Below are 72,089 nucleotides of genomic sequence, written 5' to 3'. Positions count from 1 at the left end.
TAATAAAAACAAAGGTTTGTGGAATTGTCAATACCTAACAGAATTTAGTAGCCATAGGGAGAAAAAAGTGGAGAGATACAATTTGCAGCAGATTAAGGCCCATACCTAACAGAATTTAGTAGCCATAGGGAGCAAAAAGTGGAGAGATACAATTTGCAGCAGATTAAGGCCCATACCTAACAGAATTTAGTAGCCATAGGGAGCAAAAAGTGGAGAGATACAATTTGCAGCAGATTAAGGCCCATACCTAACAGAATTTAGTAGCCATAGGGAGCAAAAAGTGGAGAGATACAATTTGCAGCAGATTAAGGCCCATACCTAACAGAATTTAGTAGCCATAGGGAGCAAAAAGTGGAGAGATACAATTTGCAGCAGATTAAGGCCCATACCTGGGAAGAGAGAGAGAGAAGAAGGGGTCACATCAGCTGAGGCATCTCCTGTATATCTCCTATGTTATATTACTATAGTCTGCATACTTGACACTAGAATACTTCACAGCTAGAAGACTACACAGCCAAGGGTTGTAATGATTTAACAAATTACTAACAATCACATAATAACTTAAATGTCAGATTTTTGAGTCCATTAACAGTAAGGAGCAACTTTCAAGCATCGTTTTCGATCATTATCACCCTTCCATGTATCTGTTGTTATGGCTTAATACATGTGCCCCAATGACCCTACATTGACAATGATGTTTGTTTTCTACCACACAGCACGAGCCCGAGCACGACAGGCACGGGAAGAGGCCGAGGCAGCCCAGGCCGAGGAGGAGGTGCCTGAGGACATGCAACAGGCTGATGAGGAGGTGCCGGAGGTGGTGGAGGAGGAGAATGTGGTTGTGGAGGAGGAGGAGCAAGTGCAGGAGGAGGTGGTGGAGGAGGAGTATGTTGTGGAGGAGGAGGAGGAGCAAGTGGTGGAGGAGGTGGTGGAGGAGGAGTATGTTGTGGAGGAGGAGGAGGAGCAAGTGGTGGAGGAGGTGGTGGAGGAGGAGGAGGTGCCTGAGGAGGTGGTGGTGGAGGATGTGGAGGAGGTGTTGGTGGCGGAGGAGGATGTGGAGGAGGTGTTGGTGGCGGAGGAGGATGTGGAGGAGATGTTGGTGGCGGAGGAGGATGTGGTGGAGGTGGCTGAGGCGGTCAAGCCTATTGAGGAGGCCAGGATTGTCCAGGAGTCGGCCGATTCAGAGGGGGAGGAGGCGTGTGAGGCGGTGGAGGCAGAACAGATCGGTATGTATACATAATGCATCATTCATCAATTAGTTGTACTGGTATTTGTTATGTAGCACTGGTGAGGATAAATTTTGTTACAATACTATTAATACATAACACAAAGTGGGTAGCTACAGATACAGGTACGGGTTAGATGGGGTGTCCAAGGCATCCCTTTCATCCAGGACACATCTTAATTACACAGGTTTGTGGGATGGCTTGGAGCTCCATTTTGACTGCCACATAACCGTTGTAGTTAAACAGGATCCTGGAGTAAAGGGATGAGTTTATTATTTTTGGATTAAATTCACCTGCTGCAAGCGTAGATTCTGTCCCATCATATAGCTGAATATATGTTTGAGGTGAATGATATTTATAAACTATATGATGTATGCTATAAATGGAGTATGGCCAGGCCTGCCTTAGAATGGAGTCACAAGTTGTCAGTGTCCCTGGAGCCTCCTCTACCTAAACACCCCCTGTGGTTCAGATTGTTTTTTTCCCCTCACAGAATTGTAGGTTGGTTTAGACTGAATTATGATTTTGAGGATGTGTACTGTGCATTCCTGACATTTGCATAACTCCCATGCCATGAACCATCACTGAACTTAGACTGAGGAGATTGTGACAAGTTGTTATTGACGGAGGACATGACATGCTTGTCATTGGTTAGTCATGGGTGGGTTGTGAATCAGAAGAAACACTATGACTGTTAGGTCTTCTGCAGAGTAAAGGGTAGAGGGACAAAAACACAGTATTAATTAAATAAGTTTGCATGTATGTATATATGTATGTGTCATATATATTTATCTATGTGTGTCTCTATCTCTCTACATATATATATATATATATATATATATATATATATAAATATATATACATACATGTCACCTTGCATTTCTTCGATTTATGTCGGAGTATGTGAAATGTATGCATGAATATCATGACTAATTTTTGCCCCTTTGACATGCCCACAGATGCCACAACACAAGAAGATGAGGGTGTTCGTGGGGCCCTCATGCGGATGGGCCAACATTTGCAGCTGCTAATTGCAGACCTGCAGGACCTTAGGGACTTGCTCCTGTAATTTTTTTTTTATATTTAAATGTTTAAAAGTTCACTAAATAAATATTTTATGCAAGTTCGAAGTTGTTGGTTTTCTTTGCACATTAAACAGTATATGTGTAGATTGGTTATAATATTTTACACAGGGACAAATACAAACCATAGCACTTGAATTGATGTAAGGGTTAATGTGTGCAATGGATGTGTTAGGCATGGTTTTAAGTATATATTGCCATTTAATTGATTCCAATTACAAATAAACTTTTTTTATGAGGATAGGTAATTGAATAAGTGGGTCATGTGATGTATTGCAGAATAGACATAATAGTGGGTAGTTTTGCGTAAATACACCGCTTCCGTGCGGACGCCCCGCTTGCCATCCATTCGGATGCGGTATCACCGTGCATACTCTGTAATACCGTGCCGAATCTGAGTGTGTCCACCGCACACGCATGGTTTGTATGTCGTCCGTAAACACGCCCTGTTCCTAAAGAGTGAGTCCGTCCGAATGCAAAGGACACGTGGGCGTTTCTACGGACGATGGCCGCACGCTGCCGCACAGCGTGGCGTGCGGCCCGCACCGTAACAAATCGGGGTACTTGTGAGTTATCTGGGCGTCCGATTTTTTGATTGTATGCCTTAAGTTAAGGCATACAATCAGATGCGATGCGATGCGATATCGCATCGCATCGCATCGCATGCGACCATCGGATGCGATGACCCGATTTTTCCATAGGAATCAATGTTAAAATGGACTGAGTCCATTTTAACATGGAATTCAATGGGAAAAAGGGGTCCTTTTCATACCCCTACTATCCAAGTGGGCATGGAGTTGGATATAAACCTGTGGCGAGCGTAGCGAGCCACCGAGCCCGAAGCGTGGCGAGCGAAGCGAGCCCCGCGAGGGGACGGTATTCCGTGTCCCCTCGCGGGGCTCGCTACGCTCGCCACGCTTCGGGCTCGGTGGCTCGCTACGCTCGCCACAGGTTTATATCCAACTCCATGCCCACTTGGATAGTAGGGGTATGAAAAGGACCCCTTTTTCCCATTGAATTCCATGTTAAAATGGACTCAGTCCATTTTAACATTGATTCCTATGGAAAAATCGGGTCATCGCATCGCATCGCATCGCATCCGATGGTCGCATGCGATGCGATGCGATGTCCCGATCCGACCCGATTTAAAAATCGGACGCCCGGATAACTCACAAGTACCCAAATCGGGAATATCCGCACCGATCAGAATAAGGGCCAAAGAAAGACAGTTATCAGAACATATTGTCCCATGGAGATGCAATAAGCTCCCTAAAAGCTGCAAGGTAATCACCATCAGAAAACTGCCTTTGCCATAGACATCAATATACTCACTGGTACTTGGATGCCCCCAGGCAGCACGGATGGTGTAATTGTTAGTATAACAGAACTGAGGTTTGGGATTTGATCTCCACCAAAGTTGTAACTATTGGTGCTTGCTTAGGATTCCGCCTGGTGCTCCTGTTTCCTCCCAAACTTACAAAATATTCTGGCAGGTTAAATGGCTACCAACAAGCATGCAGCCCTAGTGGGTATGTGTGTGTGTGTGCATGTGGAAGATCCACTGGGGCAAAGACTGATATGAATGGGTAAAAAATTCTCTGTAAAGTGCTGCGGAATGTGTGCACCATATAAATAATAAATAAGCAATAAATAAATTCTAGCTGAGAATAGTAGGGCCTTATAACTCTGTATTGTGGAATGAACATTAGGGAAACAAACACTGAAAGCAGAAGACAGACATAACAATATATTGATTGAAGGTAAAGGTGCACACGATGCAGGATGCAGTTGGGATGGGATGGGGCAGATCAAATAAGTTCAGGAATCAAGTCAAGGTCAGATGACAGATGTAACAGACATGAGCTTGTATAAATGTGCTTTTTTTTGGCCTACTACTCACTTTGATTTGGACTGACCATTCTCTGGATTGCTGCCTGCCCTGACCTTTTGCACTGACTACACTGGAAGCTGTCTGCTTAGACCTATCATCTGGGTATTGTCCAGCGGGAGCTCCTATTTTAGTGTACGAGAAGAACTGCCGCTGGCCGGGATGCTCCCTCCTGTTCATTGGCACTCCCAATATTTAATGGGGATTGCAGAAGGGACGAGAGACCAAATTCTTATTTGTGGCACACTTTAATAAACAAATTTGTATGCCATACTATTTACTACGCCTTGGACGGGGGTGGTTGGCAGCAGTGGCGTAGCTATGTTTTGGGCGCCCCCCCGCCGTTAGGGGGTGGGCGCACCCCGTCGCCACCCCGCCGAGCACCCCTACCCCGCCGCCCCGCCGCCCATGCAAACCCCCCTCAATCCCCCACAGCCTTACCTATCGCGCTGGTCCCGGTGGCTCCGTTCTTCTGCTGAGGACCACCAGAAAATGGCCGCCCCCATACAGCAGACAATTTAAGAGAACTGTGTGCTATATGGGGGCGGCCATTTTGTGGTGGTCCTCAGCAGAAGAACGGAGCCGCCGGGACCAGCGCGATAGGTAAGTCTGCGGGGGATTGAGGGGGGTTTAACTATAGCACCGCAGCCCCCGGCGCCCCCACATGCACAGCGCCCCCCCCCCCCCCCCCCCCCCCCCCCGCGGTGGCGGGGGCTGCGGTGCTATAGTTACACCGCTGGTTGGCAGGTCAGCAATAAAAATATGGACAACTATTGGTTGACATGCTATAGGTTGACACATGAAAAATGATGACATGCCTTAGATCGACATGGACAAAAGGTCGACACATACAGTACAATAGGTAATTTTTCATACTTTACTACCCAAGTGGACTTACAGTTAGATTATAATAGTGTGTTGAGAATAGCGAGGATGCAGTACACTTATACAGTGTCAACATAGACACCAGAAAAGTGAAAAACTCACTTGACCTTTGGATAAGGTCAAAAAGTTGAACCTTTTTCAAGTTTTCTTTTCCCATGTCGACCTATTGCTTGTGTCGACCATTCAACCCTGTCGACCTAAGACATTTCATCCTTGTTCATGTGTCAACCAATGGCCTGTCAACCTGTTTACTGTAGACCTTTCTACTGCGACCCTGTAACTCATACCCAAGTGGATGTAGACAAATTTCCAACCAACCAGCTCTTACACAGCCTGCCACATGTCAGCTAGGAGCTGAGTGACTGGTATCTTATCTCCGGCCACTTTACTCTATCTCCATCCAAGGCTAATGTACACACGGTGAGATTTTGGCAGGAGATTTTGACTAGATAGCCAAGATCTCTTAGAAGTTTAGCCAAAATCTCCCTATTTTTCTCCTGCTTAGTCAATATTGTCTAGCATAGATTGCTTAGCATACATATGTGATACGCCGCCGGTGGGGGTAGATAAATACCTTGAGTCGCTGGATATTCCTGGTCCCACACCGATTCTTCGCCGCGTCGGCTGCAGAGAACAAACCACCCTAGGAACTCAAGCAAGGCGCCCAGCAGGTGCAACACTTTGTATTTTATTTAGTGCAAACTGAAGATAGGTCATTGGTAAATACTTTAGACAATTCACCTAGTTAGTACAATTTATACTTGACTAGCGGATAAGCACCTGAATAAGATTAATCAATTCTAGAATGAATACAATGAAATCTTCCAGTACACTGGGGAGTGGGGAGACTAATGCCGCCAACCGCCAACTGGGTCTTGCGGTCAACAGTATTCCCACTCGGCTATGTACACATAAACGTATGGCACTAGCCACCTATTACTATGTAATTTCCAGGGACCAGCATACCAAACATACTAAATGCAGGAAACGTTATGTAATATACTTAAGTCCATGGACTAGTTACACAGTCACTGGGTAAATCCTTTCCTCGTACACACCCCAAGCAACTGTTCCTGATTGGAAGAGCAAATGAACACTGTAACCTTAAATCCTTCCCTTAACTGGCTCCTGACAATATTAACCTTGATCACCAGCTGGCAGTGTCCTCCTTGGTATAAAAGTAATAAAGCAAAGTCTTTACAACAAGCGCAGAATAATTGCAGGACTGGGTTTCTGGGCAACTAGTCTCACTCTGTGAGGCTAATGTGGGGCTCCCTCCTAGCGTAGGTAGGGGATAGGTTGCACTTGTCCCCTCTATGGCGGATAACCCTGGTGGGACACTCGGCCGCGTTGCTGGGTGTAGTGGGGAATAGGCCAGGCTGAGGTGCGGGTTACTGCAGGGAAGGTACCCGGGGGAGCAGGGAAAATGGTACCTGGGGCTGGTTCAAGATGCGGGCTCCTGCCCGTCACTACGCCGCTCCCTCGCTCTGCTTGGCTGACTGCTGCTGGTTCTTCTCCTCTCCGGAGGGCACACTAGTGTGGGCGCTGCTGTTGCAGCGTTGCCACACTCAGTTGCACCCCGCGCTATCCACACGCGCCGGCTCTCTATCACTGCCGGCTGCCATCTGTCTTCTCCTTCTACATTATGCTGGGGCTTGCGGCTAGGCAGGGCGGCTCCTTCTCTCCCTTACCGCGCTCGCTATGTGCAGAGGTCGGCGGGGGTCACAGCCTCCCGCGCACACATGCTTGGCTCTCTCTGCGGATCAGGCGCTGCTGTCCTGCACCTCCCGTCTGTCTCACCCGGCTGGAGGTCGGCGGGGGTCACTGCTACGCGCGGCCTCTTCCTCCTCGCTCTCCGCCTCTCTCTTCTTTCTGGCTTGCTGCGGGGGTTCCTCCAAAGGCGGCTGGGCACACTTCTCCTCTCCGCTCCTTCCTTCCCCCGTCCTGGGACCCCTGACGATCCGCCCCTCAGTCCTCGGGGTATTAACCCCTTGAAGTCCGCGGTCTGGGCGGCATTCTAAAAACGTGGTTGCTTAGCAACCCTATTAACACAGCCCCCGCTGGACAAATTGGTCCAGATCGGGGTGCCACACATATAGACTGTGCAGGCAAGGCAATTTTGACTAGATCATAGACTATCATTGCTTAGACAAAATCGCTTAGTCAAAATCTCCAGTGCAACTATCCAAAATCTCTCTCAAAATTGCTTAGTCAAAATTGCCCGTTAGCCAATATCTCCCTGTGTGTAAAAAATATCCCTTAACTTTTAATCTTTATACCTAGAAACCTAGAGACATATAATTAGTCAAGATTATGAAATCAGATTAAATCCCAGGAACAGTAGAACTAAAGGTGCCCATACACGTTGCGATAATAGTGTGCAATGCGTTTGGTACTTTACAATGGTGCTGTGCGATTTTGCCAATTGTATGCGATGCGATATACTTTGCGATGCAATTCGATTTTAACTTTTTTTTATATATATATATAGTATATAGTCACCTACTAAAGTACTTGCTGCACATACTTTTTGTAATATACAATATTGTACCGCGGGGACGCGCATCACATCGCAGGCACAACATAAACACGGTGCGATTAGAACTGCATGCAATGCGTTTTGAACTTAAAAGTTCAAAACGCATGCGATAATCGCAATGTGTATGGTCACCTTACATAGTTACATAGTAGGTAAGGCTGAAAAAATACTTGCGTCCATCTAGTTCAACCTGGTATAGATATCCATTGCTGATTTGGTAGGTTCTGGTATTTTACAGACAATTTATATTTCTTATTTGTACCCATGGATGTTTTTCTCCAGTAAATGTTTGTCCAACTTTGCCTTAAACGCATTTAATGAGCCAGCCGTTACCACCTCTCTGGGAAGGGAGTTCCAGAGTTTGACTGTTCTGACCGTAATGTATTGGGCTGGACTGGGGCGGAGCCTAGGGGGAGGCCCACTTGACAGGGGTTGGAAGGAGCGTTATGGGTATCAGGGTAATAGGGTTTGGGGGTGTGCCTGCGTAGTGACATGGGGGGGGAGGGGCTTAACGGGGTGGCAGGACGGTATATATTGAGGGGGCACGTAGCCCCAGGTCAGACATTTTGTCAGGGATCAAGAAGCTGACAGAATGGCAGAAATTGACGCTGCGCTGGCCTCCTTGAGAAAGGCGGCTGGTACACAGGGAGCGGCCTGGCTACAGGAGCAGGTAGCGGGCCTCATTCGGGGGTTGGGGACGGACGCTGACACGTCTGACCCCTCTGGCGCACGGCCTCGGAGGTCTAGGCCTCCGGAGCGCCGTAGCCCTTCTTTCACCCCTAGAACCCGGCGCCGGTCCAGGAGCCCCATTCGGGACCCTCCAGGCAGCTCCGCGGGACGGACACCTTCCTCCCGGCAGGTGCGGTCTGGGAGGAATCCTACAGGGCGGCGGGGTTCACAGCGCGGGAAGGGTCGCCTCCCCGTGCGAGAAGAGGCAGCGGAGATGACAGCGGGCACGAGTGCGGCTGAAGATGGCGCCCATACGGGGCTCCGGGGAGAAGGCAGCAGCACAAGCAGGGAGAGAACCCCTGGGAACGAGCGGCAGCCGGCTGGCTTCGCCGGCGAGGAAGAACCTGCACGCAGTGCGGCACCCGCAGGATCTGGGACGGGTGCGCGCCCGGCCGCCAGACCAAGCAGAACAGAGGAGACGCCTGGAACATCTGGAGTTGGAAGTGCGCGTCAGGACACAGGAGCTGCGGCTGCTGGGTTCACAGCCCCCAGGCAGCCTGGTGAGTCATCATCTTTGTCTTCTGGGCCCCTGGCAGGTAGTCAGGGGGAGGCGGGTGTAGGTCAGCAGAGTGAGGCTACTAAGGGTGTGTTGGAGTTGGTGACTGGGTTTGCGGAATGGTTTACCAAGGTGAGGCAGGGGACAGGTCAGTCGCCAGCAAGCGCATGGGTTTCGCCAGGCAGTGCGGTGGGTGCTGGCAGCGTGGGGGCTACACAGACTAGTGGGGAGGTTGTGGCTGAAACGGTACAGGTTAGTGACTCTGCGAAGGGTGAGGTATATGTTTGTTTTGAGGGACCACTGGGGGCTCACTTGAAGCAGGAGGTGAGGGATAAGGTGTGGAAAGGGGAGTATGTGGACATATTCTCTCTGCTCCCATTGGAGCGCTTTAATTTGGATAGGCCGCGTAAGGAAGAAAAGAAGGAGGAGGAGGAACGTCGGAGGTACAGGCTGATACCAAGGACATTTTCTAATTGGCTTCAGGCTTTTGCGATTTTAGCTAGTGTGATCGGGGAAAAAGCGCCTGAGAATTGTTCACCACTGTTTTGTTACATGGATGCGATTGCGGAGGCAGAGAGGGTTTACGGGGGTCAGGCGTGGCTGAGATATGATGAACAGTTTAGGCAGCGAAAGGCGGTGCGGCCGAATATCAAGTGGGATCATAAAGATATTGGGCTCTGGTTAAAGGTGACTGCACCAAATAGGTTAGGGCAGCCCTTTCGAGGGGACAGGGGGGGTACAAGAGAAGGGGTTAGCAATACGGCCTTGCAGAAGGGCCTCTGCTTTGCATTTAATGAGGGAGCTTGTCGCTTTGGAGCAAAGTGCAAGTTTAAACACGAGTGCTCCTCATGCGGGGGTACCCATGGAGCAAACAAGTGTTTCAGGGGAAAACCGCGGGAGGCTACTTCAAAAGGGGGAGACTCCAATACGATTGGAAAGGATGCTGGGTTATCTGCATAGATACCCAAACAGGCAGGCGGCGGGGTTGTTGGAAGAGGGGTTTAGGGATGGGTTTAGAATTCCTTCGGAGGTTGCGGGGACAAGGGTTTTTAAGGAAAATTTGAAATCAGCAAGGGAGCATCCTCAGATAGTGGGGGAAAAATTGAGAAAGGAGGTGCAGCTGGGGAGAATGTCTGGTCCTTTTTCATCACCGCCTATGGCGGATTTGATAGTGTCACCATTGGGGGTGGTGCCCAAAAAAGAGCCGAATAAATTTCGCCTCATCCATCATCTTTCGTTCCCGAAAGGGGCGTCGGTGAATGATGGTATTGATCCAGAAATCTGTTCTGTTGTTTACACGTCATTCGATGCGGCTGTTCAATGGGTGAAGTGTTTTGGGAAGGGTGCTCTGTTGGCAAAGACAGACATAGAGGCTGCTTTTCGGTTGTTGCCGGTTCACCCAGCGAGTATCCGGTTGTTAGGATGCTTTTGGGATGGGGGGTACTTTGTGGATCGCTGTCTTCCAATGGGGTGCTCCCTGTCATGTGCCTATTTTGAGGCCTTTAGCTCCTTTCTGGAGTGGGTGGTTAGGGACGTGTCAGGGTGCAGTTCAATTATTCATTATTTGGATGATTTTTTGTGCATTGGCCCAGGGGACGGCAAGGTATGCGCACTGTTGCTGTGCACCGTGGAACGGGTGGCGGCAGATTTCGGTGTGCCGTTGGCCCCTGAAAAGACCGAGGGGCCGACGTCAGAGATTAGTTTTTTGGGAATTACCATTGACACTGTGCAGATGGAGTGTCGGTTACCTGCTGATAAGCTAGCGTCGCTCAAGTCAGAAGTTGGGAGGGCGGTGAGATTAAAGAAGATCAAGTTGAGGGAGTTGCAGTCGTTGTTAGGCAAATTAAATTTTGCATGTCGTATCATCCCTATGGGCAGGATTTTCAGCAGACGCCTAGCAGGGGCGACGGCCGGAGTTACGTCCCCTCATCATTTTATCACGTTAGGGAGGGAGTTGCGTGATGATTTGAAGGTGTGGGCGGAATTTTTGGAGTCGTTCAACGGCAGAGCCATGTGGATGTCAGACGCGGTGGTGGCATTTGATATGGATCCGTTTACTGACGCGGCCGGGAGTGTTGGTTTCGTGGCCTATTGCCAGGGTCACTGGAGCGTAGGAAAATGGCCAGAGTCATGGGTTACTCGGGGCTGGGTGCGCAATCTAGCGTTGTTGGAGCTGTTCCCCATACTGGTAGCGGTGGTGATTTGGGGGCCATTATTCCGAGATAAGAAAGTCTGCTTCCATTGTGATAATATGAGTGTGGTGGAGGCAGTCAATCACTTGTCGGCATCGTCACCCCCGGTGGTTAAGGTTTTACAACGATTGGTGTTAGAGTGCTTAGCTTTGAATGCTTGGGTGGTGGCCAAACATGTTCCGGGTGTGGTTAATTGTATAGCGGACTCCTTGTCTCGTTGGCAGTGGGAGCGGTTCAGGGAGCTGGCACCTGGAGCGGACCAAGATGGGGTCGATTGCCTGAGGCACCTTTGGGAGCTGCTGGAAGACTAGCGGAGCAGCTCATCAAGGATTCGCTCGCACCCGGCACGTGGTCTGCTTATCGCCAGGAGTGGCAGCAATGGAATGAGTGGTGCAGATCAGTGGGCTTGCCGGAGGAGGAGGATGAGATCAGGGTGTTGCTGTACATAGGCCATTGTAAAGAGATGGGGTGGTCTGTGGCAAAGATAGGCAGGTGCATGGCAGGATTGGCATTTGGTTTTAGGGCTAATGCGAGGCCAGATGCCACTAAGAGCTTTTTGGTAGCACGGGCACTCAAGGGTTGGAGGAGGGGTCATGCGGTGCAGGATAAGAGGAGGCCGGTCTCTTTTAAGCTGTTGCAGGATTTGGGCAGGCTGTTGGGGTCGGTATGCAGTTCTGTTTACGAGGCTAACCTGTTTAGTTTGGCATTCTCCCTGGCGTTTTTTGGAGCATTGCGGTTGGGGGAACTGGTCAGTCCAAGCGTAAGGGCACCGGGGGGCCTTAGGTTCGAGGAGGTCATGTTGTTTTCGGACAGGGTGGAATTCGTTATTAGATGGTCAAAGACCGACCAATTGGGTGGAGGTAAGCGGGTTGTGTTATTTGAGGTACGGGGTTCTTCTATGTGCCCTGTGGAATGCTTCAGAGTCTTCAGAGGTTGCAGGTTTGCAGGGGGACTGCAGAGTGACCCATTGTTAGTGCATGCTGACGGGTCATTTCTCTCCCGTTTTCAATTTATTAGTGTTTTTAGGAAGGGGCTGCGGTTGTTAGGCCTCAGGGAGCAGGACTATGCAGGGCACTCGTTCAGGATCGGAGCAGCCACAGAGGCAGCACGCTTAGGTTTTGGGGAGGACTTAATCAAAAAGATTGGAAGAGGGGATTCGGCTCGTTTCAAATCCTATGTGAGGGTAGGAATGCTATAAGGTGTAGTGAGCTGCCTATTGGAAGTTTGTTTTTGTTTATTTCTTTATGTTTAGGGCAATCTTCATGTCTCATATGGATCATGGGACACTCATACGTCTTTTGGGGCGCCGTTCGTGCTGGAATGAGACCGAACGGACGACTATTGGGGTTGGACGGCCGGGAATTCGATGTCCGCTGGCTGGGCAAGCGCGGCATGGTGTGGAGTGGCGTACTACCGGAGTTCCATCGTTTCGTGAGGCTGGACAGGCCCCCCGAGATCTTGGTGTTACATGTTGGGGGCAATGATTTGGGGGTTAGGCCTTTCCGGGAGTTAATTCGAGATATCAAGTTCGACTTGTTACGCCTTTGGGCTTTGTTTCCGAAGGTTATTACAGTATGGTCCGACATAGTGCCCAAAAAGGTTTGGAGGGAGGCGCGTTCAGTGGAGAGGATTAATAAGGCCAGGATCAAGGTTAATAGGGCTATTAGTAAATTCGTGGCGAGGAATGGTGGAGTGATGGTGCGCCACTTAGAGCTGGAATCTGGGTTGGGTGCATTCTGGAGGGCGGATGGGGTCCACCTGAACGCGGTGGGCATGGATATGTGGGCGCTGGCAATACAGGACGGGGTAGAAGTGGCCGTGGCTTTGTGGCGAATACGCAAGGGGTAAGGGGTTAACCCCATGCGTTATGGCGGAGGGGATCCTCGAGGTTGGTGGTCATGGAGGCTTGATTTTGTGGAGGGGAGGGCCCCATGGCGGGGGCTGGACTCCTCGGGGTGAGGCTATATGGGTACATTGATAATGAGCACGGGGTCTATGCAGACCGGTGCCCTCAACCCTGCGTCAACGGCTGGGGGTAAAAAGTGTGAGGGAGAGTGCTCTGATATGTATGCCAGGTTTTTAGGGGTTTTGGGCCTCGAGGATCACCTTTGACGGGTTATGTGGGGATCATGAAAATGTTATTTGTTATGCGTTACTGTTTTAATAAAGATTGCTGCTGTGGCCAATTTAATCCAACATAAAGGAGTGGAGTATTATTTTGGGAAAGGGGTTGGAAAATAAAGGGGGGTCACAGCGATTTGACAATACCCTGTCATGTATTGGGCTGGACTGGGGCGGAGCCTAGGGGGAGGCCCACTTGACAGGGGTTGGAAGGAGCGTTATGGGTATCAGGGTAATAGGGTTTGGGGGTTTGCCTGCGTAGTGACATGGGGGGAGGGGCTTAACGGGGTGGCAGGACGGTATATATTGAGGGGGCGCGTAGCCCCAGGTCAGACATTTTGTCAGGGATCAAGAAGCTCCCACCCACCCTCCCTATAGTTTAAGGTTAGTGGGAATGCTTGTATTAGGCTAGGGTAGGTTTTTAATATCTGTCACGGTGGCCAGGGCGGAGGGGATCCTCGAGGTTGGTGGTCATGGAGGCTTGGTTTTGTTACTGTTTTAATAAAGATGGCTGCTGTGGCCAATTTAATCCAACATAAAGGAGTGGAGTATTATTTTGGGAAAGGGGTTGGAAAATAAAGGGGGTCACAGCGATTTGACAATACCCTGTCAAGAAATTCTTTCTACTAGCTGAATGAAATCTTTTTTCTTCTAATCTATACTCATGCCTTTGTGTCCTAGATTCCTTTCTAGTATAAAAACGGTACACGGTCACTGGGTAGACAATGTCTAGGTCGACAGTCACGTTTTTATTTTCAACATAGACATGATCGACATGAAAAAGGTCAATATAAGTCTCTTATGTTCAGTACAGTACATCCACCAAAATGGTACAAGAGCCACTTGGAGACGAAGCTGCACCCTTTCACAGACAACACGGGCAGTGACACAAGGGGGTGGGGTGTAGCAGGCATATGCCCCACGTCTTCCTTATACCGTATCTGGGGTATGTCACAGGCTGGTGGATTGTTCGATGCGCCACAGAATCATAGCCTGCAGGCCATGTCTAGCACTTACTTTGGTGGTTTCATATCGTTGTCCTAGACCTACAACATCCCATAGACAGACAATGGCTACGAGAAGACTTATGAGTCTTGTCACATTCTGATAATGCAATGCAATATTTCCCAAGGCCTATGAAAGCCATACTATATACATTATATTGCTTATGTATCTGTTGTGTCCAATATTTTTTTTATTATCTCTAAGTGAGAGTCATACACCCTAGGTCTGCAAATGATAAAGTCACACTGTGGCTGTAGATGGGCATAAGGAGGTTTCAGGTCAGTGGACACATCTTATTAGTGTGAAGAAAATTGAAAAAAAAAAATGAATATGGAAATGGATAGTGTGGAATGTATCTGAGGAAAGCACTGGCTACGCCAGGCTGCTCAACCATATGACATAAGCAGCCTGCTTGAGGATTCCAGTGATAAAAATGTTTGCAGCAGCTTTCGGGCTGAGGAGACGGAAAACATTTCTCCATCCTGCTGCATAGCAAGCAACCTGCAGTGCATGTGGTAGTATATCAGTGTCTGGCGAACAGGGTTCTCCATGTATTATTGCACAAGCAACACAGTATATTTATTACATACTCTATTTGCTTTAACCCCTTGAGTGGTTGGTTTTTCTGGGGCAGGACATACCTAGCAGGGCAGGTTTTCCCAGAAATACCCACCACAGATGGGGAAGACCACTCCCCCCCCCCCCCCCCCCCCCCCCCATCCCTCATGCAGGCACCACTGGCGCACACCTGCATAAGACATAACACGGGACCCCATCTTGGGCCTTATTTTGGTTCACTCTTTCTGACAAAATCCTTCTTAGATGGACAAAACCATGTGCACTGCAGGGGAGCATATGCAAAATGTGCAGAGAGAGTTAGATTTGGGTGGGGTTTTACTTCAAAGTGAGATCTATATTGAAGTGTAAAAAAAAAGTAGCCAGTATTTTCCCTGCACAGAAACAAAATTACTCACCCAAATCTAATTCTCTCTGCACATGTTACATCTGCCCCCCTGCAGTGCACATGGTTTTGTCCATCTAAGAAGTATTTTGTCAGAAAGAGTGAACCAAAATAAGGCCCCTTATTTGGGGTCCCGTGTTGATCGAGTTTTAAGAGGAAGATACAGTTGTACTGAGGTGCTAACCAAAAACCCCAGTCATGTTACCATGCCATATAGCGAACGTGATACTCGCCGAAGGTGTTCGCACAGTGGGTCTGCACTTGCACAAATACATGCATGTACAGACCCCACACCTTCCAACGGGTTAGGTATGACTCGTCGACGCTCTGAATCCCGATGGTCAGTATACCGACATCGGAATTCCAGCGGCCGGAATTCTGACTGGGGGGAGCACATCACGCACCACAGGTTCTATTCAGAGGAGAATAGCCCAGTCAGTCGGGATCCTGACTGTTATGCAGTTGACCAGTCAGGATTTCGGCAGTGGTATACTGACCGTCGAGATCCCCACTGTCGGTGAGTCATCCGGAACCCAAGTAGGTAGCTAATATTAGGCCTTCTTACATCTCCTTCTGTCCAATCAAACGGGAGATACTGTACACATCACTGATAGGGGTATGCCTCTGCCACTACAAGAGCACAAAGCAGGACATTGTATCTCCCAAATGTACCTGTAGCAGGGACAAAGTCCTGTCAGCACTAGGTGAGATCTACCATAATCCGAATGGCTGGCAGACTGGGCGGCTCTTACCTACCTGGTATTATAGCATTCACTACCTGCAGCAAGCAATGTTGTAAACTTAAGACCCCCATACACAGATCCGACTTGGTTGATCTGTGTATGGGCACCGTTAATTGCTGCTTGTTTAGAAGGTCTGTTAAGGAAAGTAGTAAAATACTATTCAACACATAGGGATTTATTTGCTAGGATGGGCGTTCTATTGAGGATGGAATGTTGGCCCATAGCAACCATTCAGAATTTACTTATTTATTTAGCAACTTCTAGAACAGGGATGGGGAACCTTCCACCCTCCAGCTGTTGTTGAACTACACATCCCAGCATGCCCTGCAGTAATTTTAGCATGGCCAAATTTCAAAACTGTAGCAGGGCATGCTGGGATGTGTAGTTCCATAACAGCAGGAGGACCAAAGGTTCCCCATCCCTCTTCGCACAGATAAGAGACAGAATCTGATTGGTTGTCCATAGCAACATCCCATATTTATAGAACTTCTTAGTAAATAATCCCCATAGAGAGCCAAGCTATGAGAACATACTTTAGACCTTGCTGCCTTAAAGTAACCCCAGCATGGAGTTATAGCACTTATGTTAATTATGTCTAATGACCTCAACATTAAATTAATTGAATTGCATTTGTATCTGAAACCAATAATATTTTATATTAATTACTGACACGAGTAGGGGGTGCACAATGGCGTAACTATAGCTCCACAGAAGCTATTGTTACGGCCGCCGCATCTGGTATTGCCGTGCCAGCCCGCCGGGGCCTGCATATCCTCCTGTCTGCTGCAGTCCCGGGGCACCTCTGATAGAAAGACACTTGCAAAATGGCTGCCCCCCTCACAGCAGATGGTTATTAAGAATGCTAGAGGAGGCAGTGACCTCCTCTTGCATCCTAAATAACAGTCTGCTGTAAGGAGGCGGCCATTTTGCAAGTTACATTCTATCAGGAGGAGCGCCAGGACTGCAGACAGGAGGACCTGCTGATCCCAGTGGCCAAAGATAGTACCAGCAGTGAGTGGAGGGAAGGGGGGCACTCAAATTGTAGTGGCGGGGGGGGGGGGGGCACTCAAATTGAAGTTACGCCACTGGGGGTGTGGCCATAACTGATGGGGGTGTGCTATGAGTCAGGAGCACCTACCTGCGAGGCACACCCCCATCTATCTGAATCAGACTGCACACAGGCTACTGACAGGTGCAAGCAGCAAACCTGAACCTTGCGCTAATCAACTCGGACCGGCCCAACAGGACTTCTGCCCTTCTGGCATTTGCCAGGATTGCCAGATATCCAGTGTGGCCCTGGTTAGGGCCACAACATAGCACAAATCTCACATCATACTGTACCATAGTTTGTTAAAACCAAACAATCTAAATAAATAACAGAACACTAATCTTAATAACACAGCACGTATCCCGATGCCAGAGAACAGCGTACAATGCAGAGAAAGGTTTCACAAGTCTGTAATCTCCCCTGAGAAGTATACAGAGCAGTATAAAGTCTGCCCCTGCAGTCTGATCTCACATCCCATCCATTACAGGTCTCCGATGCCCTGGTAACAGAGACACGGCTTTCATCTGCACACTGCCTTACCTTCAGGCCTTTGTTCAGGATATTGTCAGGTGTAGCACACTAGGGGAATAACACGATTGCCTAACATTAGCCAATCCTTCTATATTCAGAGTATAGACGTTTGTATCTTTAAAATAAAAAAAAATTCAAAAAGGATTATTGAAGCTAAAATTCTGCAACTGTTTTTTTAAGCTTTGCGGCTGTTAGCGCCGATGTTCTTTACATACATTCTGATGAGCAATGGGGTTCAGGACCAATCTGCAGATATTTTTGTGACTTGCGTGTATTTACCTCTTAGTAGATGTTTATTACTGACGAGGAAATATGGGTCAATAAGATTTTTTAAACAAACATACAGTATAGTAAATGCTTCAGTTAATGGCCAATGGAAATGTTGACAGCTCAGAATAACATTACAAGGAAGCGAGGAGATATATTCGAGTCGAGCAATGTAAGCTGGAAGCATTTTTTGGAGCCAGCACTTAAACTTGGGACCTTTACAGATTAGTTTTGTTCTCTGATTCATGTTTTTGAAAGCAGCATTATCCAGTGACGTACTGAAAGACCCAGTCTGCCCACGCATGAACAGATCTGGCAATACTAGCATCAGACCAGCGGCGTAACTAGTTTTTCGGCGCCCCCCTGCCGACAAGTCAGGAGGCGCCCCCCTGTAAAAAAAAACGGAGCGGAGGGGAGCCGTGGTACGGCAGTCGGGAGGGGGGGTTGTGTTTCTGTGTGTGTGTGTGTTTGTATGTATGTGTAACGTGTTTGTGTGTGTGTTTGTGTGTGTGCGTTACCTCTGGCCGGCTGGCCGCATCCGTCTGCGCCGGGTCCCGGGCGGCTCTCCCGTTACTGCTGCTAATGTAAAAGTGACACTTGGAAAATGGCTGCCCCCATACTGCAGACGAAAAACTGTCTGCGGTATGGGGGCAGCCATTTTCCAAGTGTCACCTTTTTGTACTAGAACAGCGCTGCGGCTGCCGGGACTCGGGAGAGCTGGGACCCGGTGGTGCACGGTACGGCGGCAGAAGGCAACTATCATCCCGCAGCCCCCCCGGCGCCCACATACCCTCAGCGCCTCCCCGCCACCGCGGGGGCTGCGGGGCGATAGTTACGCCACTGCATCAGACTGCCATTGATTAGTAGATACCCCTTTCCAGTGGCAGCTCTTATCTCTGTGGAGGAGGGGGCTACCACGATTTGAGCCCCCCTCCACTGCCGCCACTGCTGGTCCCCCACTGCCGGTGCCTGTGCCCGCTGTCCCCCATCACCCACGTCAAGGGCCAGCTCATGTGCAGTAGCTACTTCGGTACTGTGCATGTGCCCCCAGCCTCTATGGGTTGCTTCGGCAGCAGTCCATAGTAATATATTCATGGTCCTGGGTCCGGCACATGCGCAGTATCGTCCTCGGTACTGCGCATGAGCAGAACCTGTTTTTTATGGGCTTCCCCCACAGAAGACCATAGAGGCATCCCAGAGGCAGGGAACATCTCCCAATGGGACTGCCTTGGGTGACTGGCTGGTTGGACTTCCAATAGGAAGTCACTGCCAGTCACAGTGAAGCCAAAGCAGTCTCACAGACTGCATCTCCCTTCAGACAGTGGCGGATTTTACCCTAGGGGTTTGCAGCCCATAGGTAAAATCCTCCACTGACCCTTTCACATGGCACAAATAACCCAGGTCTGACCGGGGTCGATGTGCAGTGTAAAAAATGGGCCTTCTGAAAATACCCAGATCCGGCAATCCGGTATTCTGACCCAGTAAAAAGAAGGGTTAGTCCCGGGTCAGACTTGGGTTGCCGTTCGTACTGTAGGGAGGACGCAGCATCAGCTCCAAGCGCTGCCTCCTCCTACGTTTATGCGTCATCACTCTGCCACACCCCCCGTGACGCATATTGCCAGGTCACTGTGGGGACCTGGCATCGCGAATGCCCGTGTCCCAGCATTTGCATTGTGAAAGGGGTATTACAGTCTTATGCCATTTAGGGGTTGGGAAGGGGGCAGTAATGGCCTCAGTTTGTGTAAAGAGACATGCCACCACATACCTTCTACCTGTCCTGATTTTCACGGGACCATCCCATTTTTTGGGACAGACCCGCATCCTTCCCAGGGCCTGGCAGTGTCCTGTGTTGGGGGGCGGTTTAGAGTCCCCTCTGCCTGGCATGCGCATGGCGTCTGCATCCCTCTCCAGCAATGGTTGGCGCACATACTGTATATGGTCAGCAGATTGCACATGTGCAGGAACCCTGGCACTGGTGTGAGCACTCCTTTCGGATCCTCTGTCCTAGTGTGAGTTCCGTCTTACATTCCAGCAGTATAATTGGTTCCCACAATGTGATCGTATTGCAAGTGTATTATTGACAAATGGGCCCCTTAAAGGCTATTGTGCTCCGGGCAAAGGGCCAGTTAATCCATACCATGAGCCATCCCCGATTGTGGTAATATGTGAATATTCCTTCATACAAAACAAGATATCATTCTTTATATTTAATGTTTAATTTCCTTTAGAATGTAAACTCTGAGTCATTGGCCCTTATTCTAGTTCACTTGGTCCCCCGAGCATTTGCACAGGGGGAGCAATGTTTGGTACTTGTGAGTTATCCGGGCTGCCGATTTCTAAATCGGGTCGGATCGGGCACATCGCATCGCATCGCATGCGACCATCGGATGCGATGCGATGCGATGACCCGATTTTTCCATAGGAATCAATGTTAAAATTGACTGAGTCCATTTTAACATGGAATTCAATGGGAAAAAGGGGTCCTTTTCATACCCCTACTATCCAAGTGGGCATGGAGTTGGATATAAACCTGTGGCGAGCGTAGCGAGCCACCGAGCCCGAAGCGTGGCGAGCGTAGCGAGCCCCGCGAGGGGACACAGAATACCGTCCCCTCGCAGGGCTCGCTTTGCTCGCCACGCTTCGGGCTCGGTGGCTCGCTACGCTCGCCACAGGTTTATATCCAACTCCATGCCCACTTGGATAGTAGGGGTATGAAAAGGACCCCTTTTTCCCATTGAATTCCATGTTAAAATGGACTCAGTCAATTTTAACATTGATTCCTATGGAAAAATCGGGTCATCGCATCCGATGATCGCATGCGATGCGATGCGATATCGCATCGCATCTGATTGTATGCCTTAACTTAAGGCATACAATCAAAAAATCGGCAGCCCAGATAACTCACAAGTACCCAATGTTTTACTACCGCATATTTCTGTGCATGTGCATATGCTGGGTGCGAACGGGTATGGCGAGCCGCTAGTTTGGCATCCCGTTTACACCCACCAGGGCGGCCGGGGTGGCGCGCCCATGGGAACGCCCAGCGTTTCATGGGAATTCCCATTAAAACACTGGGCGTTCCCATCAGTGGAGTAACTATTAAATTTGTGCCCCCCTGCTGCAAATTCGGGCAGCCCCCCCCCCCCCCCCCTTTAGGGTTAACAAACCCCCCTCCAATCCCTAGGGTTAACAACCCCCCCCCCCCTCCCCGTGCAGCTGGTACCTCCTGCCGCTGGCACTTCTGTCAGGTCCTGGCTCTCCCGGCTCCTGCAGCATATAAAAAGTGACACTTAGAAAATGGTTGCCCCCATAATTCAGACAGTTTTTGGGGATGCTATAGTAGGCGACGGCCTCCTCTGGGGGCAGCCATTTTCTGATTGTCACTTTTTATTAGCTGCAGGAGCCGGGACCCGACAGAAGCACTGGCGGCAGGAGGTACCGGCCTGCGGCAGGGGCAGACTAACTATGACCCCGCAGACCCCCCCATGGCGCCCACACCTTCTCAGTGCCTCCCCGGGGGCAATAGTTACACCACTGGTTCCATGTAAATTAAGCAGTGACGCTGCTGCTGGGAGCGGGCAGCTGACATCACCGGATGTCAGCTGCCCGCCCTGTTCCCATACAGGGAACACGCAAAACTAAGACACCAGAGAGTGATTTAGTTTTGCATGCTCGTTCCAAATCATTTGATGATCGGCGACCATAATCATAATCTGTCTTTAAAGATATCAGAATACACTACGTATAACAAGGGACGAAGCTAATAGATCATACTCGCTAAAGGTTGAATTCGATGGATGCAAATCTTTATTCAGCCTTAACTACTATGTAACTATGGAGTACAGTTGTAAGATGGCGCCCCTTGTGTTGATCTTTGTCATTAGACCAACATAGCCTTATGATAATTTCTTAAAGCATATAAAATAAAGTCCATAAATTTTCAAATATTTATTAAAAAGTCTATTGTTCCACACAATGGTAGCAGTTGTTCCAGAATATAACAAGATGTACTTTGTTGGTTTCAGGTACTTTAAAATAGCAAATGTGAACACCCAACGCGTTTCGTCCCCTCGTGGGACTTCATCAAGGGTTTTGCAACAGATTGGGAATTATTTCGGACAGCTTTCACAGGAGGAGTGTATTCACAATAAGGTAAGAGGGCCTTTTATAAAATTGAGGTCCTCTATCACTTTAAATTTCTCATTCGGATGATGAGTCAATGATTAGGGCCCATTACTTCTCATAAGTGGCCATATCTTAATTGGAATATAAATTGGTATATTCACTACTAAGTCAGGAATAAATCAGGAGGCAATTGTCACCTTCTGGAGGTGTGCTCTGGTTCAGGACTCTGTGTGAAATTCTGTGGCGCGAAACAGGAGTCTGTTCTCGATTTTACTATGTAACTATGTTTAGGTCCTCGCACCCAAGGCTGCAAATGGATGTTTATGCAAATCATCCATTTGCAGCCGTGCGGGCAAATTCGACGAATGAGGGGGGGACGGCGGTTAATCCGCACGCAACTCTGTGAACTTTGCAGCATGTGGATCAGAATAAGGTCCATTGTATGTAACTATATTGTTAGTTTGGAACGTATAGCCAGTGGCGGATTCAGGGGGGGGGGGGGCACCCGGGCACGTGCCCCCCCTGTCATTTCATTTTGTAGCTGAGGACCAGGGCTGTCCAACTAGCCCAGCCCCGTGTGTGTAGCCCTCCGGGAACCAGAGATATCGTCTGGCAAAGCTGTAACGTTTTTTCCCCATAGGATAATATGGGACCCGTCAATTCCGACCCCCACCCGGTTCCGACGGCTGCCAGTTCACCCCCTGGCATTGTGGTTGATTTCATTCAATTCCAAATCGCTGGGCCTTCAATAGGATACCAGGCTGGTCCATATCGGTCAATCGGTTCCAGAGATATTACGTGTAAACTAATTTTTTTATTTTTGAAATGTAATTTCATGGCTGTTCATGATCTTTGAGGGCAGATTACTCTGGAACCAAACGTTCATGTTTCACTGGACCAAAATCATTCAAAGCCCACTCAAAAGTTCTTCAATATGATACTTGTCTCATGTAAATGGATCAGTTGGTTCCGAAGATATAGCCGGTTAAATAAGATAACTGGTTAAAGGGGGGAGGGGTGGTTTTCTCTCCCCCTCACACAAGAAAATGCAGGGACTAGGCTGGTGTAAAAGGGGCCAACCTGGGAATGCATTTTCTGATGTGAAAGGGGTATAATTTCAAATAGCCTGGACCTGCAGTGCTCTGAATACAGCCAGGCTGTCACGGCTAAAGGGCTGGATGGAGTCGTGTGGTGCACAGAAGCCGGAGACGGACCAGGAGGAGTAGGATTGAAACGTGCAGGTTTAATAACAGATTTCATAAATGATAAACTTCACTCAAATACTTCTTTAAGTGACAGTTAGGATAAATTAAATAGAGTCCAGCACAATATTAATAACGAGCAGGTAAATCTGGAAACGTGTACTTGATGAACCAGAGTACATAGAGGAAGATCCGGAAAGAGGTTGATTTGATGACAGAAGAAATGGATCCGGATGACTGAAAGATGATGGAATGAATGAGTTGTATGAAGGAGGGCAGCGGAATGCTGTGCAGGGTAATTCTGGGACACAAGCAGGAACAAGCACTAGGTAGGACTTGCAGCATTGGTGTCAGGAGAAAACTTCCTTGTAGCAAGATGCAGGGAGCAAGGCACCAGAGTCAGGAGAGAAAGAGCCAGGATCCGGGAATCAGCTAGGAGTTGTGAATGACTCCAAAGACTCATTGCACTGACACTGAACAGCCTAGTGCAAAGACACCGCTACCCGACGCTCCCCTGCTGCCATCCCTACCCAGAGCTGCCGCTACCCGCACACCGCAGACCGGAGCCTGCACACGCTAGCCGGCGGCGGGCGCGGACGGGTGAGTACTGTACCCGCCACGCTCCGTCCCGGCTACGTGTGACAGTACCCCCCCTTTTCAGGGTGACCCCAGGGCGCCTATGGGCCTTGTGAGGATTTCTCTGTAGAAATTGCTTTATCAGTTTCGGAGCGTGCAAATCAATGGAATCCACCCAAGAGTTCTCTTCGGGACCAAACCCAACCCATTCCACCAGATACTGGGTACGAGAAATGCGGCAACGAGAGTCTATAATGCGTCTTACCTCGAATTCAGCCCCACTTTCAGAGTTAATCTTGGGCGGTTTGGGAATCTTCTTTTGATAAGAGTTCAACCTTAAAGGCTTGAGAAGGGACACATGGAAGGAATTGGAAATCCTTAGGGAAGGAGGAAGTTGAAGTCTATAAGCGACCGGATTAATGACTTGGGTGATAGGGTATGGTCCAATGAACCGGGGAGCCAGTTTCATAGAGGGCAGACGGAGGCGTATATGGCGGGTAGACAGCCATACCCGGTCTCCGACTTTTAATCTGGGCGCTGCCCTTCTTTTCCTGTCTGCCATCCTCTTGTATCAGGCGGAAGATTTAAGGAGAGCGGTGTGGACATCCGACCAGATTTTAGCAAAGCGTTGTAATGAAGTGGTTGCTGCAGGAACTTCGGAAGAGGATAATTCTGAGAAATCTGGAGATCGTGGATGTTTGCCGAATACTGTAAAGAAGGGAGTGGTTCCGGAGGAAGAGTGATAGGAGTTGTTATGCATATATTCTGCCCACGGGAGAAGATCCACCCAGTCATCTTGGGAAGACGAGACAAACAGTCGGATAAAGGCCTCCAAGTCTTGATTCACCCGTTCTGTCTGGCCGTTGGTCTGGGGATGAAAGGCAGTGGAAAACTTGAGTTTGACCTGTACCGCGGCACAGAGAGCTCTCCAGAACTTTGCAACGAACTGTACTCCGCGGTCGGATACAATCTCTTTGGGCAGTCCGTGAAGTTTAAAAATGGTTGAGATAAATAGCTGAGCCAGTACTGGAGCAGAGGGGAGACCTTTTAGTGGGACGAAATGGACCATTTTAGAGAATCGGTCAACCACTACCCAGATTGCAGTATGACCTTTTGAGGGAGGTAGTTCGCAAATGAAGTCCATTGACAGATGGGTCCATGGTTCTGTGGGAATGGTTAGAGGGCGGAGAGGACCAGCGGGAGTTGTTCTGGGCACCTTATGCTGAGCACATTTTACACAAGAGGCGACGAAGTTAGTTACGTCGTGGTGGATGGTTGGCCACCAATAAGAACGTGACAGGAACATCAAGGTCTTTTGTGCTCCTGCGTGCCCTGCGAAGCGGGAAGAGTGTGCCCATGACAATATTTTCTTGCGGAGTTCGGGGGGAACGAACATTTTACCTGGAGGAGGAGATGGCTGTACGGTTACTTGGGCGAAGACCACCGGATCGAGGATTGGACGAGGAAGTGTCTCTAGGTCAGAGGTCGTCTCAAAGGAGCGGGATAGAGCGTCCGCCTTAGTATTCGTGGTTCCAGGTCGGAATTTAATTTGGAAATCAAAGCGTTCAAAGAACATGGCCCAACGGGCTTGGCGGGCAGTAAGGCACTGAGCTTGTTTGAGAAAGGACAGATTTTTGTGGTCTGAATAAACGGTGATCTTATGCCGTGCCCCCTCCAGAAGGTAGCGCCACTCCTCTAACGCAGTTTTGACTGCAAGCAACTCCTGTTCCCCGATGGGGTAATTCCTCTCTGCCGGGAGGAATTTTTTGGAGAGGAAGGCACAAGGGTGTAATTCTTGATCCTCACCTTTTTGTGACAAGATGGCCCCGATCCCTTCCGAGGATGCGTCCACCTCGAGAATGAAGGGCTTGTCGAGGTCTGGTTGGAGGAGGATTGGTGCTGTCATGAATGCTCTCTTTAACTGCTGGAAGGCAGAGGATGCTTCTGGCGACCATCGGCTTGGATCAGCTCCCTTGCAAGTGAGAGCAGTGAGGGGAGCAGCGATAGTAGAGAAGTTCCGGATAAATCGCCGGTAATAGTTTGAGAACCCTAGGAATCTCTGAATTCCTTTGAGTGTTGTGGGGGCTGCCCAGTCTTGGATGGCTCTCACCTTCTCTGGGTCCATCTCTATCCCAGTGGCGGAGAGAATGTGACCCAAGAATGGAATGGATGTGACCTCAAAAACGCAGAACAGTTGATTTTGGCGAAGACGTCGTAGGACTTCGGACACTGTCTGTCTGTGAAGTTGAAGATTTGGAGAGAAGATGAGTATATCGTCTAGATAGACTACGATGGAGTGGTACAGCAAGTCCCGAAAGATATCATTTACAAACTGTTGGAAGACGGCGGGGGCGTTACAAAGGCCGAAGGGCATCACCAGGTATTCATAGTGACCGTCGCGCGTATTAAAAGCCGTCTTCCACTCGTCACCTGGACGGATCCGGATCAAATTGTAGGCCCCTCGCAGGTCCAATTTAGTAAAGATTACTGCCCCTCTGATCTTGTCGAATAGTTCTGCGATAAGGGGTAAGGGATAGCGGTTTTTAATGGTGATGTCGTTCAGGCCCCTATAGTTGATACATGGCCGAAGACCGCCATCCTTCTTTTTCACAAAGAAAAACCCGGCCCCGGCAGGAGAAGTAGATGGTCGAATGAAACCTTTGTTTAAGTTCTCTTGAATGTACGAGGACATGGCCTCAGTCTCGGGTAGCGACAGGGGATAGATGCGGCCACGAAGAGGGAATTTCCCGGCCACCAGCTCTATCGGGCAGTCCCAAGGACGGTGAGGAGGCAGGGTGTCGGCACCACCTTTACTGAAGACATCTGTAAATGAACGATATGGTGCGGGTATCGACAAGGGTGGAACTGAAGAGGATGAAGGACAGTTACCCTCACTTTGTGGATGGGTCTGGTAGACCGGAAGGATCTGAGGAATGCAAGTAGACTGGCAATCTGTTCCCCAGGCCTTGACCTCCATATTGGTCCAATCGATGTGTGGGTTATGTTTGGAGAGCCAGGGAAGGCCCAGGACCATTTGGTGTGAGGACTGTGGAAGAATGAAGAATTCGAGGGTCTCTTGATGTAGAGCTCCTATGAGCAGTGTCACCGGGGTGGTCTGATGGGTGATTTGTCCACTACGAATTCTACTCCCATCCACTGCAGTGAGGACCAGCGAGTGATCCAGGGGTTGTACAGGCAGGGCATGTTGGGTGACAAATGAGGAAGAAAGGAAGTTTCCCGCTGCTCCAGAGTCCAATAGGGCCTGAACTCTGTTTCTCCCTTGGGGACACACAAGGGTAACCGGAATGGTGGAATCAGAAGAAGAGGGAGATGGAAGCAAGACTCCTAATCGGACCTCCCTCGGGGAGATTAGGAGCGGTCGTTTCCCGGCCGCAGCGGGCAGGAAGCCAATAAGTGAGCTGAGGAACCACAGTACATGCACAGATTCTCTCGCCGTCTTCGGGACTTCTCTTCGAGAGAAAGACGGGAGCGGTTTATTTGCATGGGCTCATCTGTTGACACTGCAGGAGGCGGGGTTGATTTGGAAGCTGGTGCGACATTGGAAGGGAATCTAGGGCGAAGGCGATCAGAGCGATTCCTCTCAAGTTGGCGTTCTTGGAGTCGCAGATCGACCTTGTTACATAATGAAATGAGTTCAGCCAGGGTGGAAGGAGAATCGCGAGTTGCTAACTCGTCCTTGATGCGCCCGGCTAGGCCGTTCCAGAAGGCAGAAACGAGAGCCTCTTCGTTCCATCTGAGTTCAGAAGCCAGGGTTTGAAATTGTACGACATATTGTCCCACTGGGCGACTGCCCTGACGAATCCTTAGGATCTCCGTGGCTGCGGAGGACACTCTGCCAGGCTCGTCGAAGATGCGACGGAAGGAGGCCACAAATTCTTCATAGTTGTTGAGGATGGGATCCGCACGCTCCCAAAGGGGGGACACCCACTCCAGGGCTGGACCCGCCAGTAGGGACACGATGTAAGCCACCCGAGTCTTGGGAGAGGGGAAATTGGAAGGCTGGAGGGTAAAATGGACGTCACATTGATTCAGGAATCCTCGACACCCCCTCGGGGACCCGTCATATTTACTGGGGGTTGATAGCTGTAGATGGTGAGGAGCAGCTGGCCCAGGAGGAGCAGCAGAGGTCGAAGCTCCGGAGGTTGGTGCTGCCGAAACTGGGGGAGCCGCCTGAGGTGGTGACAAGGTCTGGAGAAATTGAGCCACTTGACGCTGGGTAGCCTCTACCTGTTCCAAGCGAGCCATGATGCCTTGAAGAACATCCGTCATGGAGGCCTGTGCTTCACCCGATTCCATCGGGTCAGTGCAAACTGTCACGGCTAAAGGGCTGGATGGAGTCGTGTGGTGCACAGAAGCCGGAGACGGACCAGGAGGAGTAGGATTGAAACGTGCAGGTTTAATAACAGATTTCATAAATGATAAACTTCACTCAAATACTTCTTTAAGTGACAGTTGGGATAAATTAAATAGAGTCCAGCACAATATTAATAACGAGCAGGTAAATCTGGAAACGTGTACTTGATGAGCCAGAGTACATAGAGGAAGATCCGGAAAGAGGTTGATTTGATGACAGAAGAAATGGATCCGGATGACTGAAAGATGATGGAATGAATCAGGTGTATGAAGGAGGGCAGCGGAATGCTGTGCAGGGTAATTCTGGGACACAAGCAGGAACAAGCACTAGGTAGGACTTGCAGCATTGGTGTCAGGAGAAAACTTCCTTGTAGCAAGATGCAGGGAGCAAGGCACCAGAGTCAGGAGAGAAAGAGCCAGGATCCGGGAATCAGCTAGGAGTTGTGAATGACTCCAAAGACTTATTGCACTGACACTGAACAGCCTAGGCAGATCCCTTATATCCCCAGGGGACGGCTGCCATTGGCTGTCAGCGCAGGATGAGGAGGGAACCTCCACTCTGGGCCAATCTGTCCCCTGCCCTCAACCAAGATGGCGACGCCGGCCTCCCAGCACCACTATCTGCAAAGACACCGCTACCCGAAGCTCCCCTGCTGCCATCCCTACCCAGAGCTGCCGCTACCCGCACACCGCAGACCGGAGCCTGCACACGTTAGCCGGCGGCGGGCGCGGACGGGTGAGTACTGTACCCGCCGAGCTCCGTCGCGGCTACATGTGACACAGGCTCTGCCACTGTCAGTGGCTATCACTTCTGCCTGGCGGCTGTCCCCCATTTACCGCGAGCATGTATTCCCCTTGGCAATAAGCATGTAATCCCACATGGCAATGTGAATTCTGGCTCAATCCGTGTGGCATTATGTGAATTTTGGCTCAATCCGTGTGGCATTATGTGAATTTTGTCACAATCCGTGTGACATTATGTGAATTTTGGCCCAATACGTGTGGCATTATGTGAATTTTGTCTCAATCCGTGTGGCATTATGTGAATTTTGGCCCAATCCGTGTGGCATTATGTGAATTTTGGCTCAATCCGTGTGGCATTATGTTTATTTTGGCTCAATCCATTTGGCATTATGTGAATTTTGGCTCAATCCGTGTGGCATTATGTTTATTTTGACACAATCCATGTGGCACTATTTGGATTTTGGCTCAATCCATGTGGCATTATGTGAATTTTGGCTCAATCCGTGTGGCTTGATGTGAATTTTGACACAATACATGTGGCATTATTTGAATTTTGGCTCAATCCGTGTGGCATTATGTGAATTTTGGCTCATTCCATTTGGCATCATGTGTAAGGGGCAAATATAATGGGGTCTAGTATTTTGTTGCATAATGTATAGAAGTTGTATATGGTGTTGTACACTACACTCAAGGACATGCCCCCTGTTGAGTGGCCACACCACATTTTCCGGAGCGTGCCTTCGGCGCGCGCAAAACTACATCCTTCACTTTTGTCACCATGGTGGGCCTGCGTACTTTAAATGCCAGGGCCTATTTTTAATCCCATTCCCACCCTCTCTCTGCCGCTCTCTTAGCATGTACACTGGCACCACTAACACCGCCCCCCCCACCTAAACCCTCTTTTATCATGGTGCCCCCCCCTGTCATTTTATCCTGGATCCGCCCCTGTGTATAGCCCATATACAGACATATACAGCAATGTAGAATGCATGGACATCAGACTGTACAGAAGAATAACTAGTTACATAACTGTAACTCATGCGTTCTTTTGTATATTGTGTACAATATTTCATGGCTTTCTCAGGGACCGATGACAAATGTCGGTAAGCCAACATGCAAGAGACGAGCATCTGCTGATTACAATCCTGCATGCAGGAACACAACGTTCACCTTTTCCTTCTCCTAATTGTACAATAATCGTGCGTGAGACAGCAACAGAGATTAATCTTTATAAGTCCATTTTAATGAATTTGATGGCGTAACATTTAATTAAAAGAATTAGTGTGAAAGTACAAAAAGCTGTATGCGCATTTCTCAGCATAGGACACTTTTATTACTGTGTCTCCTCGATGGTCATTTTAATAGTATGGCTCTTGGGTTTGTGACAAAATAGACCTGAAACAGACGGAATGAATCTTCCACTGATATTTTATGGCAGCGCTGCCCCGGCAGGTACATTACCAGTTACCAGTACAAGGCCGGTGTAGGTTGGTGGGCAAGCCAAACGCACGCATCTATGGGCAATTTAAAATCTCACGTAACTCAGGGGTAGATGTACAGTATAAGGCGGTGATATGGGAGGAGAAATTATAAAGTGCCTGGTACTTTATCACCGGCCAATCAGCTCCTGACTGTTAAGTTACAGGCTGGGTATAAAAAGGGACAGTTACAAGCCGATTGGCCGGTGATATAGTACCAGGCACGTTATCACTTCTTCTCACTTATCACTGGTTCATACTTACTTATCACTGGTTCACCCCAATATCACATGACCACCTGCATCTGAATGTGCATAACTAGGCAGTGGGGGGTTTGCATTAGGCACCTGTTGGGGGGCAGCACTTTTGATGCTTGTTTTAATACTGTTATGCCGAAATTTACCAGTTACTGCTAAATACAGTATATCCACCAGTGGCAGTTCCAGAGGCGGGGCTACAGAAAATTCAAATAGGGGAGCAACTCCAACTGCCAATGAGTCAGTCTGGAATGGCAGTTGGTGGCAGTGGCTCCCCTATTTGAATTTTGAACTGTGCTGCAGCCCCCGCCCCTCTTGATTCAGGGGCCAGACTCAGGTTGGCTCCCGAATCCCTTCGCTAACACATCCCCTCGCATGCAGCCGCTAGTAGAAGAAATCATTTGATGGTCGCTCAATTCTCAACTGTCTTTTTTTACAGCCGCTATCTGCCTAAAAGGGGGTGGGTGCTGACATCATGTGACGTCAGCCGCCTTCCCCACGTAGGCATTGGCCCGCCTGCGTTCCCATGGGACACCAATATAAGGCTGAGCATTCCTCTGCAGCTACCCCCTGCCCACTTGGTGTGCGAATACCTCCTCACAGTGGGTCTGCACATGCGTATTTTGCCCAAACGCATGCGCATACCCGCAACATCGGTCACTGGGCTGGAATTCGGTCCATTCTGATCCAACCTTAATTAGGCCCAAAATACAATGACATGTCATAGTTCATGGCTGTTTTATTATTAGATTCAATTGGCAATCTTCAAATGATGGCTTATAACCAATCATAAAAAAAAAAAAAATTAGGCAGAGGGGGTCAGCCTTTACTGTTGTACCCAGGGACAATCTAACCCCTATATCTGCTTCTGTAACTGGGCAGTATGGGGGCTGTTACAATTTACAAGCCACCTCTGGTGGGTAACGGCAGCCTATCTCCTGTATGTGTTCTGTGTGCAGTCTCATCTGTCACATAATTAGGCCATTAGCACTCTACCTTTGTGTCAGGATGCCCACCTGCAGTGACTCTCCTCATTAAGGGGGTTTGCCCTTTCTAGCTATTTTGATTGGGTATTGTTCCCTATTTCGGCCAAAGCAAATTTGCCAACCTGCGGGTCCCGGACACAAATAAGAGCGAATGGTATGAATGGTTGCATTTGTACCCAATCTATCCTAGATAATTTCCCCATGGAGATTTCCAGTTATCTCCTTAATACACAATCAGACATCTACCCCATAGTCACACTATTTCCCTATTACCATATACTGTACATGGATCTGTGGATATTACAAGAATGAAGCATAATACATTCACTGAAGACTTGTTGCTACCACAAGGTCTGATCTGAAAAACAGGACAAAGAATACACAGTTACTGCCATAATTTCCTATATTGCATTTCTTGTTTCCAAAGCAAATGTGGGTAATTCCCACTGACCAGGTAAATAAGTACCACAGGCAGTCCTCCACTCGGCCTTACAGAGTACCCTCCCATCAAACTTTCATTGTTTGTCAGTAGCAACAGGAATCAAAGGCCAACACCTGTTGTACCCAATCGTTCCTCATTTAATTAACCCCCCCTGATGAAAGATCAATGTATTCTAAATGTGGAGAAGTACAGGTTGTTCCTGCAGCTCTTAATGTGAAGAAGCCTCAGCAGGATCCTAATAAAATTGCAGTTACCAACGTTCATAATAACACAAATCAATGCAGAACAAACCAGGAGACCTTTCATACTTAAGAATGCTCAGTTCTATACAGGATAGGAAACAATGGCTTCGGTGGGAGGATAAGGCAAATCAAAGGTAGTTGTATGGTCACGAGTGAGGTGCATTAAGTCTGATTAACTTCCAAGCTGCTGCCTGCAATGCAGCAAGCCATTAGTTGTTGTATGTACTGTGTGTGTTTTGGGGAACATATTGCTTAGCTGAAGCTTACTACTCATGCCAGGCCCTACTGACACTGCGTCATCAATAGTCAATGTGAAAGCAAACACTGCTTGTGCAGCCTGGAATTAAGCCACAAAAGGTCAACAGGGAATAAAACCCCTATATAGTCTTCATTGCTGCAGATCAGAGTGATGTCAAAGTTATAAGGTTAAAAAAACAATAACAAAAACTAATTATGCATCACAAAAATCCAATACTGTGTGGGTGTATTCAATAACAAACTCTTTTAAAATACAATTCTTCTGATATGTCTTCATTGTTGCATGTTGAGGATTCACTATAAGTTTTGACAGAGCAATACATAAACCATACTTGCCTACTCTCAGCTGCACTTTCAGGGGGTGGGGGGTGATTTTATCAAGCCCCACCCCCATTACATTCATTGCTGTGATTTGTGGGTCTATTTAGGGGGCAGGGCTAAAAAATACAATATTTGCATCATATTAGCACCGCCCCCTACAGAAAAGTACACAAATGGCAGTATTTGATGGGAGGAGGAGGGGGGTGCGGCTCCAGGGGCATGCAGGAGATTTGCTCACCTTTCCAGGGGCGCGGGACAGTGACCTTTTTTTTATTTGGAGCCACCTGGCCATTCTGTGGAAGGTTGGCAAGTATGGGTGTGGATCATTAGGTCCACAATAATTAGGGTCGGCAGTTAATGGGTTGACCACTCTTGGTCAACAGGCAATACTTGGTCGACACATGAAAAAGGTCCTCAGGCTTTAGGTCAACATTGACTAAAAGTCCACATAAGCATGAAACTGGTCGACACAGGAAAAGATGACATGGTCAACATGTGTTTTACACATTTTTTAGGTATATATATATATATATATATATATATATATAAATGAGCGGGTAGCCGGGTGTCTTCTGTGCCCCGTGCCCTCAGTGAGGACCCTGCAACAGCCGGGTCAATGAACAGTCAAGAAAGGGACCGCGGCACTGGGGTCTGAAATAAACAGGACTGATGCTTGCCTTTGCAGGTTATTGTTTCAGCCTTTATTCAGGCTTTTGTCAAGGTGAGTGTTTAAGCTCATTTTTCATGTATGCTGTTTTGACAAAAAGCCTGAATAAAGGCAGAAACGTTAACCTGCAAAGGCAAGCGTCAGTCCTGTTTATTTCAGACCCCAGTGCCGCGGTCCCTTTCTTGTCTATATATAAATAAATATATATGTGTGTATGAAAGGAAAAGCAGGTGATGGACGTGCGGCGCTGATTCCTTAGCACCACTCCAGCAATGGACTAGCTCAGACAGGGTACACCTGGGGCAAGTGCACTATATCCACAATATCAATAGCAGCCACCTCTTTGAACTCTCGGGACTCACGAGAGGGGAAAGAATCTGTCAAAAAGAAGGACAAGAGGGGCGCTCCATAGTGCATAAATTACAATTTAATAACAACATATAAAAACACGGTCCAGGAAAAGCAACAATGTACTCGTACCGAACCAGGCAGCGCTGTGGGCTGGGTACCACAAGATATTCAAATTTTGAATGCCAGGCAAAGCTCCTACCACCAAACGCCGGGGCACCGTTGGAAACCAGGAACCACCACTGGGGATCACCGTCAACAGGTGTCAGTGTATCGGGAACCACACGGGAACAGCTACAGAGGAGGGAGCCTGGCAGCAGTTGGAGCAGACGTGTACAGTTGGAGTAGACGAGCACATTGTTGCTTTTCCTGGACCGTGTTTTTATAGGTTGTTATTAAATTGTCATTTATGCACTATGGAGCGCCCCTCTTGTCCTTCTTTTTGACATATATATATATATATATATATATATATATATATATATATATATACATAAAAGTAGTCCAATAATTGAGCACAGTCCAATTAAAGTCAATATATATTCATGCATATATATTTATAGAGAACCCAGGCGGCACAGCCAGTATCACCGCGATCACTCAATGCAGCATGCAGACGGTGAAACTTGAAGACAGGGAACTGGGAGCCGGATAGATCACAGGACGTCAGCAGCATCAGGAGATGAGGATCTACGTCACTCAAAGAAAACGCCACAATGCGTTTCATCAGCGATGACTTCGTCAGGATATATATCTCTCGCTACCCGGAATCCGTAACTTCCGGGTAGCAATATACTGCACACTACCCAGAAGGACCTCTAGCATCAATACATCTGTCCAGCATCTTTCTCCTCCTAGGCGGTGGACCCATTGGAAGACCCATTGGAATCTGCAGAGACCATGCGCCTCCACATTGCCGGCTCCCCCAAGCCCCCTCTTGGGCTGCAGTGCCATTGTTTCACCACTGGATCTAGTTACTCATAATACAAAAATTATGTTTAACGCATTGTGTGATGTTGATGACTGTCATTTCAAATGGGATGTCATTTATGTGGTGCAACATTTATACTGACTGGCTAGGTTGCATGCCTGAGAATGTGGGTGTCCCAGGATTGAATCTGATTGGCTCACACCTTCCCTTGGGGTGTTGATTGCTACTAATGACCTGGTGTATTACTAGTGATTTTGGGGTAAATGTATGAAGCTTGGAGAAGTGCTATCTATCCCCATAATGAGCGTCATATGCATGGTGATCATGCACCAGCCAATCAGCTCCAATATGTAAATTAACTGTTAGGATCTGATTGGCTGGAGCATTGGCTGGAGCACCTTGCACATAACGTTCTTTATGGGAATAGATACTACTTCTCCGTGTTTTATACATTTACCCCTGTGTGAGGCAGTTGGGATTTTACATTCAATGTAAGCATTAATACATGGTGATGATAATAGTGATAATGATGACAATGTTATATTGAGTTGTTACTGTTGTCAGTGAAGATGAGTTTTTTCTGGAGGCTCATTATATACTTTTGACACAAAGCAACTTAATAAAGAGGAGGAAATCCGAAAAAATTCCATTTATGCAAATCGAGGCAGGATTTCCTAATTAAATACTTAGCAGTGCTCAATTACATTTAATTCAGCAAAACATACTTAATATATTGTGCTGTTTCTTTTTTTTAATCAGGATACAAATGAGGATATGGGGTGGATGGATAGAAGGAGGATGGTGGTGGTGGTGGGGGGGGGCTAAATGGTCGCAAATCCTAAAATAGATATTAATTTAACATGAAATAAAGTTTTTCAACATTCAGAAAGGTAGATGCAAAGACATGACATTGCAATAGAAATGAAAATGCATGATGGAAATACAGTATGCTTAGTGCTGGTCTCGAAGCAGCAGGAACAGCCTTCAGTAGACTTAGAGATAAACCTCTACATTATACCGTATACTAGAAATGAGGGGCTCGGATCACAGTACCTGATGATAAATCAGTACGAATGATAAATCAGAGTGGATTTTGGAATTTGTATAAAGATCCGGGGTGACATGTAATAGGGTGCGATGTTTAAACGTGAAAGATTTTTTGGGTCAAAATCACACATTTATCCAAAAATGTAGTAGCATGCAATTTGCGGTAAAAAATTGTACTTTTTGCCCATCCCAAAAAATTGGACAATCAAAATTGCATCCAGATGTTTTCTCATAAAAAAACATCTGAATGTTTAAAATTTTACCCTAAACATTACCAACACTTGCCCAAAAATATAGACCAGGTCCAGCCTGAGAAATTTAATATAACCATGTGCAGATCAGTAAGATCTGTGCATGTTTCTGTCCCAAAAAAAATTCTAAAAGTAAAAATAAAAAACGTTGAGAGGTCCCCTCCCTGACCATAACCAGCCCCAGGCTCATTGTGGCAGTCCTGGTTTCCCAAATACAGGAGGAAAAAGTGATGGGGTACCCCAGTATTTAAGAAACCAGCACGGGCTCTTGGACCAGTCCTGATTCCGAAAATACATAGGACAAAAAGTCTGAGCGTCCCATGTATGCCAGCGGTGTCATGCCACAGCCGGCGGACACTTTTAAGGCAAGGTCCCCCGGCTGTCATGTGAACACCCTGGCTGGTCAGCCCTGGATGGGATACCTGAGGGAGTGGGGACCCCTCAATAAAGGGGTCCCCCCAGGCTTAAACCTTCCGGGGCTGGTTCTGGGGCCATCCCCGGCATCCCTGAGTGGTGGACCCCCGGCTTATAATTTTGTTGTAAAAAATAGAATCAACATTTAACATTGGGTTGTGTTCTGGAACATCAAGTCCCTTCAAACCACCCCAACATGGGGACATTAAAGGGCCCGCTGGGATTTGTAGTCCCACTCCATAACCAATGTCACAATAATTACACACATATACAACAAGATCAGTAGAGCTTTATTACATACATGCATACACCCCTTCAAACACGCAAACATACATACTTTACATGCTCACCTTGCCACACTCCCCCGCAGGTCTGTCCTCTCCTCCAGTAGGATCCTGGGAAAAAATAGCTAAACCCAAACCCCAAACTGGAGAAGCCACCTGTTTGTATACTCACAGATGCCTCTCCCCCGCTAGTCAGGGACCCTAATGATGTCAGTCACTGGGGCTCCTCTCACCCAATCACCCAAATTTGCAGTGCGTTCAGGTCTGAATCGGGCCCAAAATTGCTTTGCATTAAAAAGGCCCAGATTATGTGATTTTTTGCGTTTTTTTATCATAACTAGTCACAGCATTTAGGCAAAACAAAAATGGCAAAAATGTGAATCAGGCCCAGAGCTTTTTAGGAAGGAGAGAAACACATGGTGGGCCCCACTTGGGGCCCACCACTTCCTATAGGGATCAGGTTCCAGACTGTGTCCTTGACTTAAACATTATACATGTTACAGGACTATGGTGGACTCAGGGCCTGATCAACCAATAGGCTGATCAGGCTGCAGCCGGGAGTGCTGGGTCCTGGGGGGGGGGGGGGCACAGTACAGTGAGGGGAAGTTAGGTCTTTGCAAAATTCAACATGGATGGCATTACCTCCGCCTTCTAGGAGACAGACGCTAGAGGTTCTACTAAAACTCCATCATCTGTCAGGGGAAGGAAACGCACCCAGCGCTACCCAGAAGTGCAAATTCCAGAATTGCTGGTGCACTCTGAGTAACCCCCTGGTGACGAGCAGGTAATCTACTGGCAACGTGCTTGTAACCCCCATGGCAATGAGTAAGAAAGCCCTGGCAACAAGCACATAACCCCTGGCAACGAGCAAATAGGTAAAAAAAAAAAGTATAATAATGAGGGCACTGGCCCCGGTAAAAATGGAGGGACGTGGTCATCGGGTAGGGGCTTTGAGATGGGACGTTGCCACGCCCCGTGAAAAAAAAAGCGAGAATGAGAGAGAGGACAGGCTGCCGCAGCAGCGGTCTCTCTTCCCATCTCAGCACATGGCACTAAGCAGCATGTGCTGAGCTGGTGAGAGAGGCTGTGCTGCGGTGACAGCCTGTCACCTCTCTCTCACTGCCCGGCTCTCTGCAAAAGGGGAGTGGGGAGTAAGACCCTGGCACCCTCCAGCAGACCCATTCCTGGGTAAAAAAGTACCCCCCCCCCCCCGCCCCCACACACACACACACTCACCTCCACGATTCCACTGATGGCTAGCCAAACCAATGTGGTGGCTGGTCACACCCCATCTAATCAAGAGCCCCTACCCCTGCATTCTGCCAATGGGCACTTTATAAGCCAGTCACTGGCAGAACCGACCTATTTAGTACATACAGTCACCTCTACCCAACCACAACTTAAAAGAGAGAGATTTGAGCAGTGTGAATTTTCCATTACCTGCAAACAGTATGCTCTGTTAATTAGAAGTGACAAGAGCAATGAATTAGCAACTTAATAGCAACTTGTTTGGTGCTTTGATTCAAATCCTGACATGTAGGTCGTTAGAGAGTTTTCCCCTATGGCCTGCAATGCGTCTCCAGCCCCAAGCTCTTCTTAATACACAATCTGTTATAAGCAAGGCATCCATCACATCAGCCAGTGAATTGTGCTGAGGCACTGCACAGGCTCTGCCAAGAGGCGACAGACAATATGATAGATACGCAGCTGATAATCAGTCAATACCATTGTTTAGGTCGCTGTCTATCACAGTGCCATTGTGGGGACTAATTAGATGATAACATGTGATGAATGGGACTAACACTTAGCTCTTTAGTGTTCATCCCGGGGGGGAATTCTCCACTATTACAGCTGACCTTTCAGATCTTAACTTTATATTACATGAATACAATTAAATCAATTTGTCATAGATTTGCATGGCAGCAGCTTGCTCTGAATTCAATTAGCCGGTGTCATGGTTTCACGCCGGAACCTCCAGTAAGGTAAAAATAAATCCAGCCAGAATTCATTTACTATTATTTTATTACTTTATTAAATTATTTTATTTAGGGGAGTGAATTATGGGTGGATATGAAATCCCGGCAATGAGTATTCCATCCATCCAAGTCACCTGCAGTTTGGATCCCAAGGAGTACACATCACCCACAGACACAGGGAAAAAATAAATCCTGTTCTCCTGGATATAATACAATTGGACTGTGGAGTATAAAGAAAAATGGCCTTATTAGGTTTCCAACTCAAGCTTAAATATAAATACTGTCAAAACATCAGAGTCTATAAGTATCATACGGTTTTGAGATCATAAGAAGGCTTCTGCTACACCAATCATCATCTGAGGTGTTCCAATTGGACCCTAAATACGGTTCTATTTTCCGAATTGTGATATTCTTACCTCTGGATCCAGAAGGGTCAAAATTTAGTTCTAAGATCATGAACCCCTGATGAAGTCTCTAATGAGACGAAACGCGTTGGGTATTGGTCACATGTACTGAAAATAAAAATAAAAATCTTCTTACAAAAAAAGAACTATTATTATTATTTTTATATTTTTTTATATATTGAAATGTTTAACGGACATTACTGATTAAGGGCGCTGCGGACACTATTGTAGGTGTGTTTTGGTGTTTTCTATCCCAAGTAGTAGGGGATTGAGTGTCAACAGCGACCACTAGAAATTGTATTTTAATAGCGCAATTTTGGAGATTTGTTGTCATATTGTGTATATATATATATATATATATATATATATATATATATATATATATATATATATATATATATATATATATATATATATATCCAGGGCAGTCAGCACACTAAAGTAAGCACATCAACGGAGTGCCAAGGCCACATATGTAAGTCATTAGAATAAACAAGAAGAAGCCAGCACATCCGATTTAGAAAAAGTGAAAAAAGGTATTTTAATATTCCATCAGAAGATATAAGTTTGAATCCCTATCAGAGGGAAAAATTGGCTGGGACACACCAAAGATACAGTATAGCACAGTCCATCAGAATAAAATACAGGTTGTTACCACATCCACAATTGGTATGAAAAACAGCATGGTGGTCCAAGAGTGAGGTCACTGACCTGGCTCTTGGACCATCATGCTGTTTTTCATACTTATTGTGGATGTGGTAACAACCTGTATTTTATTCTGATGGACTGTGCTATATCTTTGGTGTGTCCCAGCCAATTTTTCCCTCTGCTAGGGATTCAAACTTATATCTTCTGATGGAATATTAAAATACCTTTTTTTTTCACTTTTTCTAAATCGGATGTGCTGGCTTCTTCTTGTTTATTATATATATATACATAGAGAGAGAGAGAGAGAGAGAGAGAGAGAGAGAGAGAGATTCAAAGGTGCGGCACTCGGGGCTTCCTTTGTCCACTCTGTACCTGGCTCCAAACAACTTTTCTCCTCTGTCAGTGTGTTCAGCCTCCAAAATGACCACCTCGGCCCATAACTCGTTTTCTAGTAGATTTGCAAACATTTCTAAAATGGTAAACATGAAAGTGTCAACCCGAAGCAACCAATTAGATTCTAGCAGCTATTTTAGCCTGCACTTGGAACTGTATAGGGTTCACACATATGTCAGGAGATTTGCTTTAGAGGATGATTTTTACGTACACTTGACAGTGTTGTTAGTGCTCCCAGGGCCCAGGGACCACAACTGGCCTCAGGCTACTTTTTGAGGACTCTGGAGATCTGCACAGAAACGTATTTTCCCAACATCACATAATGCATCCATTTTAACCTTAAATGCTTCCGCTATGTAATTTCTTCTCTAGCATTAAAAATAGAGATGTCATGTCTTGACCAAGGACAAATCTATTTCAAATCATTATCAAAAGGCAAGGCTCTAAAATGATTATTCTGCTGCTTAAAAATGGTCATCTCACTTCCACTCTTTATAGATCACTTCAAAAGGCTTGGAAGATATTTTCCCTAGGGCCAGTGGCGTAACTATAGCACCGCAGCCCCCGCCGCCGCGCGGGGGGGGGGGTGATGTGCATGTGGGGGCGCCGGGGGCTGCGGTGCTATAGTTAAACCCCCCCATCCCCCGCAGACTTACCTATCTCGCTGGTCCCGGCGGCTCCGTTCTTCTGCTGAGGACCACCACAAAATGGCCGCCCCCATATAGCACACTGTTCTCTAAAACTGTCTGCTGTATGGGGGCGGCCATTTTCTGGTGGTCTTCAGCAGAAGAACGGAGCCGCCGGGACCAGCGCGATAGGTAAGGCTGTGGGGGATTGAGGGGGGAGTTGCATGGGCGGCGGGGCTGCTTGGCGGGGCGGCGGCGGGGGAGGCGCCCCCCCTTAACGGCAGGGGGGCGCCCAAAACATAGCTACGCCACTGCCTAGGGCAGAGTCCTGTTCTGTCCCTCCTGCACTAAGGAAAACAAAAACACTTACCTACAGTATAAGGGGGTTTATTCTAGTTCATTCTTTCTGACAAAATCCTTCTTAGATGGACAAAACCATGTGCACTGCAGGGGGGCAGATGTAACATGTGCAGAGAGAATTAGATTTGGGTGAGTTATTTTGTTTCTGGGCAGGGAAAATACTGACTGCATGATTTTACACTTCAATATAGATCTCACTTTGAAGAAAAACCCCACCCAAATCTAATTCTCTCTGCCCAAGTTACATCTGCCCCACCCGCAGTGCACATGGTTTTGTCCATCTAAGAAGGATTTTGTCAGAAAGAATGGACTAGAATAACCCCCAAGGTTTGCCAATATATTCATATGGCTCATTTGCAACATTACCAACTACAGGCCCATCTCCCTCCTCCCTTTTGCCTCCAAACTCCTAGAACGTCTGACCTATAATCGTCTCCTAAGCCACCTTACTGCTAACTCCATTCTAGACCCCCTCCAATCCGGGTTCCGCCCTTTACATTCCACTGAAACTGCCCTGACCAAAGTCACTAACGATCTACTATCGGCTAAATCCAAAGGCCTCTTCTCTATCCTCATCCAGCTTGATCTGTCGGCTGCCTTTGACACTGTTGACCACCCTCTCCTGCTCAACACCCTCCGCTCCTTTGGCATTACTGGCATGGTCTTCTCCTGGTTCACCTCATACCTCTCCGATCGCTCCTTCTCCGTCTCCACTCCGAGCTCCTCCTCTCCTACTACCCCCCAGCCAGTCGGTGTTCCCCAAGGGTCAGTCCTTGGCCCTCTCCTCTTCTCCCTCTACACCACCTCTCTGGGCACCCTCATCAGCTCCTATGGTTTTCATTACCACCTTTATGCTGATGATACCCTAATCTATCTCTCCTCCCCCGACTTATCCCCATCACTCCTGTCCAAGGTCTCCGAATGCCTCACGGCCATCTCAGCCTGGATGACCCAACGCTTCCTGAAACTAAACATGGCTAAAACTGAACTTCTAATCTTCCATCCCCCGAACATCCCCTCTTCTCCCACTATCTCCATCAGCATTGGTGAAACCGAGATCACGTCCACCGACCAAACGCGCTGCCTCTGTGTCATCATTGACTCCTCCCTCTCTTTCACCCCCCACATTCGTGCTCTCTCACAGTCTTGCCGCTTTCACCTACGCAACATCTCACGCATCAGACCATTCCTCTCCACTGACGCGACCAAAATTCTCATTCACTCTCTTGTCATCTCCCGCCTTGACTACTGCAACATCCTTCTCTCTGGGCTACCTCTCAACCGCCTCGCACCTCTCCAATCCATTCTTAACGCTGCTGCTAGGCTCATCTTCCTCTCCCGCCGCTCTACCTCCGCCTCCCCCCTCTGTTTATCTCTTCACTGGCTCCCCATTCCTTTCCGAGTTCTCTTTAAACTCCTCACCACCACCTACAAGGCTCTCTCCTCCTCCACAGCTCTCTACCTCTCTTCACTGATCTCTATCCACACTCCCTCCCGTCCTCTTCGCTCCATCGCTGACCGCCGACTGACCTCTCACCTAATCACCTCGTCCAACTCCCGTGTCCAAGATTTCTCTCGCGCTGCCCCCCTGCACTGGAACAACCTCCCGCCACCCATCAGGCTATCTGATTCCCTTACCTCCTTCAAGCGCTCCCTCAAAACCCACTTTTTTCGACTAGCCTATCCCTCCTCCTAACCTCTTTTGATCCTCCTATCCTGCCTCCGTTCCCCTCCGTTCCTACTTATCCTATTGTATTTCGTTCGTCCACCCACCTATTTTTAGTATGTTAACTCTAATGAGCAGGGCCCTCCTTCCTCACGTACTCACCCTACCTCATTACCTCACCTGTGCTCCTGTCCTGTTCTTCCCTTCCTCTACTTCATCTTCAGTCTCCTTGACAATTTTGACACCTACTTCTGAACTGATGCTGATTTTAGTTCTACCAGCTATACCCCTATTTATACTGTATCTTTCAACACACCCTGTACGTTACCTTGTAATTAGTTTTTTTTGTTTGCTATGTACGGCGCTGCGGACACTTTGCGGCGCCTTATAAATAAACGTACTACTACTACTACCCATGCTGCATGCTTCTGTTTTTGCGGGAATGAAACTGATTTTGATAAGCGTGCCTGGTTTGTACCCATAATAGTAAATACATGATGTAGCATACTGTAGTTCATATTTTAGTACATACAGTAACAATGGCAAACAGGATTTTTAGAGGGGGGTTTCCAGATGTAATCCAAAATTTCCCACTCTGCAGCACATTAAAGTGGTCAGGGGAGTGGTAACAGCCCTGAAAATTGGTCTTTTTATACACTGGATACTGTATGGAATACAGTATTAATATTTTACAGTACAGATGGTCTGTAGTATAGGCCAGCAGTTCCTAAACTGTGTGCCTCGGCTCCCTGGGGTGCCTCAGGACAGTTGCAGAGGTGCCCCGGGTTGGTGGTTCAGGACCAAATCAAATTATTTATGATCAATTATTTATGGACAAAACCAGTGCTGGTGGCTGCCAATCATAAAATATGTGTACACCTTTACCACATAACAGAACCTAAAAAAAAAGCACATACAGTATAACATAATCTACTTAATTTTATATATATATTTTGGGGGGGGGGGCCTAGGGGTGCTGTGGAAAAATTCTGATACTGTAGGGTGCCGTGATTCGAAAAAGATTGGGAACCCCTGGTATTCAAACATTTAAATAAGATAAGTGGTCAGGAAAACACACTATAATAAATACACAAACATAATTAAGCCAGTACTGCACTTTCTAAGGTCACAATCTCCCACTTCATGGTAAGGCCCCTCTCTCTTCCTCCCAGCAGCTGCTCTCTGGTCCATTGCGATGTTTGAGGGCTCAGATCCACACATACAGTAAATGTGGAAGAAGAAGCTGGTACACTGGGCATGTGCAGCAGCTCTGCTCTGTCCCTTACACTGCATGATGTGGTGGCAGCTCTATTGATCATCTTATATACCAATGCTATTGTTGTCATAATTTAAGGCACTTGCCAAGAGAAGGGGGGTTTACGGACAACCAGAACCCCCCCCCCCCCCCTACCACCACCACCCTCTGCATTTGCTATGAGTAAAACAGCTAAAATGAGCACATGACAAAAAAATTATCTTCTTTCTCTCCACCACAAAGAAACAGTGGAAAGCCAGGCTGGACACAGCACCACTGTTACCCCCATTGTTACAGAGGAACAAATCGGTGGCAGTAAATATCCGTGCAAATAAATCTCACTCTAAAGCAGGGGCTTAACTAGATATTCTTAGGCCCTATAGCAAAAGTTCATAAGGGCCCCTATGTACCAACTTATGGTGATACAGGTGGAGCCATGCATTTGTGAGTGGCTCCCAGCACACAATTTAGTGTGCCAGGGCACGAATGAGGCGCACGTGCATGCGTGCCCATTTGCAGCAATGTGAGACGCTCGCGCCTCAGCATGCCAGCTCAGCTAATGAACATAGACCGATCTGTAAATGTAATTTGTATGGTAAAGATGGGCCCCCTTTAGCTCTGAGCCCCATAGCACCTACACCCCTTGCACCCATGGTAGTTACTCGCTTGCTCTAGATGATAGGTCGACAGTTTTTAGGTCGACAGTCCGTACGTCAACACCATACAGAGGGAGCCATCTTCAACTATCCTTCTCTGGATAATTATGGCTCACCAAGGCCTATTGTTCTCAACTGCAATACAATACATAGAACAATACAGTAGGGGCTTAGCATAGGATTAAGTCTGACAGCTCTGGCTCACTTCATCCTATTAAAGGGCTAGATAAGGATGGCTCTAGCTGTATGTCCGACTTGCACAAGTTCAACATAGAGTAAAGGTTGACATGGCAATGGTTGTCAGATGAAAAGGTTGAGTTTTTAAAAAAAAATTAAAACTTTTTCATACCTTTGTATCCACATGGGCGAAGATTGGGAACTTTAAAGGGGAACATTGCATGGTGAGCAAAGCAAGCCATGCAAGGATTCAACAAAAAACCCTTGAAAAATGCACGTCGACCTTTTCACTTGTCGACATTTTGCCTTTTTAGAGCTTTTTCCAGTGTCCACCTTCTGCACGTCGACCCTAGTGTAGACTTACTGACAATCAATGGAGACACTGTTGACCCTATGATTCATATTCCATTTTATCATATTACCTGAAGATTTACTAAGCCTTAGAGAGTTATAAAGTGGAAAGAGATAAAGGACAGGTCAAACAGCTCATAACTGTCATTTTTCGAAAAGCCTGTATGCACATGGCAGCCAGGAGCTGATTGGCTGGTGTTTGTTTATATTAGTGAAGGATCTTATAAATAAATATATCATAACATTTTGCTGGTGCAGGCAGGGCCGGTGCTAGGGTGTCCGGCGCCCTCCTGCAAACCATACATTTTGCGCCCTTTTGAGCGGTTTGCTACACAGTGAAACGTTTGCGCAGTATCGGCTGCACCCTGGCTGCGCAGCCTAGCTGTGAAGCCAGACGCAGGCCTTCCATGTTTTGGTTTGTGTGTGATGTAATCCAGCCGTCTAAGCCCTCCCCCAAAATGCATGCGTTGTTTTGACCGTTCTCATGAAATCTTGAAGCGATGCCCCAACAACAGGCCGTTGGGCCCCGTTGCCTTCCACCGTCCCCGCTGCCTATGGCCTGTTGCCGGGTTTTCACTTCAGCATTTCATGCAAGCCCCCATAACCACCCACCCTCCCCGCCGCAAATGGCCTGTTGTGGGGGCATCGCTTCAGCATTTAATGCGAACGGTCAAGACAACGCAGGCATGTCAGGGGGAGGGCTTCCACGGCAGGGTGACATCACACACAACCCAACACATGGACGGCCTGCGTCTGGCTTCACAGCTAGGCTGGGCAGACAGGGTGCAGCCGATATTGCGCAAACGTTTTACTGTGTAGCAAACCGCTCACATCTCAGTGCTGTGTCCGCAAAAGGTGCCCATACACGCTGCGAGAATCGCATACATTATGGGCTAGATCACATCACACGGCATGCAATGTGTGTGCGATGCGATCCGAAAGCAGTACAAAAAGTATGTGCAGCATATACTTTTTGTACTGTGCGATGCCCGCAGGAGCGCACATCGCATCGCACGCAGCTATCGCACGCAGCATTCCAGCCCACAACAAGCAATGTTCATGTATGTTTTCAAGTCCTAATTATAATCTGGTGTGCATTCAGAGAGTGTTCCATGAACATTAGCCACCACCATTTGGGTCAAAATGTGCGTAGTTGTTAACTGCTTGTTGGATGATTAGCAGTAACATAAAATAACTTTGCACAGATGAAGCTAAATTAAATTAGACCAATTATTCTGCCATTGTATTACTAAATTGTAGAACACAAGATTACAATTATGAAGTTATGAGTACTTACTGTACATACAGTACTCTTGATTGTGGAGGGGCAAGGTGTGACAGCAGGCCAGAGAGTTGTCACAGCAGGTCGGACAGTCACGGTCCGCGCTACCCAGCGGTCACTCAGTCATGACAGTCATCTCATCTCCTCAGACCATCACCAGACCCGATCATCATAGCTGGGCTGGCTGCAGAGGCTGTAGCTCCGCAGTGGCAGTGATATGATGCACGCCGCTGCTGCCTCTCAGGCTGATAACCTCTCCCCTCACAGTGACCCGATGACACCCCCGGCCCTGCCGCGACCCAGAGATTGCCCGCAGGCTGAAGGGCACCCGGCAATGACTCGCACACCCCCGGCCCCGCCGAGACTTCGAGCTTACACCACAGCCAGGGGCTGGCTGGCAACTTTCAGCCTGGGGGGCAACACAAGCAAACGGCCCACCCTCCCCACTATTCTGACAAACCCCCCCCCCCCTAATAAACAGCAAAGATGAGAACGCTTCTGGGGCTGCACCCATTAGTATACAGCAGTGGTGTCAAACTCATGGCCCTCCAGCTGTTGTGGAACTACACATCCCAGCATGCCCTGCCACAGATTTTATATAATGGATTGCTAAAACTGTAGCAGGGCATGCTGGGACGTGTAGTTCCACAACAGCTGGAAGGCCATGAGTTTGACATCACTGGTATACACTAATATATAATGTAGAAAATTGATCCCTATAGTAAGTATATATATTTAGCATATGGGAGTCTTGTTGCCCTGATTAGATTACAGGATTTAGTAATAGCACATCTTTATGGATGTTTTGGGACAAACCAATGACGTAGAAAATCCTACCTTGATTGTCACTATTTTTTCTGAAGACGGGACCTGAAACTTCCAAAAAGGGATTTGGTATTACTAAATCCTGAAGTGTTACGCCATGTCCTCTAGTCCCCACGGGGCATCAAGAAACCCATATGCTGCATGAATTTGGCAAGGGCAAACAGGTGGATGCATTATACATTGCGGAGTGCCGAACCAATTCAGCTATTTTTAATTATATGACACCATAGACGTAAGTCGCTTATACCCTTATCCACACTTTGTTTAAATCTATCTATCTCTCTATATATATATATATCTACCCCCAACATATCCTACTCCCCCTTTTCCACCCACGTACACCCTACAATCCCCTACTCCTATTACACACCCTGCTTCCTCTGACTACAAAACAGACACATCCCATAACACCCCCTCACTACCACCACATCCCACATGACCTCCTTTTTTTATGTTTGTGTCCCCTTCTTGTAGCCAATGGCCACCGACTTACCAACACATCGGGCAGCCAGGTGGGATGGGGTTAAATGCAGCACGGGCGGCTGGGTCTGGTCTCCATCCTGCAGCCTGCGCAGCGCACCAGCCACTCCTGGCGCAGGCTGCACAATTACACAGCGAGCAGAGTTTAGAACACAGACGTCACATCCACACAGATGTAGCGCCGGTGGCTGTGAGACGGCTGCCTGTCACCGGGCTGGGGGAGCAGTGGCGCAAATCGGATCCAGCAGAGATCCGTGCTGTCACACTCCGCCGCCGTGGCGCAACATCAATTCCCAGCTGTCAGCACTTCACCCCTCAGCGGGCGCAATGAACTTGCTTACTTTGTCTAACGGGAGCAGTGGCACACAGTGCTCTCGCGCCGAAGGGAGCAGGGAACTCTTTATACACTGCTGCCGCCCGCCCGCCCGCTGTCAGACAGGCGCTGCGGGCGGCATGTAGGACGGAGGCAGAGACAGTGAGGGCTGACTGTGGCAGGAGGCAGCTTTAGCAAAGCAGGGAGGGAGACAGCGCCTTTTCAACATGGCGCCTCCCTGCTTTGCAGGAGCTGCTGAGCGGGCAGCGCCGGCCCTGGGTGCAGGACTATCTTTACAGTTAAAACAGCCCGTAAGATGGCAGTTAGGAGCTGATTGGCTGCTAATTTATCTATTTCAATTTATCACTCTCCAGTTCTTAGTAAATCAGCCCCTAAATCAACAAAAATGGCTTGGTGTAGGTACTGATGTGGGATAATTTTATATATATATATATATATATATATATATATATATATATATATATATATATATATATATATATATATATATATATGGCTAACTACTCCTCACCTTTATGAGGTGAAGTACCGCCAGTGACCACTAGATGCCACTCACATCAAATTACTCGCTTGTGTGCTAAAAGATGTCATAACAGTAAATACAATCAATATTTGCAGGGACATTGATTGGTGTCAAACTTGCTGGATCTGAAGAGAGGTAGCGGTAAAGACAGAGATTGGAGGTAGGAGCAGATTAGGAATAGGGGTGGGATGGAGAGTTTGTGGGCTAAAAAAGGTCACAGCTCAAATTGAAAGTCAAAACTGTCACAGTGCAAAGGGAAAGTACATTTTGTACATTGCAGAATAAGTAATTTTGATGGGCTTTTAACTAGTAGATGTACAGTATAAACACTCACACAAAGGGGGAGATTCTCTAAGAATCTCCGCCCCCCTTCGCCGCCCATCGCATTTATAATTATCGCATATGTTCTAACATATGTGATAATTATAGCAAAGGACAGCTCTTGCGTTGAGAGCTGTCCTTTGCGGTGAGAGTCGCCGGGTCCCAGCAGGTCCCGGCGGCTCCCCCCTCCCTCCCACACCCGGCGCTGCTGCTGCTGCGCCGGGCTCTCCTCCTCCCAGCACCCGGAAGAGGATCAGTGCAGGGAGGAGGTCACAGGTCCGGGCAGCACTGCGCTGTGCTGCCCGGACACAGGTGAGGGGGCAGGGGGCGATGCGGGGCGGCGGGGGGTCGTTGCGGGGCGGCGGTGGGATGCGGTAGAAGCCCATTGGCTTCTATGGGGCATCGCCATATTTTTTTTAGAGCCTCCCAAAATGCGGTAAAAACCCCGATAACGGGGTTTTTACCGCATATCTTGTTTAGAGAATCTCCCCCAAAGAGAGGAGACTCTGCAACTTTTCACGGGGGTGGGGCTTGCCATCATTAAGCCCCACCCATAATCCTGTAAATGCTTTGATTCGCGGCTCTTCGGAGAAGGGGTGGCATTAATGATGCTATTTGTGTAATTTTAGCTCCATCCCCTCTCCAAAGAGCCGCAAATGCCGTTATATGACCGGCAGACCGAGGGGCTCTGGGGGCTAATGTGAAGTCCTTGCTATATGCGGGAATCTTGCCCACCCTTCCAGGGGCCGAGAGGGAGACCCGATTTCATTATAAAACTTGGATTTATCACAAAAAAAATGTCAAATGTATCGCTCATTTGCAGGTGCACATTTGGCGAGGAGCCCTGAAACCTGTGGGTTAAGCAGAAAGGGAAGCAGGGATGGTGAGCTCCTCTCCTTGGACCTTGCTCTCCAGCAGCAGCCAGTGCGATTGAAGCTGTTTGCTGATGTATTTTTGTCGCAGTGAAATGAATGCGCACATGCTTGTGAAAAAGACCGTCAGAGACCTTTAAATGCAGCAGATGGGCTTTTCAAAGAAGCGCTGGGAGAACATGTTATTATCCCAGATGTATTCATTAACAAGAAATAAATGTATTCAAAATAAACTGCATTAATATGCTGCTGCCACATTAGCAACCATTGATATGAGTCTGTGTACAAATAAACCATTCCCATGTATTACAGGTCTAACAGATCAATTACAGATCTGAGCAAGTATGCAAAAATGTACTCAATACAGGTTCATTTCCATTAGCCAATGAGAGACCAAGAAGCATCACATAAGGAGTAAGGTAAGGAGTAATTGCAAACAGGACTGCCATCAGGAGTGGTGGTGCAGGGCCAGATAAAGGCCCTTATTCTGATTCGCGCGGTACGGCCCGCGTGCGGCCGTACCGCCGATGTTTTCCGTCTGCACATGCGCAGAGGTCAATCTGCGCATGTGCAGGCGAATTCGCCGCACATAACGTTACTACGCCGCAAAGGGGGCGTATAGGGGAGTGAGGGGCTTCATGCCCTCATTTCCCTATGTATACGCCCCGCGTTTCATGGGCGTTCCCATGCAAACGCGGGGCGTACGCATGCTAATGAGGGCATGACGCAACTCATGGGGGCGGAAAGCTGACGTCGCCGGATGTCAGCTTTCAGCCCCCATACAAGCTACCACACGGACGATTGTCCGTGTGGTCTCAGCTTGCGGGAGCTGCCGCGGCGTGCGGACCTGCCTTCGATGGTCGACGACCATCGAATGCAGGGGGCAGCTCCCACCATGGTGGAGGCGTAGCCTCCACCATTTTTATGCGGATCGCCAGCCGTCCGTGTACGGACGGCCGTGGCGATCCGTAGGGTGGGCGGGGATTCGTCTGGTGCGGTCGGAGCCGCATATGCGGCTCGACCGCACCAACCAGAATAAGGGCCTAACATTGGGGCGGATGGAGCTACTACCCCAGACCGCAACATAAATTAAAAGCCATTATAATGGTTGCATAATCATGATCAGCCACACAGTCAACCATATCATCATGACACTGGCCACACCCACACAGCACTGATCACACCCACATGGCTCTGGCCACACCCACACAACAATGGTCACACCCACTTTGCCCTGGCCACACCCACACACAACTAGTCAAAGCTCCTCCACTTTTCACAGTAGGCCCTTGAGCATTTTCAGCTCCAGGACCATGTTGCCCTTAATCCAGCCCTGGGAAAGTTAGTTCTAATTGTAAGGGGCCAAGCTGTCGATGGAACCAGTGTGCACTTATGATCATAGGAGTAAACTTCTTCTAAATTGTCATGATTATTTGCACAGCCGTGTAATGAGGTGCCCCAGATCTTTTCCCAACCATACGTCCCCAGCATGAGGAGGTTATATTCGCTAGTAGGAAGACATCAGGATCTACACATGAAGGAGCCCACTGAGAAGAAGAAATGATGTGGTCCAGTGAGTTTTCAGCAGGCAAGCTTGTATATTAACAGAACACTGCAGAAGATGTATAGTAGACATCCTGAAAACAAGAAAAAGCCCTACTGGTCAGGATGGGTCTGAAGCATAAGGCCTAAGATAAAGAGGTGAAAATGAAAAAATCTGGGGTTGGTGGAGGCTGCACGAGGCCAGTGGTGGAATCAGGATGGGAAGCGAGAGATCAGGGCAATTACCCTTAAAACACACCCTTTTCACAACATACAGTAGTAGTGTAGCCCTTGCCACAAACCTCGGAGTCCTCAGCAGGTGTTATGGCGCTGTCAGGGACAAGTGTGGCATTTACACCCGACAGATCCATCAAGCATATTGGAGAAATCTCCTGCCTTCTGTCTGGCAGTCACTGCAGCAGCTGCCCCCATAGATATCTATCGTATTTAACCAGGTGGATGATGTTAGACCACTGACTATACTGGCACTCTTGATGGAAAGAGATCTTGTGATCCCTCTCTGGTAGCTGCATTAGGTACCGCTTTGCAATGTACAGTTGGGGGATGTACTAAGAATTTGCGTAACATCCTGGAATACATTGCAATGATACCAATTGCATATGTACTAACATATGTGCTTAGTACTGCAAAGGACAGTGCTATCAATATTAGAGATGTGCACCGGCCACTTTTCGTGTTTTGGGTTTTGGTTTTGGGGTTCTGATTACCTTGAGGTTTTGGGTTCTAATGGGTTTTGCCAAAACATCCCCTAAACGTTTTGTGTTTGGATTTTTGGGTTCTGATTTTTTTTTTAAAGCATAAAAACTGCTAAAATCGCAGAATTTGTTTTTTTTTTTTTTTGCTCCTACGCTATATTGACCTCAATAACATTCATTTCCACTCATTTCCAGTCTATTCTGAACACCTCACACCTCACAATATTGTTTTTAGGGCAAAAGGTTGCACCGAGGTAGCTGGATAACTATGCTAAGTCACACAAGTGTGCGGCACAAACACGTGGCTCATGTAAGAGTGGCACTGCAGCGGCAGGCAGGATGGCAGTTTAAAAAACTAGGCCCCAAAAAGACCCCTCTCTGGCTTGATCATGCACTGTTTACCATGTGCAGCCAAGGAGCAGTGGGCATTTTGTGCAGCACAGAGTTTGTCTGCAAGTATGTAACTGTTTCGATCAGTTTAACATCCATCAAGACCCCTATCTGGCTTGATTGGGTGATTATGATTATTATTAATTAATGTAATCTGATTTTTTAATTTTGTGATTATTATTCTTTTATTAGCAGTCATCTCTTAAATCATTGCCTAATGGGTGGAGGGGGTTAATAAATTTTAAGGCGGCAGATGGAAGAGTGCCTCCACCTCTCTAGGACCCCTGGGTTGGAGATATATTGCTTTTCAGTAACCGGTGTCTTACTACCTAATCGTACATGTACGGGTAAGCAGCCAACAAGACCCCTATCTGGGATGTGAGGGCTATTTGGCTGCTACTTCTGTCACTCAATTGATCGCTAGGGTGGATTCAGCTATCTGGCTCGCTAGGCGGGCGTTTCCTTTCCTCCCTCATCGCTTCACATGCGTCAGGTGCAGCCCCGCTCCTCTGCCTATGTCATAGGTGGCCAAGTAGGCTTCAATGGCCTTTTGCTGCTCCTCCATCCTCTGCAGCATATAGAGGGTGGAGTTCCAGCGCGTCACCACCTCTTGTTTAAACTGATGGCAGGGCAGGTTGAGGAGTTTTTGCTGCTGGTTGTTACACAGAGTTCCGGCTGAAAAAAGGACCCTCAATTTGGCATCCTGATCGGAACCACAACAGTGGTTGGTGAGATCCTCCCCACAGGGCCGGTGCAAGGCACCGGAGCACCCCAGGCGAGTCGGGTGGGGGCGCCCCGATGCCGGGGGAGGGGGGGTACCTGTCCTGCGGCGCTGTGTATTTAAAGCTGGCGGTCGGTGGCAGAGAGGGGTCCCTGCAGTCAACGAGCGCTATCCGCCGGGCTATGCGGAAGCGCTTCTGTTGTGAAAACACTGGCCGCACGGCGCACGCTGATTGGCTGAATCTCAGCCAATCAGCGTGCGGACAGTGTTTTCACAACAGAAGCGCTTCCGCATAGCCCGGCGGATAGCGCTCGTTAATTCTTATTGACTGCAGGGACCCCCCGCTGCCGCCGCCGCCAGCTTTAAATACCCAGCGCCGCAGGACAGGTACCCCCGCGGCACGTGGGGCAAAATGCCGCCCTCCAGTGGCCGGCGCCCTAGGCAAATGCCTAGATTTGCCTAGTGGTGGCGCCGGCCCTGCCTCCCCACTTTATCACCGGCCTGTTTTACTCTACCTTTGTGAATGCAATATATGAATAAATTGTTCCCCCTGTTTGCAACGGTGGTACACTATGTTATTTCTTTTTTTAGTAAGTGCTAAGAGGTAAAAGGTCAGTCATACAACACCCTGGACACATTGGGACACAGATTATTTCCAGATTGAGGAAATACTTTTTCTTTATATGATTCACTAAAAAGTGTAAGTGTCATTTTCTTACACCTCTCCTACCATAGCGCCTGGGACACTGAGACTCTCTTTTTTGTCTATACATTGTTTAAGTCAGGGCTGGGCAACAGTGGCCCTCCAGATGTTGATGAACTACACATCCCAGGATGCTTTGCATTAGTTTTGCTATGTGGCCATGCTGAAACTAATGCAAGGCATGCTGGGATGTGTAGTTCATCAACATCTGGATGGCCGCTATTGCCCAGCCCTGGTTTAAGTGGTGGTGAAACTTGCTCAGTGTTCTGAGCTGCTTTGGTTTATTCTTGCCCAAATTGTACATGATCTTTGTATTCGTTTCTGCATTGTGCAAGTGCCGTTGGAAAGCAGCAAGTGTGCATTAGACACAAGCGTATATGTAGGTGAAGTAAATTAATCTAATATGCAAACAGTTTGATTTTTCCTGACTGCACCATGGGTTCTTATGGGAGCCTATGTCCGGGTGATTTATTTATGTTTAATTGAGATAGATGTGGTCAGGGCTGTCTTAACAGCATTGAAAGCCCCGGGCAAATCAATGCACCCCCAAATATCGCAAAGGGGCCCGTTTAAAACTTTGCTATGGGGCCCATAACGGTCTAGTTATGCCCCTGGATGGGAGATGGAGTCCAATGCTCTGTCTCCTTATAGCATGGACCATGTTGTGTGTGGCGTGACGTGAGGACTAGCCCAAATGTTTGCTCCTTCACAGTAAATTCCTGAACTATTTTTTTCACAAAAATTGCACTGCCTATTTGCATTTTTAGATGCTTTAGTAAAACTTACCCCTTAGTGTTCAAGCAACAACCACAGGGCCAGATTCTCTAAGCTTCAAAAGTGATAAAATGAAGAGTGATGAACAGCCAGCCAATCAGCTCCTGCCTGACATTTTTCAAACACAGTCTGTGACATGGCAGGTAGGAGCTGATTGGCTGGCTGTTTATCACTCTCCATTTTATCACTTTTGAAGCTTAGAGAGTCTGGCCCACAATCTTTAATAGTATGCCCCTTAATAACATCAACAGTTGATGATGTAAATAGAAAAAAACATACGCCATGTTCTGGGTTTCCTCGTTCCATTTACATACAGGAACCATTTACATACAGGTCGAAAAAATACTTTGATTAGTTAGAATATTTTTTATAGTGTTCTTTGGGAATGAGACCTTGAAGCTGGGCATTTTGCCATTCCAGCAGATGGGCGTGAGAGCAAATGGGTAAATGAATGCCAACAACTTTACTATGGTCATTATTTTTAACCATAAAGTCCATGCAAATCAAAATACCTTGAAAGAGTTGATTTTACAGTAAAAAAGGAGAAATGTATGAGGAAGGAGTGGAACGGGCTGCGAGAGCTGATATTATATTCATCAACCAACTGCAAAGAGATGTCCATTAAATAATATACTGTATTTGCATTTGTAAAATACGCAAAAACATGTTTGTATATATAGATACCAAGAGACTGTAACTAGAAGTGTCCAGTGGTGCGCTTGTATGGGGTGCAAAGCCCTAGGGTTCCCTATAGCACCTGCATGCAGTGGCAGCGCCAGAGGAGGGGCTGCAGCACAGTTCAAAATTCAAATATGGAAGCTGCACCAACTGTGAGTCAGTGTGGAATGCCAGTTAGTGGCAGTTGGTGTGTCCCCTTCTCTGAAGCCTCCCCTGCTTGCAGGTATTAGACAGCTGACATACAATAGAGGGAGGGGCCCTAGATTGCACAACCTGAACATAGGCCCTTATTCAGATCTGATCGTGGTACAAATTTGTTCTCAAAATGGGTAAAACCATGTGCAATGCAGGTGGGGCAGATGTAACATGTATAGAGAGAGTTAGATTTGTGTGAGTTATTTTGGGGGAGATTCTCTAAGCTAATAATGCAGTGAAAACCCTGTTATCTGGGTCTTTACCGCATTCTGGCAATGCGCCATAGAAGCCTATGGGCTTCTAATGCAACCCCCCGCCTCCCCCCTCCCCCCCTCACCTGTGTCCGGGCAACACAGAGCTGTGCTGCCCGGACCTGTGACCTCCTCCTCCCTGCACTGATCCTCTTCCGGGTGCAGGGAGGAGGAGAGCCAGACCCGCTGACTCTCATCTACTACAGGCAGTGAAGGTCATGTACATGACACTTGGCTAGAAACCTTTGCAAGGTCCCTCATGAATATTTGGCCACAAAAGTGTATCGGTGATGCAACTGCACTTACTGAAAGGATAGACTTCAAAACCCTGTCCTCTCTCAGGTCCAGAACCTCTGTTGAAGCATTCAAATGGTACATATTTAAAGGAAATGTTAGCCATGTCTTATGTAATTTATTTATTTTATTTATTTATTAACAGTTTCTTATATAGCGCACACATATTCCGCAGCGCTTTACAGAGTATAGTTAAACATTCACATCAGTCCCTGCCCCAGTGGAGCTTACAATCTATGTTCCCTAAGAAAAAGAAGAAAAAAGACTCTCTCTTTGTTGGGGCACTCTTAGATTATTGAGATTTTAACAGAGATAAAAAAATTATCACATATCTAGAAGTAGGGAAGAACCTACAGACCACTTGCCTGTGTGTGGTCCAGAGATAAGAAAAGTAACCGGTTAAAAATACTAGATAACAAGGTTCAGGAAAACAGAGCTACAGTCCCTGTGGACGGGGCTGTCTCCAAGTCCTGTTTATGAAAGTATTGCAAATATTAAAATGTAGCTTTTAATGTAAACTCTTTAAAATATACTAGACAAACATATAGACGAAACAAAAACATATATATAAATACACAAACATGTGCAGCAGGTTAATGCAATGCAGCACAGTCTGAAACCGCTACAGATAACCATGCACAATAGGGCTCATATGTTGTAACTTGGTACAGAAATAGTTGCAACAAAGTTGCTTTATATCTTAACGACTTGGTGGGTGAAAAGTACACCCGTCACAGTTACACACAGGAATTGTTCCTTTTCCTGAGTGTGAGGTTAGTACCACAGAGGCCTATAGTTGCAAGGCTAAAGAATTTTTGTATCAATTATTTGGACATTTCGGCATCCATTATTTGGACACTGTCGGCATTTACACAGAAGTTGACAATAAAGATTGTTCCAAATGGCTGCAATTGGTACAAATGTACAGGTCAATGTATTGGTTTTTGGTCTGAGCTAAAACGAACTCTTATTGGTTGTATTTTGCCGACCGCTGTCGTGTCAACATATAACGCCTGTAATCAGCAGTACATTAGTCGGTAGACCGACACCTGAGTGTTATTCATGCACTGTAATCAGATGGTAAATGGATACTTTAACTAGCACATACAGTGTTACCAGGATGTTATCACATTCTGCCCTCCACTGTGTCGGCAGTTACACAAATGTTAGCGTTAAAAATCAATATATAGTAGCGGTTTAGCACAGATATGCAGACAAATATATCAGCCTCCTGTTGGTTATATTCAGCCGACCGTTCTCGTGTCGACAGAACAGATTATGCTTTGCTGTCTTTACTTATGCACTGCAATCAGTTAATAATTGGATACTTAACTAGCGCATATGGTGTTACCAAGATACTATCACAATCTGCCCTCCACTGTGTCAGCAGTAACACAAATATTGGCGTATAAGAATTGATATATAGTGGTGGTTAGCACAGATATACAGACAAATATAAAGCAACCTACTGCTCAGCCAACAGCTCTTGTGTCGACAGAGCCGATTATGCTATCTGTTTTTTTTGAGAGTATGTCTAAAACAGTCTAACCACAGTGTGCGTAATATCAGGTAGGACTTGCAGGACTTACAGATAACAGTTTTTAACAGTGACAATAATATCAATAGAATCACCAGGAAGCTCGAATGCTGTATTTATATTCAATTATCTGAGTCACACATCATCTAGAAATGATATAGACGTTCCCGCTAAGTAGTTGGATAGGGATTGGGAATGTTGGGGTGGAGGATTGGGAAAAGGGGTTTGGGTATACACCGGGAAAGGGGTAGAGGAGTATGACAACCAAAAGGAGAAGAGGTAAGTAGGAAAATATGAAAGTAGAAACCAGATAGAGCTAAGAATCTGACTGTATCCACCGGGTATGAGTGATCCCACCGACTTTATATACCCTTGACAAAGGTGGGGTAGTCTGGTTGGAGGATTGGAAAGTCTCCTTTTCCCCTCTGGCAGGCTGCCCACGTCCAAATGTCAGCTACCACCTGATAGTTGTGGGCTTTTATGAGTATTGTGGGGGAAGAACTCTGCCCTGAGTGGAGTCAGAAGAGTAAAGATAGGTGCTACCCTTATAGTGTAAAAGCGGCTGCTGCCCACCTGATATACCTATCACTAGGGGTGGAATACTGTATATGACTTGGAGAGGTCTCCCTTCTCCTGTTATACCTTCATACGCCCCCAGTAAGCTGCCATCTGTGATTAGATGGGCTCTTTAAGGTATGGTGGGTGAGCGGGCTTATAGTGACACCAGGGGATTTATTACACCTAATAGAAAAAAAGGGGGTTGGTGAAAAGAGAGTTGGAGGGGAGACAGAAGGTAGCGGATAAGGGGTAAGGGAAGGAGCCAGGGGGGAGAGGAGGTTATAGGAACGCGGGTAAACGAATACCTGTGAGCAGGGCCGGTGCTAGGGTGTCCGGCGCCCTCCTGCAAACCATACATTTTGCACCCTTTCAGATTGCCATTGCAACAAGCTGCAGCCCGATTGTGGGAGCGTATGCAACATGCGATCCTATGGAGGATCTCGGGTGCATGTTCATGTATGCATACACCATCTCAGTGCTGTGTCCGCAAAATTTTGCAGGCACTAACACTAACACGCTGCGAGAATCGCATACGTTATGGGCTAGATCGCATCGCACGGCATGCATGCAATGTGTGTGCGATGCGATCTGAAAGCAGTACAAAAAGTATGTGCAGCACATACTTTTTGTACTGTGCGATGCCCGCAGGAGCATGCATTGCACGCTGCTATGGCAGCGTGTATGGCCACCTTTAGGCACATGACCCAGCCCATTATTTAAAAAGTGACTAAATTAATATAAAAAAATCTACAATTATTAAAAAATTGGTTATAAACATGTATAATAAAAGACTCACTGTTCTTTTGCTGTTTAACTCTTGTGCAGTCCCTCCTCTTCTATCTGCGTAGGCAGGACACTGAGGACGCCATTACACCCCTCTCATGACTGAGGGGGAAAGGAGGGGAGAGAAGGAGGAGATGGAAGAAGAGGGGAGGAGATAGAGGGGGCGGAGTGTTGAGGACTGGCAATGGCACTGGCACAGCACACTGAGAAGAGAGAAGGAAGGGCGGCGCTGCTGCCTGTTCATCATTTGATTGACAGCTGACAGGCGCTGGGAGCAATGGGTAGGGGACGGATCCAGACATGACATGTCATCCAGGCATTCACAGACAGCGCTACATGCCTCCGCGCAAATGTCCGTGAGGAAGAGGGAGCAGGTCACAGGTGGAGGACAGTGTGTGCGCGGTGCAGGGAACAGCTCTTTATACTGCCGTCCACCCGCTGTCAGACAGGCGCTGCGGGCAGTGTGCAGGAGGCAGTGACAGTGAGGGCTGAGGCAGCTTTAGCAGAGCAGGGAGGGAGATGGCGCCTTTTCAGCATGGCGCCTCCCTGCTTTGCAGGAGCTGCTGAGTGGGTAGCGCCGGCCCTGCCTGTGAGCGCACACACTGCGCTGCGCTGGACAGCTCTGTGACTGACCCGAACGGGTATGCTGTAACTGTCAGACGGCTGTCTCCACGAAAATCTCGTGGAGAGGACTGCAAGGGTTGCTGAGACGGTACTTTGGCTACTGTTGTGGCAGGTGAAGCAGAAATGTGCTGTAAGTGTCCACAGCGCTGGAATAGCGCTGAGTCGGTCCACGGCGCGGCTGCTTCTATTGTGGTTAGATCAGTGATGGAAGCGCTCTGCCGGCGCTGAGGCCAGTCTGTGGTGCGGTTGCTGCTGCTATCACTGGTAGGGCAGAGCTAGACTGTAGATGTCCAAAGCGCTGGAGTAGCGCTAAGTCGGTCAGCAGCGCGGCTGCTGCTGCTGCGGTTTGTGAAACAATGTTCAGGAGGCGCTCAATGACTGCGTCACTCCCACTAGAAACCAACGATCGTTTCACCTGAGGTCAGGCTTCTTCAGGGTCAGTGTATGGTAAGGTAAGGCGTGTATCCGCCTTTTATCTAGTTTGCATGTTGTCAATCAACACTAATTGGATCATATTGGTTGCTGATGTTGTGGCTTACATGCACACTTAATTGGTTTCTACAGCCCTCTTTGTATTAGAAGGTATGGATCCAATTAATCAAAGTTCACATATTGGGCTATTACAAAGTTTGGAAAGGAATAGGAAAATACTGATAATATAGCACCTCTATAGAAGGGGCGTTATTTATGCAATCAGGGTAAGAAAAGGGAAAGAACGGGAGGTAGCATAACAAATGCTGTATTAGACCCATGTTAGCACATTCAGTCATATCATGGTCACCCCAGGCGCAAGAATTATTGGGGTTGCCGACTGTGATGTTCGCAGTAGAATATTTTGTATGTCAGACTACGGTATTAGACATTTTGGCAAATTACAAATAAAAATAAATATTATGAGAGCCAAAGAGACAAACCATATGTAAAGGACCCCTGTATGAAGGATCCATATATGTAGAAAGGAAAAGAAACCCTCACGGGGTAATAAGCTAGCTCCTATGGTGGCTGGAGGGGAGGGGGAGTGGAAGGGGAAATACACAGAAAAATAAAATAAAATAAATTAAAAATAAAAAATAAAAGGGAAGTGAGAGAAAAATGAAATGATAGGAGGGGGGGGGGGAAGGGGGGGGGGGGATTTTTTTGATGGAGAGGGGGTGGGTCACGTGTGTCTATAGCTGGTTTGACACCCTTGTGGTGGGTATTGTGACCACATTTTCCCACCGACCAACTGTGGTGAATCCGTGTGTCGTCATTAGTTATGTCGGCGAGTTGTTATGTTCAGTCTGAGGGGCCAGGGTCAGGGGCGAGTATGCGACTGACTTGGAAAAAGAGTGACTTAAATGAAGTCCTCTGACATAATGGGGCGGGCTTCTATGTCGTCCAAGCATGTCGTGCTCCCATGTAGGTGGGTGCACGGTTATTAGGTGAAACCCATTCAACTCTGGTATATGGTTGAAGTATGTCGTAACGTCCGACATATCATGCCGGATCTTTTGGTCTTGTAAGTCCATACCGTCTTGGCGAAGTGTCAAAGTTAGGGACTATAGGTCCATTCGGAGCCGTACAGGTGTATGTGTTTGGGCTGGAAGGGGGATGAAGTTCCAGTCAAGGGTGAAGAAGTGTTAGGGGTATTGGGAGGCTGATGATTATGAGCCCCTAGTGCCTAAAGTGACTAATGTGCCTACATGATCTACTGTGTACTGAGTAGAAAACTGAGAATAAGTACAATGTGTCGGAAATAGATTTATTAGATTTTCATGGAATTAAAAACTAGAGAATCCCACCTAACAAATGGTATTGGGGACTAGGGGATCAGAATTCAGGAGACAGAGCAATCTGCCAACGAGTATATAAAACTACATACCAGGTGTGTGGTGCTGGAGCAGTAACCAGCTGCTGGAAGGCTGATATATCTGGTTCTGGGAACAGTAGAGACAATATACTAGTGTCTATCAAAGGGGGAGAGTCCCAGCATTTGGAATATACCCTCAGAAAAACTCTAAGTCAGGCAGAAACTGAAATATCTGACTGGGAAGAGCAATTAACAGGCTTGGATGGGGACCACTGCTTTGAAGTCAGATATCTCCAGTTCCCAAGGGCCGATTTTTACAATGCTGGTACCCATGGAAAGAGGGGACCCTCAGCTTTCAGCTGAGGGCCCTTAGACTCCTGGGGGGGGTTTCTGGGTACTCAGAAACCCCCCCTGCGTGCGCTACTGACTCCACACTGCCCCCCCTCCCCCACCTCGGGACACTGCCAGCCCTGGCGGGTTGCAGGAACATCCCCCAAATACTGGGATGTTCCCAGGGTAACCAGGACAGTTGGGAGGTATGGTAGTAGTGTAAGTAGTAGCAGTAAATACTATAAATAACAGCAGTAGTAGTATAGTAGTATACATAACAGCAGTAGTAGTATAGTAGTATGCATAACAGTAGTAGTATAGTAGTATAGTAGTATACATAACGTAGTAGTAAAAACTCGCACATGTACAGATGGAGCCACTCTCTGTGTGGCCGCGGGACTGGGACGTGCAAGCTTCTCACAGGCTTGCGCGTCTCATTGCTGAGAATGGGGCGCACAAGAATTTCATGCACGTGTTTCAGGCATCACTTGAGATTTCTGCCAATTGTTTGGTAATGGAAATTCCTGATTTTTTTATAGTGAAGGTGCAATTTTTAGTAACAGGAATGTTTAATTTTTTGGTTTAAAAAAAACTACGTGGGCTTCCCTCCTCCCCGAGCATAACCTGCCCTGGGCTCTTTGAGCCGATCCGGGATTCCCAAATACAGGGGGAAAAATTGTTGGGGTTCCCTCTGTATTTTAGAAACCAGCACTAGGCTCTCGGACTGGTCCTGGTTCCCAAAATATGAGGGACAAAAAACATAGGGGTCTCTCGGATTTTTTGAACCAGTACTGGGCCCCAACAGCAGCAGTGTAATGCCATAGCCAGAGGACACTTTTTTGGAAAGGTCCTCCGGCTGTCACATTCTCACCGTGACTGGTCAGCACTAGACAGGGCCCCTGGGGGGAGTGGGGACCCACACAATAAAGGGGTCCCCCCAGACTTCACCCAGCCTGAAACCCTTAGTCTGTCTCCGGCACACCTGGGTTGTGGGTGCCGGGCTAGTATTCTTTTTGGTAAAAAATAATATAGATAAATAAAAAGAAAGTGCAGTGGAACAACAAGTCCCAGCAAGCCTGCCCCACATGCATCTGTGCATTCTTCTTTCAATCTCGCCTGCCAGAACCAGGTCTAGTTTTTTTTGGGAGGGGGTTGCGATTTTTGGTCATGTTTATGGTGCGATTTGAAAAAATCGCACCCTACTACATTTGTGATTTTGATGAGAAGCGATTTTGAAAGTGTGATTTTTTTGGGTCATGGCAAAACGTGCAATTTTTACTGCAAAGTACACAGTCATAATGTGCAATTTTTGGACGTTTTTGACCGAACAACCGCACATACCACAAAATCGAAACCTATTACATTTGGCCCAAAGTGTAGTTAGATAAAGAACCAATCAGTCAGCTCCTGACTTTTTTTAAACACAGCCTAAACAATGACAGAAGCTGATTGGTGAGTATTACTTTATCTCCAAGCCTTGATACAGTATAGCTCTCCCTTACTCGCATGTGACATCATAGCCCAGCCACCATTGTAATTCTATGATAAACCCTACTGAACCTGTACGCATTATTATTCCTGCTGCGTGGGCTGCGGTACAGTATAGTCACATTCCATCAACCACATTTTTCAAGGCTTTACATCTTTTGTGTTGTACAAGTTTCGAGATCCACTTTAGATGACATTATGCTTTTTTACATCCTGATATCTTGTCTGTAAGCTTCAATAAACATAATCATTGTCTAATGAAAGGTGTCATTTATATGTTGCCACAAGAATGCAGCAAACAAGTCCTCATTAAATATTTTCATTTGTGCAGATTTACAAGACTGTTACCATCAAGAACACAATGAAGTTGAACTCCGCACATCTAATTTCCCGGTGCCTTGTAAAACATAACATTAGGATGTTAAAGTTACATGCGGAGTGAACTTCAAATACGGCTTACGAATTATGTTCCGTACCCTACACCACTTAGCATCCATTAAAGCCATTATCTCTGTTTATGTCAAATGCAAGCTTTCACTGCAGGTAACAAACCTGTATTTTGAGAAGTGAGGAAATAATGATACAACGAAGGAACTATTTTCTTTTCTGCCGAAATCACGGGGTACTTAATACCATTCTGTGAAAACCCAGTCATTTTTCTCAGTTAAAGCAGGGAAGGGCTAATTATGAAAGGAGCTGTTTCAACTCTAAACTGAGGTCTTGGCTGCTTATACTGTAGAACATAAATGTATTATTAGAAGTCTGGGATTATAAAGACTCCTCCTGGCTGGAGTTGATAGACGTTCGAAACATCTTGGCTAGGTGCAATTGAAACAATGACATATCATTTGGCCGTTGCACGGATGGAATAGCGAGTTGTGTTCATTTTATCATGGGTAAGACTAGCACAGAGTGTCTGATTCAAACTTGTTCACCAGGGAACCCTCCCTCCCTCTGAACGCCCGCCGCCGCAACACCCACATACCCTCGCTAGCATACGAGAAAATGTGTACATCCTCATACTACTCATCCCCTCACATGAGGCTGAAGGAGAGAGAATTCTTTCCATGGATGCCGACCATAGAATTACTTTTCTCCGCTTCCGTAATAACAGTCACAAATTCGGACCCATACAATCGGGTATGAATCAGACCCAGAATTCAGATCGGACTGTTGCAGAGCTGGCTACTGTGTGGTATAGAATCCAAAGTAGAAGAAGGCTTCTATATACAATAGCATGGACTGCATAACTCATCTGAGCCTTTGTGAATTAGTGTTATGAAATTATGATACAGATGGAGCCGGCCTAAACTTTGCAGGGGCCCGGCGATACTTTCACCAGCCCTGCCAGCTGCTGGCTCCCGCCATGGGGGCACGCGCACAAGAGACGCTCGCGCTCCCCGTGTTAATGGAGCTTCACGTGTCCCCGCCGCCTCCGGTCCCCCCTCGCCACCCGACCCCCCCCCTAACCCTGCCCATCTCCCTGAAGCAGAGATGGGCAGGATGCCGCTGCCCCGCCAACGGAGGATTGGGACACGTGTGTAGCCCCTCGTGTAGCGTTCAGTGTAGCTCCTGTCCGCCGGCGCTCGCCAGAGGGAAGCCCCGGCCAAAGATGACAAGGGCTACATCTGTATATGGAATTCATTAATTTTTAAGCTTTTTTAGGCAGTTAAACTAACACGATTCACAAAGGAATTTATTTTTCTTAAAACTGAAAAAAATCAGTTAATGTGAATAGATTCCCGTGACATACCGGGTTAGATTAACAATTTGGGACTACAGCTTCGGGCCTTGAGATAAAAAAGGCCCATGATAATGACCATTCGCCCACCTTGTTACATAGCATGCCATTAATCATCAATATTAGAAGTGAATTCCTATTTTGATCACAAAATGAGGCACGTTTTCTTCTGTGGGTGTGCATGTCTACAAGGCACTGACCACACCCCTGCATTGCTGGCCACACCCACATGGTACTGATCACATCCCTGAAACACTGGCCATACCCACATGCCACTGGCCACACCCACATGCCACTGATCACACCCCTGAAACACTGGCCACACCCATGTAACACAGACCACACCTATGCAGCACCTCTGCTTCTCACAATAGGTCCTTTAATATTGTCAGCCCTAGGCCTAAATTGTCAATAATCCAGCCTCACTAATCATATACTGTCAGGAGTCCAGATACAATCAGCCACTTTGGGGTAGATGTATGACGCAGTGATAAGGGAGGAGAAATGATAAAGTGCCTGTTACTTTATCACCGGCCAATCAGCTACCAACTGTCCCTTTTCAATCCCAGCCTGTAACCTGATTGGCCGGTGATAAAGTACCAGGCACTTTATTACTTCTCCTCCCTTATCACTGCTTCATACATCTACCCCTTTATACTGTAGGGCAGGTCTGGCCAAACTGGTCCTCGAGATCTACCAACAGTGAATGTTTTACAAATCCCCTAGCTAGTGCACAGCTGTAGTCATTACTTAAGGTGCCCATACACTGCTGCGTCGTCTCGCAGCAGTGTTCGGACACACGATTCCCTGCAAGCCGCTGGGACCATCGAGATGATACAGTAGATGCGGGTCAAGGTGTCGGCGGTAGCTGAGATCCGGGATACAGGACCAGTATACTATGCGAGTAAGGGGTGCTGTGAAAAAACCCTGTTACTCTAGAGTGCTGAGATTCAAAAAAGATTGGGAACCCCTGCTATAAGCCTTCACAGCTGCTACCCATTTCCAATTAAGGTATTAGGGTATTTATATGGACCGTCGTAAGGGGCTGCGCCCCCTTAATTTGTGAATTTGTATTGTGAGAAATATGGTTAGAATTGTATGATAGATGCCTGTATTGCCACTTGAGTTATAGATGAAATGTGTTAAATAGAGAGCATATGATGTGGAAGGGTGGGTGTATTGTTTTGTTTAATTAAAAAGCGGTTACAGAGTAAGATGTACATTGATATTGTGGATGTATAGTGACATTTGTGTGTGTGGGGGGGGGGCTGTGTGTGCATGTTGTTTAGGTGTGTGTGTGTGCAATAGTATAGTAGGGTGTTTTTGAGTCAGCGGCGCCCCACTGGCGGAGGTCACGACACAGGAAAACAGGAGGCTGGGTAGTGATAGGGGTGTGTGGGAATAAGGGGGACTAAAGAGGAGGGTGGGAGATACTGTGCAGCTTCTGCCAGTGGGTGAGAGTCCTACTGGGTGGGAGTTAGGGTGCATGAGAGCAGGAGGCTGGGCTATGAGGCATGATAGGGGCATGTGGGCAAAACAGCGTCAGCGACTCCCCAGTGATGGAAGTTACGGTTCAGGAGAGCAGGAAGCTGGGTAGTGATAGGGGTGTGTGAGTATACGGGGGACTAAAGAGGGGCTTAGGGGTGCCGTGAATTGCACGAGGGGCACGGGGGGTGCCGTGAATCAAGGGAGGGAGGGGGCGCAGGTATCCGCAAATCGCGGGAGAGGGCAGGGGTCCGCAAAGCGCGGGAGGGGGCGTGAATCGCGCGAGGGGGGTTGCGAATTGCGGGAGGGGGGTGCGCGGGGTGACGTGAATCGTGGGAGGGGGGCGTGAATCGCGGGAGGGGGGTGCGCGGGGGTCCGCGATTTGCAGGAGGGGGGCACGGGGCGCGATGAATCAACCTAGTTGGTTATATATTCTTGTAGAAGGATGGTAGGATGTTGCTGTCATTCAGAATGCATTTACATAAACAGTAATAGTAGCAGTAAAAGATCTGACTTAAAACACCTACAGTAAAACAGAACAGGTGTTATATATTATACAAAGAATTGGTTGATGATGTCTAGGTTGACGTGCACATAGTTGTCACTGGAAAAAAATTGCCACAAGAAAAAATCAACACAGAAAGGTCAACACATGTAAATGTTGACATAAGTGTGACACCTCATTGGTGTCCATTTCGACACATGAGAATGAATATGAAAACATTCAAAAAAAGAAAAATAAATCTTCAAAAACTTATGTCAACCTTTTTCATTGTCGACCATAGCCGTGTCAGTGTTTTGCATGTGCCATTTAATCCTGGGGTTGCCGTGAATCACGCGCGGGGGGGAGGGAGGAGGTGAGGGGTGTCCGCGAATCACGGGAAGAGGGGTCGTGGGTGGATGCCGTGAATTGCGGGAGGGGGGGTCGCGGGGGGGGTGTGGGTGCCGCGAATCGTGGGAGGGGGGGCGCGGGGGGTTGCAGTGAATCGTGGGAGGGGGGGTTGCCGCAATGACAGGAGGGGGGTCGGGGGATCACGGTAGGGGGGTACCGCGGGAGGGGGGGCCCGGGGGGTTGGCGCGAATAGTGGGAGGGGGGGATCGCAGGGTGCCACGAATCGCAGGAGGGGGGGTGTCACGGGGTGGGGCCGCGAATCGCGGGAGTCGCTGGGGGTGCCACAAATTGTGGGGCGTGTGCTGCGAATCACGGTAGGGTGCCGCAAATCGCCACAAGAAAAAATCAACACAGAAAGGTCAACACATGTAAATGTTGACATAAGTGTGGCACTTCATTGGTGTCCATGTCGACACATGAATATGAAAACATTCAAAAAGTGAAAAATAAATCTTCAAAAGCTCATGTCAACCTTTTTCATTGTCGACCATAGCCATGTCAGTGTTTTGCATGTGCCATTTAATCGTGGGGTTGCCATGAATGGGGGGGGAGGGAGGTGGGGGGTGTCTGCGAATTGCGCAGGGGGGGGTCGCGGGGGGTGCCGCGAATTGCAGGAGGGGGGGTCGTGGGGGGTGGGTGACGCGAATCGCGGGAGGGGGGTCGCGTGGGGGGGGTACCGCGAATCACGGGAGGAGGTCGCTGGGGTGCCGCAAATCGCCACAAGAAAAAATCAACACAGAAAGGTCAACACATTAAATGTTGACATAAGTGTGGCACTTCATTGGTGACCATGTCGACACATGAGAATGAATATGAAAACATTCTTAAAATGAAAAATAAATCTTCAAAAACTCATGTCAACCTTTTTCATCGTCGACCATAGCCGTGTCAGTGTTTTGCATGTGCCATTTGATCCTGGGGTTGCTGTGAATCGCGGCGGCTGGGGGGGGGGTGGTGGGGGGTGTCCACGGGAGGGGGGTGGCGGGGGGGGGTGTGCCATGAATTGGGGGAGGGGGGGTCGTGGGGGTGGGTGCTGCGAATTGCGGGAGGGGTGGGCGCGGGGGTTGCAGCGAATCGCGGGAGGGGGGGTCGCGGGGCCGGGGGGGTTGCCGCGAATCACGGGAGGGGGGGGGTCAGGGGGGGTGCCGCGAATCACGGGAGGGTCGCGGGGGGTGCAGAGGGATGGGCGCGGGGCGTTGCAGCGAATCGCAGAAGGGGGGGGACGCAGGGGTGGGGTGCCCGAATCGCCAGAGGGGGGGTCGTAGGGACTGGGGTTGCCACAAATCGCGGGGGGGGTGCCGCAAATTGCGGTAGGAGGAGTTCGCGGGGGAGCACGCGAATTGTGGGAGGGGCCCCACGAATCGCGGGAGGGGGGGCGGCGGGGGGCGCTCACCTGGTGTGTCTGGTGAGTAGCTGTGTCTTTGCTGGGTAACATGGGGAGGCAGAGGGTGTCTGGCACTGTGCATACCTCCCAACATGACCCATGCCAGGAGGGACACAATGCTCTGCCGCTGGACTTTCTTCCTAATGTATGATTACCTCCATCTGTGTTGAACAGGTTAATTGATAGGAAAGGTGCTTCAACACAGGTGATGGCAATCATACATTAAAAGGAAAGTGCAGGAGCAGAGCAATGTGTCCCTCCTATGACTGTGGGCTCACTGGGCTGGTTCTCTGTCATGTGAGTCAGAGGCTCCACCCAGCGTTAGATGGTCAGACACACTTTGAGTGACAGATGTAGCCAAATATATAAGAGATTTTAGCACAACCGGTTGTGTCTAGTTAGTATGCAAATTTAAAAGAATATATTCCACTTCCCTTGAGGTTGAGGTTGAGTTGATTAGAATGGCTTCTAATAACTTCTTGTTATTTTCTTATCCTTGAGAAAGCCGCTGAGTCCATGACCGGAGGCGGGGAAACGCGTTGGATACTGAATACTGCACCAGAGGGAAACCATAGAGCAAACTAATCAGACCAGACCATCCATCCAAAGGTGACTCCAGATAAAGTTGGACCAAAAGGTGATTCAGCACCATCAACTGGGAGACCGGAGGAATTACAGGTGGCAGCTGTAAGGTACCCCGAATTACAAACTGTCTGGCCAGACATAAAAAACCTGGACAGTGTAACACAAAAATCTATTGCAAGTTTTATCACTAATCCATAACCAGACTGTTAAGCAAACCAGCCATTCTAATCAATTAACACACTAATATGACTGTGACTAACCTCAAGGGAAGTGGAATATATTCTTTTAAATTTGCATACTAACTAGACACAACCGGTTGTGCTAAAATATTTTATATTAAATGTACCTTTTTTATTATTTTTCTTATATGTTGTTTTTTAATATATGTTGTATGTGGTTTCATATTATTAAGCAAATAAATTGCATGTACTGTTACCCCCTACATTGCGCAGTTCTATTCCCTTTTTTTCTGCTAGCCAAATCTGGGGCACCGAGCTACCCCCCTTAGAACAGCAGCAACCAACGGGGAGTGACAGTACCGGTGTATTGTAATTAAGATCTGGTTTATTGGTATAGGAGGGTCAACCCACTCACGGCGCAGGACTTTGTAACATTTTCTTTTTCTAAGTAATCACCTCTACTCAGGTCTACCGGACAACCACCAGAAAGCAACTGCTTACAAAGTAACATCTATCTGGATACGGCCACCTGGTAAATTATCGTTGCTCATTAGAGCCTGTACCCATCCAGTACTCATCCTAGATATAGGAGTCAAATAAGTGTCTAAAAGGGTATTTTAATTCCTAATTGTGTATCATAACATTATTACTACTAATATTATTTTATATATTACATTAAAAATATTTTTTTAAAGTATAAGAAACCGTCACATTTCTATTATTTGAGAAACAAGCCTGCGCTGGTTTATTCTTTTGTTTGTACATTGTCAAACCTGCTGCAATCATTACTACATTACATTCACAAGTTGCCTGAGCCACATGGACTGTTGGTAGATCTTGAGGACAGGTTTGGCCACCCCTGCTGTAGGGTGGATTGTACAACCTCTACAGGAGTTTGACTTTGTTACTGTGCCCTAGCTGAGATCTATGCATTTAATTGTACCATGTCTACCTTTACTCCCCACCACCTCCACCATGTTTCTACTTTTTTCTTTTCTGTATCTATATTATTTCTTTCTAATCATTCAGTAAAACTTATTGATGTAAGGTGTAAGCAGCCAAACAGAAACAGCTATCTAGTGCTACTGATCATCACTGAACCATATTTTCAATTAAAGTAATAGGATAATCAGTAGCACAAACATTAATAGGAAGGTTGCAGAGAAAATAAATATTAGATGATACATGGTTTGTGCAGCTTGCTATATTCAGTACCTGAGAGAAATAATAATTACAGTACTGTATATACATGTGTGGCAGGGACAGCATCTTTACACATGAAAGTAATGTGGAAGATCCAGTCCAGATTTTAAAGCAGTAGCAGCAAAAAAAACTGATGTGATCAAGGTTGGGCTGATTAGCGGCACCTGTGGCTTCCTAATAAAAGTGTTTCCAAGTCATTGCTCCTGAGGGTGGAATAGGTGCCCAAGTGATAGGCCGGGGTGTGGGCTATGGTAGGGACCACTGGCACTTTCTGAAGAGTTTTGTACTATGCTGTGAAATCTGTATGCTGCAATGATGTAACCATACTTGCGTATGCTAAAGGGGGGCAACTCTTGGGATGCTGGTCCCGGTATGGATGGCATCCAAGGATTTATGCCAGTTTTGGCTGCATTTTGAATCCTGTGATTGGAGCCTCCATGATTTCAGGGTAGAAATGTGCATGCACATTGATCCCTTTCTGCCAGGCAGCGAAGACCACAGCAGCACTCATTTTAGGAGCTGCCCGTCAAACATGTTGTGCAGCTGTGCAGTGTTAGAGGTCACTTAGAGGGGCAGCTACACACCAGCGCACTCCCTCCACCGTGCTGTCACATTGTCAAACATTCTGCATTCCCCACTTTCTCCACCGGGCTGCCCCCGTCCACTAAATGATTGCTTCATAGCAGTTCACAGAGCGATGTGGCATCAGGCCAATCCCAAAATGCTGGGATTGACAGTTTTTCAATCCCAGGATTAAAAAAATGGACCAGGATTGGCCTTCCTGGGTACCTTCCTGTTAAATAGCCCCCACTCCCAAAAACTGTACCATTTTCTGACAATAGCTATTTTCGGCTATGGTTCCCCACAGGTTTCTGTTGTGACTGTGAAATTTCCTGATTGAACGCACCGAGGCACAATTCAGACTGGTTTGTTACTTCGCTGAAGTTCATACTCGCCAGGCCATTCGCTCTTGTAAGGGATGTCAGGGACAGGTGCAGAGGTATGCCCAGCGTTTCATGGGCCTGCTCCCAAAAATAGTGGGTGTGCCCATAAAAACACTGGGACTGCTTGATGGTGAGCTGCTGCATTGGAGCGGATGGGTATACAAACGCATCACCTTGGGAACGGATGCAGTTGGCAGAGAGGCAGGTGTTCGGCGTGGTGGAGAGCGGCATTTACCTGTTCGCTAGGCTGCGAGTATGTGCAGCCTAGCAAACAGGTCTGAATCAGGCCCTTATGGGCTTGATTAACAGACCCCTAAAGACTTATGTCTGCACAGAATTATACCATACTTGCCTACCCTCCCAGAATGGCCTCCCGCAATCGGTTCCCCCTCCCATCCCCCCGGGAAGGTGGGCAAGTCTTCCGCATCACCCCCACAGCCCCACCCCCTCCTTCCCCGCTGCATCAAATTCTGAATTTCGTGGGTCCGCGGGAG

The sequence above is a fragment of the Crinia signifera genome, chromosome 7, assembly GCF_055691185.1.
Source record: "Crinia signifera chromosome 7, ASM5569118v1, whole genome shotgun sequence".
In the NCBI taxonomy this organism is placed as follows: Eukaryota; Metazoa; Chordata; class Amphibia; order Anura; family Myobatrachidae; genus Crinia; species Crinia signifera.
This window is presented reverse-complemented; position numbering follows the sequence as displayed.